Source organism: Eucyclogobius newberryi, unplaced genomic scaffold, assembly GCF_026437365.1.
Source record: "Eucyclogobius newberryi isolate DKJ021-1_F unplaced genomic scaffold, fEucNew1.0.hap1 SCAF_39, whole genome shotgun sequence".
NCBI classification, from domain to species: domain Eukaryota; kingdom Metazoa; phylum Chordata; class Actinopteri; order Gobiiformes; family Gobiidae; genus Eucyclogobius; species Eucyclogobius newberryi.
The window spans coordinates 780,401-835,691 of record NW_027316045.1 but is presented as its reverse complement, the minus strand read 5'-3'; the positions used below and the strand labels follow the sequence as shown (position 1 = coordinate 835,691).

Below are 55,291 nucleotides of genomic sequence, written 5' to 3'. Positions count from 1 at the left end.
AAACAAGATCTAAACCAGGACTAAACCAGGACTAAACCAGGTCTAAACCAGGACTAAACCAGGACTAAACCAGGACTAAACCAGGACTAAACCAGGACTAAACCAGGTCAAAACCAGGTCTAAACCAGGACTAAACCAGGTCTAAACCAGGACTAAACCAGGTCTAAACCAGGACTAAACCAGGTCTAAACCAGGTCTAAACCAGGTCTAAACCAGGACTAAACCAGGTCTAAACCAGGTCTAAACCAGGTCTAAACCAGGACTAAACCAGGTCTACACCAGGTCTAAACCAGGACTAAACCAGGTCCAAACCAGGTCTAAACCAGGACTAAACCAGGTCTAAACCAGGACTAAACCAGGTCTAAACCAGGTCTAAACCAGGACTAAACCAGGTCTAAACCAGGTCTAAACCAGGTCTAAACCAGGCCTAAACCAGGACTAAACCAGGTCCAAACCAGGACTAAACCAGGTCTAAACCAGGACTAAACCAGGTCCAAACCAGGACTAAACCAGGTCTAAACCAGGTCTAAACCAGGACTAAACCAGGTCTAAACCAGGTCTAAACCAGGTCCAAACCAGGACTAAACCAGGTCCAAACCAGGACTAAACCAGGTCTAAACCAGGTCTAAACCAGGACTAAACCAGGTCTAAACCAGGTCTAAACCAGGTCTAAACCAGGTCTAAACCAGGTCAAAACCAGGACTAAACCAGGACTAAACCAGGACTAAACCAGGACTAAACCAGGTCAAAACCAGGACTAAGCCAGGTCTAAACAAGATCTAAACCAGGACTAAACCAGGAATAAACAAGGTCTTAACAAGATCTAAACCAGGACTAAACCAGGACTAAACCAGGACTAAACCAGGTCTAAACCAGGTCTAAACCAGGACTAAACCAGGTCTAAACAAGATCTAAACCAGGACTAAACCAGGACTAAACCAGGTCTAAACCAGGACTAAACCAGGACTAAACCAGGACTAAACCAGGTCAAAACCAGGACTAAACCAGGACTAAACCAGGTCTAAACCAGGTCTAAACCAGGACTAAACCAGGTCTAAACCAGGTCTAAACCAGGTCCAAACCAGGACTAAACCAGGTCCAAACCAGGACTAAACCAGGTCTAAACCAGGTCTAAACCAGGACTAAACCAGGTCTAAACCAGGTCTAAACCAGGTCTAAACCAGGTCTAAACCAGGTCTAAACCAGGACTAAACCAGGTCTAAACCAGGACTAAACCAGGTCTAAACAGGTCTAAACCAGGTCTAAACCAGGTCTAAACCAGGTCTAAACCAGGTCAAAACCAGGACTAAACCAGGACTAAACCAGGACTAAACCAGGACTAAACCAGGTCAAAACCAGGACTAAGCCAGGTCTAAACAAGATCTAAACCAGGACTAAACCAGGAATAAACAAGGTCTTAACAAGATCTAAACCAGGACTAAACCAGGACTAAACCAGGACTAAACCAGGTCTAAACCAGGTCTAAACCAGGACTAAACAAGGTCTAAACAAGATCTAAACCAGGACTAAACCAGGTCTAAACCAGGATTAAATCAGAACTAAACCAGGACTAAACCAGGTCTAAACCAGGACTAAACCAGGACTAAACCAGGTCAAAACCAGGACTAAACCAGGTCAAAACCAGGACTAAACCAGGACTAAACCAGGACTAAACCAGGTCAAAACCAGGACTAAACCAGAACTAAACCAGGACTAAACCAGGTTTAAACCAGGTCTAAACCAGGTCTTAACAAGATCTAAACCAGGACTAAACCAGGTCTAAACCAGGACTAAACCAGGTCTAAACCAGGTCTAAACAAGGTCTTAACAAGATCTAAACCAGGACTAAACCAGGTCTAAACCAGGACTAAACCAGGTCTAAACCAGGTCTAAACCAGGTCTAAACCAGGTCTAAACCAGGACTAAACCAGGTCTAAACCAGGCCTAAACCAGGACTAAACCAGGACTAAACCAGGTCTAAACCAGGACTAAACCAGGTCTAAACCAGGCCTAAACCAGGTCTAAACCAGGTCTAAACCAGGTCTAAACCAGGACTAAACCAGGTCTAAACCAGGTCTAAACCAGGACTAAACCAGGACTAAACCAAGTCTAAACCAGGTCTAAACCAGGACTAAACCAGGTCTAAACCAGGTCTAAACCAGGACTAAACCAGGTCTAAACCAGGACTAAACCAGGTCTAAACCAGGTCTAAACCAGGACTAAACCAGGTCTAAACCAGGTCTAAACCAGGTCTAAACCAGGACTAAACCAGGTCTACACCAGGTCTAAACCAGGACTAAACCAGGTCCAAACCAGGTCTAAACCAGGACTAAACCAGGTCTAAACCAGGTCTAAACCAGGACTAAACCAGGTCTAAACCAGGTCTAAACCAGGACTAAACCAGGTCTAAACCAGGACTAAACCAGGTCTAAACCAGGTCTAAACCAGGACTAAACCAGGACTAAACCAGGACTAAACAAGGTCTAAACAAGATCTAAATAAGGACTAAACCAGGTCTAAACCAGGACTAAACCAGGTCTAAACCAGGCCTAAACCAGGACTAAACGAGGTCCAAACCAGGACTAAACCAGGACTAAACCAGGTCTAAACCAGGACTAAACCAGGTCTAAACCAGGACTAAACCAGGGCTAAACCAGGACTAAACCAGAACTAAACCAGGACTAAACCAGGTCTAAACCAGGGCTAAACCAGGACTAAACCAGAACTAAACCAGGACTAAACCAGGTCTAAACCAGGTCTAAACCAGGTCTAAACCAGGACTAAACCAGGTCCAAACCAGGTCTAAACCAGGACTAAACCAGGTCTAAACCAGGTCTAAACCAGGTCTAAACCAGGACTAAACCAGGTCTAAACCAGGCCTAAACCAGGACTAAACCAGGTCCAAACCAGGACTAAACCAGGTCTAAACCAGGACTAAACAAGGTCTAAACAAGATCTAAACAAGGACTAAACCAGGACTAAACCAGGTCAAAACCAGGACTAAACCAGGTCTAAACCAGGACTAAACCAGGGCTAAACCAGGACTAAACCAGAACTAAACCAGGACTAAACCAGGTCTAAACCAGGACTAAACCAGGTCTAAACCAGGTCTAAACCAGGTCTACACCAGGACTAAACCAGGTCTAAACCAGGTCTAAACCAGGACTAAACCAGGTCTAAACCAGGACTAAACCAGGTCTAAACCAGGTCTAAACCAGGTCTAAACCAGGACTAAACCAGGTCCAAACCAGGACCAAACCAGGTCTAAACCAGGTCTAAACCAGGACTTAACCAGGTCTAAACCAGGTCCAAACCAGGACTAAACCAGGACTAAACCAGGTCTAAACCAGGACTAAACCAGGTCTAAACCAGGTCTAAACCAGGACTAAACCAGGTCTAAACCAGGACTAAACCAGGTCTAAACCAGGTCTAAACCAGGTCTAAACCAGGTCCAAACCAGGTCTAAACCAGGACTAAACCAGGTCTAAACCAGGACTAAACCAGGTCTAAACCAGGTCTAAACCAGGTCTAAACCAGGACTAAACCAGGTCCAAACCAGGACTAAACCAGGTCTAAACCAGGTCTAAACCAGGACTAAACCAGGTCTAAACCAGGTCTAAACAAGGTCTAAACCAGGACTAAACCAGGTCTAAACCAGGACTAAACCAGGTCTAAACCAGTTCTAAACCAGGTCTAAACCAGGTCTAAACCAGTTCTAAACCATGACTAAACCAGGACTAAACCAGGTCTAAACCAGAACTAAACCAGGACTAAACCAGGTCAAAACCAGGACTAAACCAGGTCTAAACCAGGACTAAACCAGAACTAAACCAGGACTAAACCAGGTCTAAACCAGGACTAAACCAGAACTAAACCAGGTCTAAACCAGGACTAAACCAGGTCAAAACCAGGTCAAAACCAGGACTAAACCAGAACTAAACCAGGACTAAACCAGGTTTAAACAAGATCTAAACCAGGACTAAACCATGTCTAAACCAGGCCTAAACCAGGACTAAACCAGGTCCAAACCAGGACTAAACCAGGTCTAAACCAGGACTAAACCAGGTCCAAACCAGGACTAAACCAGGTCTAAACCAGGACTAAACCAGGTCTAAACCAGGTCTAAACCAGGTCTAAACCAGGTCTAAACAAGGACTAATCCAGGTCCAAACCAGGACTAAACCAGGACTAAACCAGGTCCAAACCAGGACTAAACCAGGTCTAAACCAGGACTAAACCAGGTCTAAACCAGGACTAAACCAGGTCTAAACCAGGTCTAAACCAGGACTAAACCAGGTCCAAACCAGGTCTAAACCAGGTCTAAACCAGGTCTAAACCAGGTCTAAACCAGGACTAAACCAGGTCCAAACCAGGACTAAACCAGGTCTAAACCAGGTCTAAACCAGGACTAAACCAGGTCTAAACCAGGTCTAAACAAGGTCTAAACCAGGACTAAACCAGGTCTAAACCAGGACTAAACCAGGTCTAAACCAGTTCTAAACCAGGTCTAAACCAGGTCTAAACCATGACTAAACCAGGACTAAACCAGGTCTAAACCAGGACTAAACCAGGACTAAACCAGGTCAAAACCAGGACTAAACCAGGACTAAACCAGGTCAAAACCAGGACTAAACCAGGTCTAAACCAGGACTAAACCAGAACTAAACCAGGACTAAACCAGGTCTAAACCAGGACTAAACCAGAACTAAACCAGGTCTAAACCAGGACTAAACCAGGTCAAAACCAGGTCAAAACCAGGACTAAACCAGGTCTAAACCAGGACTAAACCAGGTCTAAACCAGGTCTAAACCAGGTCTAAACCAGGACTAAACCAGGTCTAAACCAGGTCTAAACCAGGACAAAACCAGGTCTAAACCAGGTCTAAACCAGGTCTAAACCAGGACTAAACAAGATCTAAACCAGGTCTAAACCAGGACTAAACCAGGTCTAAACCAGGTCTAAACCAGGACTAAATCAGGTCTAAACCAGGTCTAAACCAGGTCTAAACAAGATCTAAACCAGGTCTAAACCAGGACTAAACCAGGTCTAAACCAGGTCTAAACCAGGACTAAACCAGGTCTAAACCAGGTCTAAACCAGGACTAAACCAGGTCTAAACCAGGTCTAAACCAGGTCTAAACCAGGACTAAACCAGGACTAAACCAGGTCTAAACCAGGTCTAAACCAGGAGTAAACCAGGTCTAAACCAGGTCTAAACCAGGACTAAACCAGGTCTAAACCAGGACTAAACCAGGTCTAAACCAGGTCTAAACCAGGACTAAACCAGGTCTAAACCAGGTCTAAACCAGGTCTAAACCAGGTCTAAACCAGGACTAAACCAGGTCTAAACCAGGTCTAAACCAGGTCTAAACCAGGTCAAAACCAGGACTAAACCAGGTCAATACCAGGACTAAACCAGGACTAAACAAGGTCTAAACAAGATCTAAACCAGGACTAAACCAGGTCTAAACCAGGACTAAATCAGAACTAAACCAGGACTAAACCAGGTCTAAACCAGGACTAAACCAGGACTAAACCAGGTCAAAACCAGGACTAAACCAGGTCAAAACCAGGACTAAACCAGAACTAAACCAGGACTAAACCAGGTTTAAACCAGGACTAAACCAGGTCTAAACAAGGTCTTAACAAGATCTAAACCAGGACTAAACCAGGTCTAAACCAGGACTAAACCAGGTCTAAACCAGGCCTAAACCAGGTCTAAACCAGGTCTAAACCAGGACTAAACCAGGTCTAAACCAGGTCTAAACCAGGTCAAAACCAGGACTAAACCAGGTCAATACCAGGACTAAACCAGGACTAAACAAGGTCTAAACCAGGACTAAACCAGGTCTAAACCAGGTCTAAACCAGGACTAAACCAGGTCTAAACCAGGTCTAAACCAGGTCTAAACCAGGACTAAACCAGGTCTACACCAGGTCTAAACCAGGACTAAACCAGGTCCAAACCAGGTCTAAACCAGGACTAAACCAGGTCTAAACCAGGTCTAAACCAGGACTAAACCAGGTCTAAACCAGGACTAAACCAGGTCTAAACCAGGTCTAAACCAGGACTAAACCAGGTCTAAACCAGGACTAAACCAGGTCTAAACCAGGACTAAACCAGGTCCAAACCAGGTCTAAACCAGGACTAAACAAGGTCTAAACAAGATCTAAACAAGGACTAAACCAGGTCCAAACCAGGTCTAAACCAGGTCTAAACAAGGACTAAACCAGGACTAAACAAGGTCTAAACCAGGACTAAACCAGGTCCAAACCAGGTCTAAACCAGGTCTAAACAAGGACTAAACCAGGACTAAACAAGGTCTAAACAAGATCTAAACAAGGACTAAACCAGGTCAAAACAAGGACTAAACCAGGTCTAAACCAGGACTAAACCAGGGCTAAACCAGGACTAAACCAGAACTAAACCAGGACTAAACCAGGTCTAAACCAGGACTAAACCAGGACTAAACCAGGACTAAACCAGGTCTAAACCAGGACTAAACCAGGACTAAACCAGGTCTAAACCAGGTCTAAACCAGGACTAAACCAGGACTAAACCAGGATTAAACCAGGTCTAAACCAGGACTAAACCAGGTCTAAACCAGGACTAAATCAGAACTAAACCAGGACTAAACCAGGGCTAAACCAGGTTTAAACCAGGTCTAAACCAGGACTAAACCAGGTCTAAACCAGGCCTAAACCAGGTCTAAACCAGGTCTAAACCAGGTCAATACCAGGACTAAACCAGGACTAAACAAGGTCTAAACCAGGCCTAAACCAGGTCTAAACCAGGTCTAAACCAGGACTAAACCAGGTCTAAACCAGGACTAAACCAGGTCTAAACCAGGTCTAAACCAGGACTAAACCAGGACTAAACCAGGTCTAAACCAGGTCTAAACCAGGTCTAAACCAGGTCTAAACCAGGACTAAACCAGGTCTACACCAGGTCTAAACCAGGACTAAACCAGGTCCAAACCAGGTCTAAACCAGGACTAAACCAGGTCTAAACAAGGTCTAAACCAGGACTAAACCAGGTCTAAACCAGGTCTAAACCAGGACTAAACCAGGTCTAAACCAGGACTAAACCAGGTCTAAACCAGGTCTAAACCAGGACTAAACCAGGTCTAAACCATGTATAAACCAGGTCTAAACCAGGACTAAACCAGGTCTAAACCAGGACTAAACAAGGTCTAAACAAGATCTAAACAAGGACTAAACCAGGACTAAACCAGGACTAAACCAGGTCTAAACCAGGTCTAAACCAGGTCTAAACCAGGACTAAACCAGGTCTAAACCAGGCCTAAACCAGGACTAAACCAGGTCCAAACCAGGACTAAACCAGGTCTAAACCAGGACTAAACCAGGTCCAAACCAGGTCTAAACCAGGTCTAAACAAGGACTAAACCAGGTCAATACCAGGACTAAACCAGGACTAAACAAGGTCTAAACAAGATCTAAACAAGGACTAAACCAGGTCAAAACCAGGACTAAACCAGGTCTAAACCAGGACTAAACCAGGGCTAAACCAGGACTAAACCAGAACTAAACCAGGACTAAACCAGGTCTAAACCAGGACTAAACCAGGACTAAACCAGGACTAAACCAGGTCTAAACCAGGACTAAACCAGGACTAAACCAGGTCTAAACCAGGTCTAAACCAGGACTAAACCAGGACTAAACCAGGATTAAACCAGGACTAAACCAGGTCTAAACCAGGACTAAATCAGAACTAAACCAGGACTAAACCAGGTCTAAACCAGGACTAAACCAGGACTAAACCAGGACTAAACCAGGACTAAACCAGTGCTAAACCAGGACTAAACCAGGACTAAACCAGAACTAAACCAGGACTAAACCAGTGCTAAACCAGGGCTAAACCAGGACTAAACCAGGACTAAACCAGGAATAAACAAGGTCTTAACAAGATCTAAACCAGGACTAAACCAGGCCTAAACCAGGACTAAACCAGGACTAAACCAGGTCAAAACCAGGACTAAACCAGGACTAAACAAGGTCTAAACAAGATCTAAACCAGGACTAAACCAGGTCTAAACCAGGACTAAATCAGAACTAAACCAGGACTAAACCAGGTCTAAACCAGGACTAAACCAGGACTAAACCAGGTCAAAACCAGGACTAAACCAGGTCAAAACCAGGACTAAACCAGGACTAAACCAGGACTAAACCAGGTCAAAACCAGGACTAAACCAGAACTAAACCAGGTCTAAACCAGGTCTAAAAAAGATCTAAATCAGGACTAAACCAGGAATAAACCAGTTCTAAACCAGGTCTAAACCAGGTCTAAACCAGGACTAAACCAGGTCTAAACCAGGTCTAAACCAGGTCTAAACCAGGACTAAACCAGGTCTAAACCAGGTCTAAACCAGGACTAAACCAGGACTAAACCAGGTCTAAACCAGGTCTAAACCAGGTCTAAACCAGGACTAAACCAGGTCTAAACCAGGTCTAAACCAGGTCTAAACCAGGACTAAACCAGGTCTAAACCAGGTCTAAACCAGGACTAAACCAGGACTAAACAAGGTCTAAACAAGGACTAAACCAGGACTAAACCAGGAATAAACCAGGACTAAACCAGGTTTAAACCAGGACTAAACCAGGACTAAACCAGGACTAAACCAGGTTTAAACCAGGACTAAACCAGGACTAAACCAGGACTAAACCAGGTCTAAACCAGGACTAAACCAGAACTAAACCAGGTCTAAACCAGGACTAAACCAGGTCCAAACCAGGACTAAACCAGGTCTAAACCAGGACTAAACCAGGTCTAAACCAGGTCTAAACCAGGACTAAACCAGGTCTAAACCAGGTCTAAACCAGGTCTAAATCAGGTCTAAACCAGGACTAAACCAGGACTAAACCAGGTCTAAACCAGGTCTAAACCAGGTCTAAACCAGGACTAAACCAGGTCCAAACCAGGTCTAAACCAGGTCTAAACCAGGACTAAACCAGGACTAAACCAGGTCTAAACTAGGTCTAAACCAGAACTAAACCAGGTCTTAACTAGGTCTAAACCAGGACTAAACCAGGACTAAACCAGGGCTAAACCAGGTCTAAACCAGGACTAAACCAGGTCAAAACCAGGACTAAACCAGGACTAAACCAGGTCTAAACCAGGACTAAACCAGGTCAAAACCAGGACTAAACCAGAACTAAACCAGGACTAAGCCAGGTCTAAACAAGATCTAAACCAGGACTAAACCAGGACTAAACCAGGACTAAACCAGGACTAAACCAGGGCTAAACCAGGTCTAAACCAGGACTAAACCAGGTCAAAACCAGGACTAAACCAGGACTAAACCAGGTCTAAACCAGGACTAAACCAGGTCAAAACCAGGACTAAACCAGAACTAAACCAGGACTAAGCCAGGTCTAAACAAGATCTAAACCAGGACTAAACCAGGACTAAACCAGGTCTAAACCAGGACTAAGCCAGGTCTAAACAAGATCTAAACCAGGACTAAACCAGGAATAAACAAGGTCTTAACAAGATCTAAACCAGGACTAAACCAGGACTAAACCAGGACTAAACCAGGTCTAAATCAGGTCTAAACCAGGACTAAACCAGGTCTAAACAAGATCTAAACCAGGACTAAACCAGGACTAAACCAGGTCTAAACCAGGACTAAACCAGGACTAAACCAGGACTAAACCAGGACTAAACCAGGACTAAACCAGGTCAAAACCAGGTCTAAACCAGGACTAAACCAGGTCTAAACCAGGACTAGACCAGGTCTAAACCAGGACTAAACCAGGTCCAAACCAGGTCTAAACCAGGTCTAAACCAGGACTAAACCAGGTCTAAACCAGGTCTAAACCAGGTCTAAACCAGGACTAAACCAGGTCTACACCAGGTCTAAACCAGGACTAAACCAGGTCCAAACCAGGTCTAAACCAGGACTAAACCAGGTCTAAACCAGGACTAAACCAGGTCTAAACCAGGTCTAAACCAGGACTAAACCAGGTCTAAACCAGGTCTAAACCAGGTCTAAACCAGGCCTAAACCAGGACTAAACCAGGTCCAAACCAGGACTAAACCAGGTCTAAACCAGGACTAAACCAGGTCCAAACCAGGACTAAACCAGGTCTAAACCAGGTCTAAACCAGGACTAAACCAGGTCTTAACCAGGTCTAAACCAGGACTAATCCAGGTCCAAACCAGGACTAAACCAGGACTAAACCAGGTCTAAACCAGGACTAAACCAGGTCCAAACCAGGACTAAACCAGGTCCAAACCAGGACTAAACCAGGTCTAAACCAGGTCTAAACCAGGACTAAACCAGGTCTAAACCAGGTCTAAACCAGGACTAAACCAGGTCTAAACCAGGTCTAAACCAGGTCCAAACCAGGACTAAACCAGGTCCAAACCAGGACTAAACCAGGTCTAAACCAGGTCTAAACCAGGACTAAACCAGGTCTAAACCAGGTCTAAACCAGGTCTAAACCAGGTCTAAACCAGGTCTAAACCAGGACTAAACCCGGTCTAAACCAGGTCTAAACCAGGACTAAACCAGGTCTAAACCAGGTCTAAACCAGGACTAAACCAGGTCTAAACCAGGTCCAAACCAGGACTAAACCAGGTCCAAACCAGGACTAAACCAGGTCTAAACCAGGTCTAAACCAGGACTAAACCAGGTCTAAACCAGGTCTAAACCAGGTCTAAACCAGGACTAAACCAGGTCTAAACCAGGTCTAAACCAGGTCTAAACCAGGTCAAAACCAGGACTAAACCAGGACTAAACCAGGACTAAACCAGGTCTAAACAAGATCTAAACCAGGACTAAACCAGGAATAAACAAGGTCTTAACAAGATCTAAACCAGGACTAAACCAGGACTAAACCAGGACTAAACCAGGTCTAAACCAGGTCTAAACCAGGACTAAACCAGGTCTAAACAAGATCTAAACCAGGACTAAACCAGGACTAAACCAGGTCTAAACCAGGACTAAACCAGGACTAAACCAGGACTAAACCAGGACTAAACCAGGACTAAACCAGGTCAAAACCAGGACTAAACCAGGACTAAACCAGGTCTAAACCACAAAACAGCAACAGCCCTTGTCTAAACCTTCACTGGATCAGAAAGTCTTACTTTGGTTGTGTTCTTTGATTCCTCGGTCTGGACTCGGTCTGGACTCGGTCTGGACTCGGTCTGGACTCGGTCTGGACTCGGTCTGGACTCGGTCTGGACTCGGTCTGGACTCGGTCTGGACTCGGTCTGGCTGTGGTCCATATTTATCACTGAGGTCTGTGACCATTCCAGGCTTGTATTTTTAGCTGAAACTGGATCTGCAACAGCCTCCAGAGGCAGGGGGCGGGGCAGCAGGGGGCGGGGCAGCAGGGGGTGGGGCTGCAGGGGGCGGGGCTGCAGGGGGCGGGGCTGCAGGGGGCGGGGCTGAAGAAGAGAGGTGGAGGTCTGAAGAAGAGAGGTGGAGGTCTGAAGAAGAGAGGTGGAGGTCTGAAGAAGAGAGGTGGAGGACTGGCGGTGTATGTGAACACGAGCTGGTCCAAACCCGAACACTGCAGTGAAGCAGCAGCTATGTAACAGGGATATTGAACTATTGGCTATTGGCATGAGGCCATACTATCTGCCCCGGGAGTTCTCACATGTGATTTTGATCGCAGAGTATGTGGCCCCGTCTGCCAATGCTGAAGATGCTTGTGAAGCACTGCTCTCCTGCACTTGTAGGCTGCAAACACAGCACCCACAGGCTCTCTTCCTCGTCTCTGGTGACTTTAACCACGGTTCTCCCTCTTCTGTTCTACCAACATACACCCAGTATGTTACCTGCCCCACCAGGAACAATAGAACATTGGACTTGTTTTTTGCCAACACCAAGGAGGCTTATTCTTCTTCCCTCCTCCCTCCCCTGGGCAGCTCGGACCACAACCTTGTACATCTGAGGCCTGTGTATGAACCCATCGTGCGCAGGCAGCCTGTGGTGTCCCGTGAGGTGAGGATGTGGTCTGCTGAGAGTGAGGAGGCTCTGAGGGACTGCTTCAGCACCACTGTCTGGACTGAGCTTTATGACCCACATGGGGAGGACATCAACACCATCACAGAGCATCAGGACTACATCAACTTCTGTTTTGAGAACATTGTTCCCTCCCGGACGGTGTTTTCCAAACAACAAGCCATAGATTAACCGTGAACTGAAGGCTCTGCTGGAGGAGAAGAAGAGAGCCTTCAGGTAAGGGAACAAGGAGGAGCTGAGGACCGTGCAGAAGGAGCTGAGGAGGGAGATCAGGCAGGTGTAATGGGAGAAAATGGGTCATGTCATGTCATTCTAATGTTGTTTTAGGCCATGACATGTCACAGAATGAACATGTGTTGTTCTCCTGTGCAGATGGGATAAGAATATGAGGTCCTGATTATACTGAATATCTACTGTCCGGAGCCTCTTAATCATCAATTAATGCGTCAGGACCGGATTCAGTGTGGAAATGGTCTTTGATTAAACCTCTGAAGAGATGGAACCGTCACGGACGTGATAGTCTGGTCTATCTCTTTTTGAGCTGATTTGGGTTGTGATTATGTTATGTTTGTTACCAGCTATAAAAGGTGTACTTTGTAACTTGTAAAGTTAGGTAGGGACAGAACGAACTTCCACCTTTTGAGAGAGACCGAGAGACTCTGTTTCTGCTTCAAGTTATTGCCTGGTTACTCTTTACTTGATCATTGTTTACAGGAAACTGCCGTAACAATTTTGGCGTCTTACGAACGACGGATCCTTCGGCGGCGGTCCATCTTTTCGGGGTCCGTGTGAAGCAGGGCTGGCCACCTGGAACACCACATTCCAGCCTCCACTCTCCACGGTTTGAGACGGGAGGCCTGCGTCACCGGCCCGGAGGAGGGGAGCGCCGACGTTCGGATTCGAAAACAACCACCGCGGTGAGTCTTTTTTTGTCTCTCTCAACTAGGTCGAATCATAGGGTATTAATCTGTTTTTGTAATTTTTTTTGTACTTTGTTTTACTCTCGGATCTGTTTTTGAATATTTCTTGTGATATTTTGCTAAAGTTACATTTACTGGTGTCTGTAGGAGGACAATGTTTGTTTTTTATAACACACTCGAGATAACCATAATCAGTTGGCAGAAGGCCACTGCAGAGAAGAGCCCACTTATTTCACTAGCTAAAGCAATTTAAAAATTGTCTTGTAGTCTAGTTTTGCCTGGGGTAAAAATAGTCTTAGCGAGTGGTGGACCCTAGACTAAAGAAGAGTGGAAGGTACGATTTAGCATAACACAGACGTGTGATTTTGACTTAACGTACGGTTACAAAATGGGAAAAATCAATCGAAGTGTGTAAAAATTCCTGAGACACCAGTAATGTTGATAATGTCAAACAAGTATGGGGCGGAGTGTTTAGAATGCCTGCCGATCTGGACTGAAAAATATGGGTTCCCAGTGGGAGGGTCTTTAAGCATGAGTCAAATTGCAAAACTTAAAACAAACTTAGAGGAAGCACAAGAGAAGCTGTTAAAATCTAAAAAAGTATCAAGTGAATCGGTTAAGTGGGTGCGGAAACACGAGAAGTGGGTAAAAGTGTGGGAGACGGAAGCTGAGTCACGTGAGCGAAAGAGACTATGTAAACAATTGACTGTGAAGGTTGAATGTGAGGAAGAAGGAGAGAGTCGAAAACCGCCGCAATATTCACATACTGCTGCCAACCCTTATCTCATAGCAGACACCAGCACACACACGGCTGGTGCGCGCCCACGCACACACGCACTCACACTCACACCGCCACAACTGGGAGAACGGATCACTTCGTCTATGCCTTCTCTTTATCCAGATTTGACCGGTCTTTCTGCAGCGCTGCTCGACACCGACCTGGACGCCTACCCCAGCGGTCGACCCCACCCAAACCCACCACCAGAACTCGAGGAGGACGGAGCCACAGGGGACATCGAGCCAACGCAAGTAAAATACAAAAAACCCAAACCTGCTCAAGTAGAAAAGGACTGGACTAAACTTCTAAGGACAGGACAAGATATTGGACCACACGTGTCCTTGCCAATGGTGGAGGTGGCAGGCCCGGAGGGACAGATGTTTGTTTATAGACCCTGGAGCCCAGAAGAGGTCCTGGCCAACTCCAAAGCCCTGCCTGACCCAGTGCCCAATGGGACTACATTTGCTAGAGAATTCGAAGAATTTTGCCAAGAGCTAAGACCTTCCGGGTTAGAATGTAGAAACATTTTACTATCTGCTCTGAGGACTAGCGATTTTGCAAAAATTAAAGGAGCCATTCCACCTAATGACATGCGGGCCGACAAACCAGTCTATGAACACAATGTGGGATACATTGCGGCTATAAAGGGGCTGAATACGGCCATCACTGAGGCCTTTCCAATCAAATATGACCCTGAAGCCCTCCTGGGGTGTAAACAAAAGCCAGACGAGACCACAGACGACTATTTTCATAGATTCTCCGTTCTGTATAAAGAAAAGAGTGGCATGGTAGACACACCGGGCTCAGCATATGAAGAAAGCCTTTGTCGGGCCCTCTGCCCTGGCATCCTTCCAGACATTTTTGCCAAAGTGGAAAAGTTGTATATTGGTGGACTTGACCAGCCCAAGCTCGATGACCTGCGCAGATATGCACGTCATGCGCAAAAGCTTATCTCAAAGACACAAAAAAAAAGGAAGAGAAACGGGCTACGGAACAACACGAGGCCACACTGACACTTTTTTCCGGTAGACCAGATGGGCATCACCAACGCGGCCGTGGGCGTGGGAGACGAGAACAACGTAGGGGGGCGTGTTTCACATGTGGACAGTTCGGACACTTTGCCAGAGACTGCACAGCTGCACCACAGCAGCCCGGACCTTATGTTAACGATCAACTTCCCACAGCAAATCACGCACCGACCCCCCACGTACCCAGACCACAACATTTTCTCCCCACTATGCAGCCTGGACCTTACTATGCTAACGGACAACTGCCCATGGCCAATCATGGACTCAGATCACAACAAGCTCTGCCCACTCAACCATGTTTAGCTCTTCCAGCTCCTGGACATTATGGGGGGTCGGATTGACTGGCGGGGGCGGAAGGGGGCAGGTCCGAGCACGCAGCAGAGACGACTGGCTCAACGACACACGCACCGGAACAACACCCACAACAACGCCTGCAAGAGGGTAACATGCACCTGGCACAACTCACACACGCAATCACCTATCTTGAGGCATGTGCAGTGGTACCGGAGGGTACCTATTCTAAAATTAGTCAAGCTAAAGCTAAATTTCCAGAGTACCAATTGAACATTAACGGGGAAAAAATTGATTTTTTGGTGGATTCAGGGGCTACAAATTCAGTGATTAAATGTTCTGCATTAATGAAAAAACCTCGGCTGGGGGGTCGTTACACATTTTCATTATCAGCTTCTGGGGAGACAACGAAGGAGCATTTCACATCTCCTTTAAAATGTTTTGATGTCGGTGGTCACTCGTTCAAACATTCATTTCTCTATTCCCCTTTGTGTCCAGTGAACTTGATAGGACGGGATCTGATGTGTCGATTAGGAATTTGCCTTATCTCCACATCAGACGGCCTGCAGGTCACAAATAACAGAGAATGGTTTAAATTTTCTGGCGGAGCGTACAGAGGCTCCTGAATATGACTATTTTTGGAAATTGTCCCCAAATTCCTCAATTAAGTTAATTTCATTAGCCTATGAGAAAGTGACACACAATGAGAATGTTGACTTCAAGGATGTGAGAGAATTGCAGTGCTCGTTTTGTTTGCCCACAGATGCAACAGAAATAGAATGTGATTTTGATGCTTGTTGGAATGAATGCTGTGAGGACTTTTTAAAGACGGAACATTTATTCTGGGGTAGAGACTTTTCTGTTGTCTCCGTGTCACTCCCCGATTCACTTAAAAACTTTAGCCTGTCAAAGTCAAATCTGTACGTAGCATTATCAAAACCAAAGAATGCTAATTGGGGGGAGGTACAGGATTTTGTCCATCAGTGTTTTATAGCAGAGGACTGGGATAGTGTTCCAAACTCTAATGTGACATTTTCACGGTCTTCGGGCGCATGGCGGGTGTGTTTACAGTCGTCTCTGCATTCCTTTCGCTGTGTTTCCACTGATAAGAGATACGCTGCTCCGGGAGCGGATTGTTTTTTATCTCAGGCTGGGGCAGAGGCGATACCGGAACTAAGAGAGGTGGGGGTTGACCTGTGGGCTAAGAGTCCAACCGATGTCGGCCTGATTCGAGGTTGTCAGCCCGTGGTGATCACCCCGAAATCTGACGCTCGCCCCTGTAGACCACAATATCCTCTGCGCCCAGAGGCGGTTGAAGGTATTACTCCGGTGTTTGAAGCCCTGAGGGAGGCGGGAGTAATAGTTCCTTGTAAATCGGGGGGGGGACGGAGCCCCATATTTCCGGTTAAAAAAACAAAGCGAACCTGGGGTACCAGAGAAATGGAGGTTTACAAACGATTTGAAAGCAGTGAACGAAGCTGTTCAACCTGTCGTTGCTGTGGTGCCAAACCCATACACTATCTTATCTCAGATTCCTCCAGAGGCAAAATATTTCACAGTTGTGGATCTAGCTAATGCTTTTTTCTCTGTTCCCGTTCACCAGGATTCGCAGTTTTGGTTTGCTTTTGAGTTTCAGAATCGACTCTGGACTCTGACACGGCTGTGTCAGGGGTTCGTGCATTCTCCAACATGGTACAATGCAGCGCTGCGAGATTCATTGGCTCCCTTGCGACTGGCACCAGGTAGCTGCCTGCTACAATATGTGGATGACATATTGTTGTGCTCGCAAACCGAGGACCAATGTAAACAAGATACGGTGACCTTACTCAAACATTTGCATGCAGAAGGCCACAAGGCCAGTCTCTCAAAATTGCAATATGTTAAAGAGGAAGTAATATTTCTGGGTCATGTGATATCTAAAAATGGCAAAAGCATTACGACGAAGCGCGTTTCAGCCATTCAGAATATTCCGAAACCAATAACTAAGAAACAATTGATGTCATTTCTAGGAATGTGTTCATATTGTCGACAGTTCATTCCAAATTATTCTGTAATGGAGTCTCCTTTAGGTGCACTAATCCATGGAAAAGGCCTTAGGACTAATGACAAACTGACATGGACAGAGGAAGCAGACAAAGCTTTCCGTGAGTTGAAAATGGCTTTACAGAAGCCTCCAACTCTGGGGTTACCTGACCCAACAAGACCTTTCACACAGACTGTTGACGAACGCAACGGCTGCATGACTTCTGTCCTCTTACAGGCGCACCTGGGCTCCCTGCGACCTGTGGCTCCCTGCGACCTGTGGCTCCCTGCGACCTGTGGCTCCCTGCGACCTGTGGCTCCCTGCAACCTGTGGCTCCCTGCGACCTGTGGCTCCCTGCGACCTGTGGCTCCCTGCGACCTGTGGCTTTTTTCTCTGCTAAGCTGGACCCCGTTGCAGCCGGCATGCCACGATGTCTACGCGCGGTGGCGGCTGCTGAAAAAGCGGTCTTGGCCTCGCGTGATCTGGTGGGCTATGCTGAGCTAACACTGCTTGTGCCACATGCTGTCTCTCTGATCCTGCTGGAACAGAAAACTTCGCATCTTTCTGCTTCCCGATGGCTCAGGTACAACACAGTTTTGCTTGAATGACCTAACGTCACAGTAAAACGATGCACACAGCTTAACCCTGCCACCCTCTTGCCCACCCCTGAAGAGGGCGAAGCTCACTGTTGCATTTCTACAATCGAACAGGTGTGCACCCCGAGACCGGATCTGAAAGAGGAGCCACTTGCTAACTCTGACTTGTTTTTTTTATGTAGATGGATCAGCATCTCGAGACACCAACACGGGACAGAACCGTGTTGGCTTTGCAGTATGCTCTGAGTGGGATGTGGCGGCCTCAGGCCCACTGCCCTCTCATTTCTCTGCACAGACTGCAGAATTGGTGGCTCTGACAGTCGCATGCACATTGGCGAAGGGTCAGTCCGTCACAATTTTCACAGACTCTCGCTATGCGTTTGGTGTATGCCACGACTGGGCGGGGTTGTGGCGACACAGGAACTTTTTGAAATCGGATGGTAAGCCTATTCTGAACTGCACGCAGGTCGGGGAACTCCTGACGGCGATCTTGCTCCCATCTGATATTGCTATATGCAAATGTCAAGCTCATACTAACAGAACTGACCCAATTTCACAGGGAAACAGCAGAGCGGACAAGGCAGCCAAGGCCGCATCTTATCTCTGCAGACAAGAGCAAAATGAATGTTTTGTGTCTAATAACACTTCTCTTCCAGAGTCCTTATCAGCCATGCAGGAATTCTCCACGTCAGAGGAAATCTCTGTGTGGAAGAAGGCGGGGGCTGAGAAGTGTGATGGCATTTGGGTTGGGCCTAACAAAAAATCCGTTTACCTAAACATTTTTTCAGGCAGATGGCGCTGTAGGGGTAATCTTGATTCTGTTTTCTTGTGTTCTCCCAAGTTTGTTCAAAGCGATCGGTAAAATGGTTTCTGCTCATGATGTGTCTGTTCAGGTTCCAGGGCCAGATAGAGACACAGGCGACATTAGTGATTCAGATGATGATTCAATCATCAAGGGAATGAGACCTTAAGCCAGTAACGGCATAAACAAGAGCGGAGGCAAATAAAACTTTAACAGTTTTATTAAGTTCTTTTAAACTGTTTTTGAAATCACTGATTCAAAGGGAAATTGTAATGACTTAAATTAAGACAAGAGATAGACTGAAATCTTTATTTTGATGAAATTAATCAAGCATTTCCCCCCCCCCAGAAGTCGGCATCAGCCTGTTCGTCCTGAGCCCCATTCACAGGGGAATTCCTCCAGGTTTCTACTTTTATCCCAAAGTGGTTTGGTAGTTTTTTCCTGGCCGGTGGAGGGGGTCTCGGGACGGGGGAGCTGGGGTTAACTTTATTAATAATTTGTATTAATAATTGTATCTATTTTTTATTATTATTATTATTATTATTTTATTATTCATTTCAAGGGTTCAATTTTATTAATTATTGTTTTTAATCATTAAATTGGTCGTTTTTATTAATATATATATATATATATATATATTTTTTTTTTCTTTTGGATAATTTATCTAATTATTTTTACTATTCATTTTTTGTTGTGTTATTAATTATTAATTAATATTTTCTCTGATTGGTAATTGATTGATGATATGATATTAAACAGGGGTTTAAGATAATCAAAAGAGTGGTATTGTAATGGGAGAAAATGGGTCATGTCATGTCATTCTAATGTTGTTTTAGGCCATGACATGTCACAGAATGAACATGTGTTGTTCTCCTGTGCAGATGGGATAAGAATATGAGGTCCTGATTATACTGAATATCTACTGTCCGGAGCCTCTTAATCATCAATTAATGCGTCAGGACCGGATTCAGTGGAAATGGTCTTTGATTAAACCTCTGAAGAGATGGAACCGTCACGGACGTGATAGTCTGGTCTATCTCTTTTTGAGCTGATTTGGGTTGTGATTATGTTATGTTTGTTACCACCTATAAAAGGTGTACTTTGTAACTTGTAAAGTTAGGTAGGGACAGAACGAACTTGTCTTAGGGAGAGAGAGGGTGTTTATCCACTGTGCACGTGAATAAACTTCCACCTTTTGAGAGAGACCGAGAGACTCTGTTTCTGCTTCAAGTTATTGCCTGGTTACTCTTTACTTGATCATTGTTTACAGGAAACTGCCGTAACACAGGCTGAGGCCGGCTACAAGAGGAGGATGGAGGAGCAGCTGCAGCAGAAGAACATTCAGGGAGTGTGGAGGAGCCTGAAAACCATCTCGGGCTTCAAAATCCCCCCTGTCCAGACAGAGGGGGATCTACAGTGGGTGAATGATTTAAATGCTCACTTCTTGAGATTTGATTGGTCGCCCGCTGTGGTGGCAAAAATCTCTCGATAAGACAAAGAAGCAAGTTGTCTCGTTTCAAAAGTAAACTGTTTAATCTTATGGCTGAATCAGAAAGAAACTCGTGTGGACTCAGCCATTCTCATGGAAGGCCAAGTCCACGCGTCTGTCTCTTGCCTGCTTCCCAAAATGTGTGTCTCCCAAGTCCTCCTGTCCCACCTCTGTCCCCTTCCTTTAAACACAGATGGTCACATGACCATTCCACATTTACATCTCACAGCACGTCTTAGAGGACATAGATGCAAATGGCACAGGCAAAAGGACAACCAGAGAATACAGGGTTTACATTTACATTTTGACTGCCGACACCTTAGAGAACAGGCTCGTCCTGGACACCCGTGGTTCCTTTTATTCGATTGGGAAGGCAGGAAGTTTACCGGCTCTGAAGAACAAAAGCAGCTGATTGCTCTGGTGTGAGGGCGTGGCCCTGTGTCCAGACATGTAGATGTCAGGCTGTGACTTTGGGCGTCACAAAAATGAATTGAATTGAATTAGAATTGAATCGAAATTGAAACCAGGCAGAGGGCCAGATTCTTCTTATTATTTTTCCATAACACCGCCCCTCCCCCTGCACAGCTGCATGCTCCCTCTTCCACAGCTGGACAATGTCCTGCATCTGTTCCTCTTCGCTTATCTGCCCCGGACCATCAGCTCCCCACTTCGCCTGGACTCACCCGTCCCCCCAGCACACGGTCCCCCTGCCAACCACTGACTGTCACAGCAGCACAGGTGAGGAGTGAGCTGAAGAGGATTAAAGTGAGGAAGGCAGCAGGACCTGACGGCATCAGCCCCAGGCTCCTTAAGTCCTGCAGATGAACTGTGTGGAGTTATGGAGCATGTCTTCAACATGAGCCTGAAGCTGAGGGTGGTACCACAGGTCTGAAGACCTCCTGTCTGGTGCCTGTGCCTAAGACACCGCGCCCCAAAGACCTCAACAGCTTCAGGCCAGTGTCTCTCACGTCCTGATGAAGACACTGGAGCTGGTCCTGGACCACCTCCGCTCCACCGTGAGCTCAGCCATGGACCCACTGCAGTTTGTATACGTCCTGACATCGGAGTGGAGGACGCCGTCATCTCCTGCTGCACTGCTCTCTCTCTCACCTGGAGAAGCCTGGCAGCTCTGTGAGGATCCTGTTCTTTCATCTCTCCAGCGCCTTCAACACCATCAGCTCCTGAGGGACAAGCTGGAGACGGCTGGTGTGGAGTACGACCTGCAGAGTGGATCCTGGACCACCTCACAGACCGACCCCAGTTTGTGAGAGCCCGGAACTGTGTGTCTGACACTCGGACCTGCAGTGTGGGGGCCCTGCAGTGTGGGGACCTGCAGTGTGGGGGCCCTGCAGTGTGGGGGCCCTGCAGTGTGGGGGCCCTGCAGTGTGGGGACCTGCAGTGTGGGGACCTGCAGTGTGGGGGACCTGCAGTGTGGGGGACCTGCAGTGTGGGGGACCTGCAGTGTGGGGGCCTGCAGTGTGGGGGCCTGCAGTGTGGGGACCTGCAGTGTGGGGGACCTGCAGTGTGGGGGACCTGCAGTGTGGGGGACCTGCAGTGTGGGGACCTGCAGTGTGGGGGACCTGCAGTGTGGGGGACCTGCAGTGTGGGGGGCCTGCAGTGTGGGGGGCCTGCAGTGTGGGGGCCTGCAGTGTGGGGGACCTGCAGTGTGGGGGCCTGCAGTGTGGGGACCTGCAGTGTGGGGGACCTGCAGTGTGGGGGCGCCCCAGGGCACTGTCCTCGCACCCTTTCTCTTCACCCTCTAAACTGCAGACCTCAGACATGGACAGCTGTGTCCTGCAGAAGTTCTCTGACCACTCTGCCATCATCGGACTCATCACAGACGATGATGTGGAGGACAGAGGACTGGAGCAGGACTTTGTGGAACCACCTCCTCATCAACGCAGGGAAGACCAAGGAGATGGTGGTGGACTTCCACAGAGGCCACGCCCCCCTCACCAGTGAACATCCAGGGACGGGACAGGCCACGCCCCCCTCACCAGTGAACATCCAGGGACGGGACAGGCCACGCCCCCCTCACCAGTGAACATCCAGGGACGGGACATTGAGAGAGTGACTCATACAAGGACCTGGTGTTCATCTGAACCACAAACTGGACTGGACTCATAACACAGACTGTACAGGAAGAGCCAGAGTCGGCTCCACCTCCTGAGGAGACTCAGGTCTTTTGGAGTGACAGGGCCACTCCTGACAGGGCCACTCCTGACAGGGCCGCTCCTGACAGGGCCGCTCCTGACAGGGCCGCTCCTGACAGGGCCACTCCTGACAGGGCCACTCCTGAAGACCTTCTATGACTCTGTGGTGCATCAGCTCCTGTAGGTGTGGTCTGCTGGAGCAGCAGCATCACAGAGGGAGAGGAGGAGGCTGGACAAAGTCATCAAGAAGTCCAGCTCCGTCCTGGACTGTCCTCTGGACTCGGTGCAGGAGGTGGGGGACAGAAGGGTCCTGGCTAGATTCACATCTATGCTGGACCATGAGTGTCCCCCCCTGCAGGACACTCTGTCCCCTGCAGGACACTCTGTCCGCTGCAGGACACTCTGTCCCCTGCAGGACACTCTGTCCTCTGCAGGACACTCTGTCCGCTGCAGGACACTCTGTCCCCTGCAGGACACTCTGTCCGCTGCAGGACACTCTGTCCCCTGCAGGACACTCTGTCCGCTGCAGGACACTCTGTACTCTGTCCTCTGCAGGACACTCTGTCCTCTGCAGGACACTCTGTCCCCTGCAGGACACTCTGTCCTCTGCAGGACACTCTGTCCGCTGCAGGACACTCTGTCCGCTGCAGGACACTCTGTCCCCTGCAGGACACTCTGTCCTCTGCAGGACACTCTGTCCGCTGCAGGACACTCTGTCCCCTGCAGGACACTCTGTCCGCTGCAGGACACTCTGTCCGCTGCAGGACACTCTGTCCGCTGCAGGACACTCTGTCCTCTCTTGAGAGCAGCTTCAGTGAGAGACTGATCCACCCTCTGTGTGAAAGAAAAGGTTCCGTAGGTCTTTCCTTCTGCTGATGTCAGACTTTAGAACAAACACTGTTTGTCCTGAACATGTGTCATTACTGTGACATTCATGTGCCGTCGTGACACATGACATGGTATTTATGTATTTATGTATTTATTTATTTATTTGTCTATGGGAGTTTTTATTTATTTATAGGAGATCTTCTACTGAAAGTGTTTTTCAGACTTCCTATAAATGATCTGTTCTTCTGTATCTACCTCTGGATCTACCTGCGTTGCAACAATGAAATTTCCCCATGTGGGACAATAAAGGATGATCTTATCTTATGAATGTCCTCCCACTTGTGAAAGAGGGCGGGGCATTCAGGGTTGGTATCGATTAAAGAATAGTTCAAGAATTCAAACATGACGTTGCATAAGTGTGAGTGAGTGATGTCATATTTTAAGAGTAAATTGTGGCACCAGCCGCATAATCGGCAATTTTAACAACTCTATAATCAGAGATCTAGATTAATTAATTAATTAGAAATGAATTTGCTCGTTGATCTAAAGGTTTGAGAACGTAACCGTGACATTGACCTTTTCTGGAAATGAAAGAACACTTTACAAACTTTACACTTTTACATTTTTCAAATGTGGTTTATGAAGATTTAATGACCAAAGAATGAAACAGATAAATATGAAGCAGGAATATGCAAATGAGTCGATCACAGATGGAAAACACTAGACCTGATGGTTCTAGATCAATCTGTGAGACGGGCCTGCGAGGGGCCCGAGGGCCTGCGAGGGGTCCGAGGGCCTGCGAGGGGTCCAAGGGCCTGCGAGGGGTCCAAGGGCCTGCGAGGGGTCCAAGGGCCTGCGAGGGGTCCAAGACTGCGAGGGGTCCAAGGGCCTGCGAGGGGTCCAAGGGCCTGCGAGGGGTCCAAGGGCCTGCGAGGGGTCCAAGACTGCGAGGGGTCCAAGGGCCTGCGAGGGGCCCAAGGGCCTGCGAGGGGTCCAAGGGCCTGCGAGGGGTCCAAGGGCCTGCGAGGGGTCCAAGACTACGAGGGGTCCAAGGGCCTGCGAGGGGTCCAAGGGCCTGCGTGTCGTTCCTGTCGCCTCCAGGCTTCACTCAGGGGTCACTCAGGGGTCACTCAGGGGTCACTCAGGGGTCACTCAGGGGTCACAGGGCTGCTCTGGAGCTCGGCTCTGACGTTGTCTGGCCAAAGAACGACTGGATCAGGTTCTGCGATCTGCGTTCTCCTTGGCTCTGAGGCGTTCTCCTTGGCTCTGAGGCGTTCTCCTTGGCTCTGAGGCGTTCTCCTTGGCTCTGAGGCGTTCTCCTTGGCTCTGAGGCGTTCCCAAATGAAAAGGCGTCGTGCTGCTCCACAGATGTGGCTGGTAAAAGGTCCTTGCTTGATTTGCGTGATGCAGCATCGATCACGTTTTTAAAGACGGGCTCAGGGTTCTTAGTTCCAGGAGGGAACATTAGCTTCTCTTGGAAAAGTCTCTGTCCCGTAGCTTAGCATCGCTCACGCTAACTAGGCCCGAGGCCCAGAGGCCCAAGGCCCCGAGGCCCGAGTCCCCGAGGCCCGAGTCCCCGAGGCCCCGAGGCCCCGAGTCCCCGAGGCCCCGAGGCCAGAGTCCCCGAGGCCCGAGTCCCCGAGGCCCAAGGCCCCGAGGCCCGAGGCCCGAGCCCAGTGTCATGGACCTTGGTGGGGCCCTGGATGGAGGGTCGAGCTTCGAAGGAAACTCGGATGGAACTGACTGACCCTGGGGGGGGTGAAACTATCCACAAAACAAGTTCTGAAAGAGTTAAATTGACATAAGACGATAAGTCGATTAAAGTCGATTAAAGTCGATTAAAGTCGATTAAAGTCGATTAAAGTCGATTAAAGTCGATTAAAGTCGTGGGATGATCGTCGGTTAAAACCACTAAAAGCACAAAGTCTTTGAGCGTTTGTCCTGGAGACATCGTTATTCTCTGTGATCCAGAGTCATTTGAGGAAAAGTTATTTTCAAAGTTCAGAGCGTCTCTGTCTCTGTCACGTCCTCTGTCCTCGAGGACGTGAAGCTCCACACGGAGCTGATGACACTTTAGCCCGCAGTCCTGTCACCATGGCAACAGTCCTGTCACCATGGCAACAGGGGAGGACATCTGCAGATCCTACAGTGACGACCAGATTCTATGATCTGTTGTTGCTTGATGACATCATGATTAAAATGATGATGTCATATAGTGCCACACTCATCATGAGTCTGTGAAAAATGGTGAATCAACAGAAGAAGCAGAAGAAGCAGAAGAAGCATCATCATGCCGCTGGCCGCAGAGGCGCACAAACCTCCACTGAGCGAGCAGATATCGGATCTACAGCAGAGAATTCACCTTTTAACGGCGGACAAAAGTGCATTTTATGACAGCTCACAAGCCTCCATCAGGAAGAAGCAGGAGATGGTGCAGCGCCTGACGGAGGAGAACAAGAGTCTGTACCAGAGGCTCGCCGCCGCCGGCGAGGAGAACATCACGCGCAACATCTCTGAGAAGGAGGCCAAGATGCTAGGACAAGCAGCTCTGGCCAACCTGAACAGGAAGCTGCAGAGGAAGAAGAAGGAGCTGAACAACAAGAAGAACCTGACTCTGTCCTTGCAGCAGCAGTTCAACCAGCTCAAGTCAGAGCACGAGAGACTCAAAGCCGAGTCCTCCAGAAGCACCAACTCACGAGCGCGCAGAAAGGACCAGGATGTGATGAAGCTGCAGGCTCTGGAGGACAAACTCAATCACACTCAGTCCAAGTGCAAAGAGGCAGAGAAGATCACCATGGACTACCTGGTGCTCAACAACCAGCTGAAGGACGACATCCTGAACTTCCCGGGCCAGTTGGACGGTCTGGAAGCAGAACTGGTGAAGCACAAGGAGGAGCTTCAGCACCTTCAGACCATGAAGCGCGTGGCCCAGCTCTCTGCGGAGCTGTCCGAGGCCGAGCTGCAGCAGAGGGAGAAGCTGCTCTGCAAAGACCTGAAGGAGAGGGAGCGCTACAAGAACAAAGTGGAGGAGCACAAAGTCCAGGCGGAGAAGGTGGAGAGGAGGGCGCAGAGGGCGGTGGTGCCGGCCGGCGCCCTGAGCAGAGAGCACAGCACCACCAGGACGGACGGAGACCAAGACAACGCCATCTACACCGTCGACGATGCCTTTCGACAAATCAAGGAGGCCACGGGACTCTCGGACATCCAGGAGATCGAAGAGGCCTTCGCCACGGAGGAGGAGAGCCGCGAGCGCCTGGAGGAGCGGCGAGAGCACAACAGAGACGCTCTGGTGCAGCTGAAGGAGCAGAAGGAGCAGCTGAAGCAACAGTTTGAGGACATGAAACGTTCTGAAGAAGAGAAAAGATCCAGGGACCAGCAAATCCTGAAGGACCAAGAGCAGCAGCTTCAGGCCGCTCAGAAGAGGCACGGCGAGGCCAAAGAGCGTCTGAATGTGCTCAACAAAACCATGAGCACGGTCCAGGCCAGAGTGGAGCACCTCGCCGTCAAACTGGAGCACATCGCCCTGGCCGCGCCCACCACAGTGTCCACAGGCTCCAGGCTGGTGGACCTGCTGATGGAGATCGATCTGAAGCTGCAGTCCATCAAGACGGAGCTCCCAGACCTCTCGGCCATCATGAAGATGATGGAGGATGACAAGATCTTCCTCAAATTTGAGGAGATGTTGCCGAGCTCGAACATTCGCGTCCTGCTGCCTGAGGATCAGAAGCAGGACATGTTGGATGAAGAAGACGAGAGTAACGAGGACAGCGACGAGGACGAGCCAGGAATCATGACCCGAGAGGAGATGAAGAGGCAGTCTCAGATGATCGCCGACTCCAAGTTCAAGAAGAAGCCTTGAGAAACTCTGAAGGCCTCTGTGGGCGCGGCTCTGATGCGGGCGCGACTCTGAGGCGGGCGCGGCTCTGAGGCGGCCGCGGCTCTGAGGCGGGCGCGGCTCTGAGGCGGGCGCGGCTCTGAGGCGGGCGCGGCTCTGAGGCTGAAACTGGTAAATCTTTAAACATAAACTCAGTCACAAAGACAGAATGTTCCTTTCAGCACCACGGCCAGCGCCACAGTTGTCGAGGTCGGAGCGAAGTCTCTGGGGCTTTGGTTTGAGCAGTTTTTATTTTATACATTTTACATGATGATGCTAAACATATAACATTTATTAAAAAGTTCTACATTATGTAAATAAACGTCATAAATCAATTTGTTTGATAGAAATAATAAAGCACAAAACAGTATTTTAGATACAAAACAAGCATTTATTTAGCGCAAAAAAGTCCACTCGTGTCACTGATGATGTCACTCTGATGATGTCACTCTGATGATGACGTCACACTGATGATGACGTCACACTGATGATGTCACTCCTTGTTGAGCCAGCTGAAGCTGAAGACGTGTCGGGCGTCGTCAGAGTCGCTCGGCTCCGAGGCCTGAAACAAACAGCATGAGTGTCACTCAAACCGTGTCATGTGCCGTGTGCGTCTTACCAAAGGGGCGGGGCCTGAGGCGGCGGAGGCAGAGGGGGTATGGCTACGTGTCGGGGTAGGTGTGGCCTCTGCAGCTCTCTGTGATGGTAAAGGGGGAAAGGAGACAGGAGGCACAGCAGGAAGCAATGGAGGAGGCAAGGAAGGAGACAAGGAAGGAGGCATCGAAGGAGACAAGGAAGGGGAAAAGGAAGGAAGAATTGAAGGAGACAAGGAAGGAGGAATCAAAGGAGGCACTGAAGGAGACAAGGAAGGAGGAATCAAAGGAGGCACTGAAGGAGATATTGAGGGCGGAGCTGAGGTGGCAGACTGAGCAGGAGGAGACACTGAGGGAGGGGCGGGGGGAGGGGGCGAGGGGCCGGCCGCTGCCACAGGAAGTGGTTCAGCTCGACTTCCTGTTGTGGCCCTGAGCTCCGCCTCTTCCTCCTCCTCCTCGCTGTCTTCATCGTCTGAAACCGAGCAAGAGGCGGAGCTTCAGTGTAAAGCTCTCACACTTATGTTAAACAGGTGGGCGGGGCTAGAGGCTCTTACATCGGCTGAAGCTGATGCTGGTTAACGCCCTCTTCTGAGGGTCAAAGTTCACACTGTAATGGTCCATGTTTTCATATCCGCGCTGCACTTTGTCCAGATGAGACGTGTTTGTCCCCTCGGTGATCCTGACCACACCATCAACACCATCAACACCAGAAACACCATCAAAACCAAAAACACCATCAACACCATCAACACCAGAAACACCATCAAAACCAAAAACACCATCAACAGCATCAACACCAGAGACACCATCAACACCAGAAACACCAGAAACACCATCAACACCAGAAACACCATCAAAACCAAAAACACCATCAACACCATCAACACCAGAAACACCATCAAAACCAAAAACACCATCAACAGCATCAACACCAGAGACACCATCAACACCAGAAACACCATCAAAACCAAAAACACCATCAACAGCATCAACACCAGAGACACCATCAACACCAGAAACACCAGAAACACCATCAACACCAGAAACACCATCAAAACCAAAAACACCATCAACACCATCAACACCAGAAACACCATCAAAACCAAAAACACCATCAACAGCATCAACACCAGAGACACCATCAACACCAGAAACACCATCAAAACCAAAAACACCATCAACACCATCAACACCAGAGACACCATCAAAACCAAAAACACCATCAACACCATCAACACCAGAAACACCATCAAAACCAAAAACACCATCAACAGCATCAACACCAGAAACACCAGAGACACCATCAACACAAGAAACACCAGAAACACCATCAACACCAGAAACACCATTAAAACCAAAAACACCATCAACACCATCAAAACCAAAAGAACATCAACACCAGAGACACCATCAACACCAGAAACACCAGAAACACCATCAACACCAGAAACACCATCAAAACCAAAAACACCATCAACACCATCAACACCAGAGACACCATCAACACCAGAAACACCAGAAACACCATCAACACCAGAAACACCATCAAAACCAAAAACACCATCAACAGCATCAACACCAGAGACACCATCAACACCAGAAACACCAGAAACACCATCAACACCAGAAACACCATCAAAACCAAAAACACCATCAACACCATCAAAACCAAAAGAACATCAACACCAGAGACACCATCAACACCAGAAACACCAGAAACACCATCAACACCAGAAACACCATCAAAACCAAAAACACCATCAACACCGGAGACACCATCAACACCAGAAACACGATCAACACTAGAAACACCATCAACACCAGAAACACCATCAACACCAGAAACACCATCAAAACCAGAAACACCATCAACACCGGAGACACCATCAACACCAGAAACACCAGAAACATCATCAACACCAAAAACACCATCAACACCAGAAACACCATCAACACCAGAAACACCATCAACACCAGAAACACCATTAACACCATCAACACCAAAAACACCATCAACACCGGAGACACCATCAACACCAGAAACACCATCAACACCAGAAACACCATCAACACCAGAAACACCATCAACACCGGAGACACCAAAAACACCATCAACACCATCAACACCAAAAACACTGTCAACACCAGAAACACCATCAACACCGGAGACACCATCAACACCAGAAACACCATCAACACCATCAACATCAGAAACACCATCAACACCAGAAACACCATCAACACCAGACCCACCAAAAACACCATCAACACCAGAAACACCATTAACACCAGAAACACCATTGACACCAGAAACACCATCAACACCAAAAACACCATCAACACCAAAAACACCATCAACACCGGAGACACCATCAACACCATCAACACCATGAACACCAGAAACACCATCAACACCAGAAACACAATCAACACCAAAAACACCATCAACACCGGAGACACCATCAACACCAGAAACACCATCAACACCAGAACCAGAAACACCATCGACACCAGAACCAGAAACACCATCGACACCAGAAACACCATCAACACCAGACCCACCAAAAACACCATCAACACCAGAAACACCATTAACACCAGAAACACCATTGACACCAGAAACACCATCAACACCAAAAACACCATCAACACCAAAAACACCATCAACACCGGAGACACCATCAACACCATCAACACCATGAACACCAGAAACACCATCAACACCAGAAACACCATCAACACCAAAAACACCATCAACACCGGAGACACCATCAACACCAGAAACACCATCAACACCAGAACCAGAAACACCATCGACACCAGAACCAGAAACACCATCGACACCAGAAACACCATCAACACCATCGACACCAGAAACACCATCAACACCAGAAACACCATCAACACCAGAGGACACAGGACTCACTTCTGCAGCAGTGGTTTGGCCTCCTACAAAAAACACAAAACATCAGAATCAAAGGAAAAGAAAACATGTCTCAACAGAGTATAGTACTATTGTACTATAGTACTATTGTACTATAGTACTATTGTACTATAGTACTATACTATACTATATAGTACTATACTACTATAGTACTATTGTACTATAGTAGTATTGTACTATAGTACTATACTATACTATATAGTACTATACTACTATAGTACTATTGTACTATAGTACTATTGTACTATAGTACTATACTATACTATATAGTACTATACTACTATAGTACTATTGTACTATAGTAGTATTGTACTATAGTACTATACTATACTACTATATAGTACTATACTACTATAGTACTATTGTACTATAGTAGTATACTATACTATATAGTACTATACTACTATAGTACTATTGTACTATAGTACTATTGTACTATTGTACCATTGTACTATTGTACTATAGTACTATAGTACTATAGTACTATAGTACTATAGTAGTATTGTACTATAGTACTATAGTACAATACTACTATAGTACTATAGTAGTATTGTACTATAGTACTATAGTACAATAGTACTATAGTATTATAGTACTATAGTATTATAGTACTATAGTACAATAGTACTATAGTATTATAGTACTATAGTATTATAGTACTATAGTACGAGTACTATAGTAATATTACTGTAGTATTACCACAGTAGTAGTATCTTTAAAGTACTTGGATGATACTGTGCTAGTGGAGTACCTGCAGGAAGAGGGCGTGGTCCTCCTGCTCCAGCGCCTGCAGCGCCTCCTGCAGGGTGCTGGCGCTCTGCTCCAGGTGCTGCTTGTACTTGGCCCTCAGGCCCCTGAGGTACTCCTGCTTCTCCTCCTGCTCTGAGGAGATCTTCTGAGTCAAACTGAGCTTCTTCTGCTCCAGCAGCGAAAAGAGACGATCCAACAGCTCACACACATGAGACTTCTGCCAACGACTGTTCTCCTGAGGAGGAGCAGAGGAGGAGTGAGGAGCAGAGGAGGAGTGAGGAGGAGGAGCAGAGGAGGAGTGAGGAGGAGCAGAGGAGGAGTGAGGAGGAGGAGCAGAGGAGGAGTGAGGAGCAGAGGAGGAGTGAGGAGGAGGAGCAGAGGAGGAGTGAGGAGGAGCAGAGGAGGAGTGAGGAGGAGGAGCAGAGGAGGAGTGAGGAGGAGCAGAGGAGGAGTGAGGAGGAGGAGCAGAGGAGGAGTGAGGAGGAGGAGCAGAGGAGGAGCAGAGGAGGAGGAGGAGTGAGGAGGAGGAGGAGTGAGGAGGAGTGAGGAGGAGGAGCAGAGGAGGAGTGAGGAGTGAGGAGGAGGAGGAGTGAGGAGGAGGAGGAGTGAGGAGGAGTGAGGAGGAGGAGACTCACGTTCACGGTGCGGCTGGTCTCCTCGAAGTGGCTGATGATGGCCTGAGTTCGCTCATTGTTCCCGACCAACAGTGAAATACAGTCTGTGAGCTCCGCCTACAGGAGGACAGAGGTATTACAGCTCCGCCTACAGGAGGACAGAGGTATTACAGCTCCGCCTACAGGAGGACAGAGGTATTACAGCTCCTCCTACAGGAGGACAGAGGTATTACAGCTCCGCCTACAGGAGGACAGAGGTATTACAGCTCCTCCTACAGGAGGACAGAGGTATTACAGCTCCGCCTACAGGAGGACAGAGGTATTACAGCTCCGCCTACAGGAGGACAGAGGTATTACAGCTCCGCCTACAGGAGGACAGAGGTATTACAGCTCCTCCTACAGGAGGACAGAGGTATTACAGCTCCGCCTACAGGAGGACAGAGGTATTACAGCTCCGCCTACAGGAGGACAGAGGTATTACAGCTCCTCCTACAGGAGGACAGAGGTATTACAGCTCCGCCTACAGGAGGACAGAGGTATTACAGCTCCGCCTACAGGAGGACAGAGGTATTACAGCTCCTCCTACAGGAGGACAGAGGTATTACAGCTCCGCCTACAGGAGGACAGAGGTATTACAGCTCCGCCTACAGGAGGACAGAGGTATTACAGCTCCTCCTACAGGAGGACAGAGGTATTACAGCTCCGCCTACAGGAGGACAGAGGTATTACAGCTCCGCCTACAGGAGGACAGAGGTATTACAGCTCCTCCTACAGGAGGACAGAGGTATTACAGCTCCGCCTACAGGAGGACAGAGGTATTACAGCTCCGCCTACAGGAGGACAGAGGTATTACAGCTCCTCCTACAGGAGGACAGAGGTATTACAGCTCCGCCTACAGGAGGACAGAGGTATTACAGCTCCGCCTACAGGAGGACAGAGGTATTACAGCTCCTCCTACAGGAGGACAGAGGTATTACAGCTCCGCCTACAGGAGGACAGAGGTATTACAGCTCCGCCTACAGGAGGACAGAGGTATTACAGCTCCTCCTACAGGAGGACAGAGGTATTACAGCTCCGCCTACAGGAGGACAGAGGTATTACAGCTCCGCCTACAGGAGGACAGAGGTATTACAGCTCCTCCTACAGGAGGACAGCGGTATTACAGCTCCTCCTACAGGAGGACAGCGGTATTACAGCTCCTCTTACAGGAGGACAGAGGTATTACAGCTCCGCCTACAGGAGGACAGCGGTATTACAGCTCCTCCTACAGGAGGACAGAGGTATTACAGCTCCTCCTACAGGAGGACAGAGGTATTACAGCTCCGCCTACAGGAGGACAGAGGTATTACAGCTCCTCCTACAGGAGGACAGAGGTATTACAGCTCCGCCTACAGGAGGACAGAGGTATTACAGCTCCGCCTACAGGAGGACAGAGGTATTACAGCTCCTCCTACAGGAGGACAGAGGTATTACAGCTCCGCCTACAGGAGGACAGAGGTATTACAGCTCCGCCTACAGGAGGACAGAGGTATTACAGCTCCTCCTACAGGAGGACAGAGGTATTACAGCTCCGCCTACAGGAGGACAGAGGTATTACAGCTCCTCCTACAGGAGGACAGAGGTATTACAGCTCCGCCTACAGGAGGACAGAGGTATTACAGCTCCGCCTACAGGAGGACAGAGGTATTACAGCTCCTCCTACAGGAGGACAGAGGTATTACAGCACCGCCTACAGGAGGACAGAGGTATTACAGCTCCGCCTACAGGAGGACAGAGGTATTACAGCTCCTCCTACAGGAGGACAGAGGTATTACAGCTCCTCCTACAGGAGGACAGAGGTATTACAGCTCCGCCTACAGGAGGACAGAGGTATTACAGCTCCGCCTACAGGAGGACAGAGGTATTACAGCTCCTCCTACAGGAGGACAGAGGTATTACAGCTCCGCCTACAGGAGGACAGAGGTATTACAGCTCCTCCTACAGGAGGACAGAGGTATTGCAGCTCCGCCTACAGGAGGACAGAGGTATTACAGCTCCTCCTACAGGAGGACAGAGGTATTGCAGCTCCGCCTACAGGAGGACAGAGGTATTACAGCTGACTCTGGACAAAGTGAGTGCCATAAACAGGAAACAGCTGTTGCTAACGGGCGTTGCTAGCTTTGTGTTGCTAACGCGCCTTGCTAGCTTTGTGTTGCTAACGCACCTTGCTAGCTTTGTGTTGCTAAGGCTCCACATAGTCGTTAGCATCCGTGGAAACACAGCGCTTTAGCACGAGATCAAGTCAAAGTTTGAGACAAATTATTCTTTTTGTGTTCTCTCTTGTCCAATCATCTGGCTGTGCTGTGGAACTCCTCCCCCTGAGCTAAAGTCCACCTGGAGCCCAAGAGCCAGACGCTACAACCTCTCAGGGGCCACTTTGGTAGCTAGAACCTCTCAGGGGCTGTTATGTTGAACCGGCTGTGGATGGGAGGGCATCTGACCTTGTGCGTGCTGAAGACGGTGTGCAGAGGGGCCACCTCACAGTCCTTATGGGCCCCGAACACTTTGCACATGGAGCAGGTGGGGGCCCCGCAGGAGATGCAGTAGATGTTGATCTTCTCGTCTGGATGCTCCTCACACATGGGCACCTCGGGCTGCGGCGGCTCCGACGGTTTACTGACCACATGAGACCAGACGTTACTGACCACATGAGACCAGACGTTACTGACCACATGAGACCAGACGTTACTGACCACATGAGACCAGACGTTACTGACCACATGAGACCAGACGTTACTGACCACATGAGACCAGACGTTACTGACCACATGAGACCAGACGTTACTGACCACATGAGACCAGACGTTACTGACCACATGAGACCAGACGTTACTGACCACATGAGACCAGACGTTACTGACCACATGAGACCAGACGTTACTGACCACATGAGTTCGGACCGAGTTAAAAAGTGATTTTGTTTTGTATTCAGACCTGGTTTAGTCCTGGTTTAGTCCTGGTTTAGTCCTGGTTTAGACCTGGTTTAGACCTGGTTTAGTCCTGGTTTAGTCCTGGTTTAGTCCTGGTTTAGACCTGGTTTATTCCTGGTTTAGACCTGGTTTAGACCTGGTTTAGTCCTGGTTTAGTCCTGGTTTAGTCCTGGTTTAGTCCTGGTTTAGACCTGGTTTAGACCTGGTTTAGTCCTGGTTTAGACCTGGTTTAGTCCTGGTTTAGTCCTGGTTTAGACCTGGTTTAGACCTGGTTTAGTCCTGGTTTAGTCCTGGTTTAGACCTGGTTTAGACCTGGTTTAGTCCTGGTTTAGTCCTGGTTTAGTCCTGGTTTAGTCCTGGTTTAGTCCTGGTTTAGACCTGGTTTAGTCCTGGTTTAGACCTGGTTTAGTCCTGGTTTAGTCCTGGTTTAGTCCTGGTTTAGTCCTGGTTTAGTCCTGGTTTAGACCTGGTTTAGTCCTGGTTTAGTCCTGGTTTAGTCCTGGTTTAGACCTGGTTTAGACCTGGTTTAGACCTGGTTTAGTCCTGGTTTAGTCCTGGTTTAGACCTGGTTTAGTCCTGGTTTAGTCCTGGTTTAGTCCTGGTTTAGTCCTGGTTTAGACCTGGTTTAGTCCCGGTTTAGTCCCGGTTTAGTCCCGGTTTAGTCCCGGTTTAGACCCGGTTTAGTCCCGGTTTAGTCCCGGTTTAGTCCCGGTTTAGACCCGGTTTAGTCCTGGTTTAGTCCTGGTTTAGACCTGGTTTAGTCCTGGTTTAGTCCTGGTTTAGACCTGGTTTAGACCTGGTTTAGTCCTGGTTTAGTCCTGGTTTAGACCTGGTTTAGTCCTGGTTTAGTCCTGGTTTAGACCTGGTTTAGACCTGGTTTAGTCCTGGTTTAGTCCTGGTTTAGACCTGGTTTAGACCTGGTTTAGTCCTGGTTTAGACCTGGTTTAGTCCTGGTTTAGTCCTGGTTTAGTCCTGGTTTAGACCTGGTTTAGACCTGGTTTAGACCTGGTTTAGTCCTGGTTTAGTCCTGGTTTAGTCCTGGTTTAGTCCTGGTTTAGACCTGGTTTAGACCTGGTTTAGACCTGGTTTAGTCCTGGTTTAGACCTGGTTTAGTCCTGGTTTAGACCTGGTTTAGTCCTGGTTTAGTCCTGGTTTAGTCCTGGTTTAGTCCTGGTTTAGACCTGGTTTAGTCCTGGTTTAGTCCTGGTTTAGTCCTGGTTTAGTCCTGGTTTAGACCTGGTTTAGTCCTGGTTTAGACCTGGTTTAGACCTGGTTTAGTCCTGGTTTAGTCCTGGTTTAGTCCTGGTTTAGTCCTGGTTTAGACCTGGTTTAGTCCTGGTTTAGTCCTGGTTTAGACCTGGTTTAGTCCTGGTTTAGTCCTGGTTTAGACCTGGTTTAGACCTGGTTTAGTCCTGGTTTAGACCTGGTTTAGTCCTGGTTTAGACCTGGTTTATTCCTGGTTTAGACCTGGTTTAGACCTGGTTTAGTCCTGGTTTAGTCCTGGTTTAGTCCTGGTTTAGTCCTGGTTTAGTCCTGGTTTAGACCTGGTTTAGACCTGGTTTAGTCCTGGTTTAGACCTGGTTTAGTCCTGGTTTAGTCCTGGTTTAGACCTGGTTTAGACCTGGTTTAGTCCTGGTTTAGTCCTGGTTTAGACCTGGTTTAGACCTGGTTTAGTCCTGGTTTAGTCCTGGTTTAGTCCTGGTTTAGTCCTGGTTTAGACCTGGTTTAGTCCTGGTTTAGACCTGGTTTAGTCCTGGTTTAGTCCTGGTTTAGTCCTGGTTTAGTCCTGGTTTAGACCTGGTTTAGTCCTGGTTTAGTCCTGGTTTAGTCCTGGTTTAGACCTGGTTTAGACCTGGTTTAGTCCTGGTTTAGTCCTGGTTTAGTCCTGGTTTAGTCCTGGTTTAGACCTGGTTTAGTCCTGGTTTAGTCCTGGTTTAGACCTGGTTTAGTCCTGGTTTAGTCCTGGTTTAGACCTGGTTTAGACCTGGTTTAGTCCTGGTTTAGACCTGGTTTAGTCCTGGTTTAGACCTGGTTTATTCCTGGTTTAGACCTGGTTTAGTCCTGGTTTAGTCCTGGTTTAGTCCTGGTTTAGTCCTGGTTTAGTCCTGGTTTAGACCTGGTTTAGACCTGGTTTAGTCCTGGTTTAGACCTGGTTTAGTCCTGGTTTAGTCCTGGTTTAGACCTGGTTTAGACCTGGTTTAGTCCTGGTTTAGTCCTGGTTTAGACCTGGTTTAGACCTGGTTTAGTCCTGGTTTAGTCCTGGTTTAGTCCTGGTTTAGTCCTGGTTTAGACCTGGTTTAGTCCTGGTTTAGACCTGGTTTAGTCCTGGTTTAGTCCTGGTTTAGTCCTGGTTTAGTCCTGGTTTAGACCTGGTTTAGTCCTGGTTTAGTCCTGGTTTAGTCCTGGTTTAGACCTGGTTTAGACCTGGTTTAGTCCTGGTTTAGTCCTGGTTTAGTCCTGGTTTAGACCTGGTTTAGTCCTGGTTTAGTCCTGGTTTAGTCCTGGTTTAGTCCTGGTTTAGACCTGGTTTAGTCCCGGTTTAGTCCCGGTTTAGTCCTGGTTTAGTCCTGGTTTAGACCTGGTTTAGTCCTGGTTTAGTCCTGGTTTAGTCCTGGTTTAGACCTGGTCTTAAAGTGTCAGGACACATTTTTGGAACTAGGTCGGATTTATTTCTGACGCAGATCCAGTTTCAGAGTCAGAACTGGTCCTGGTCCTGGTCCTGGTCCTGGTCCTGGTCCTGGTCCTGGTCCTGGTCCTGGTCCTGGTCCTGGTCCTGGTCCTGGTCCTGGTCCTGGTCAGATGTTGGTAATGACATCAATAATGTTGATGCTCAGACAAAGATTCTCATGTGTAAGTTTGATTCTTGTCCTGAAATTGTAAAATGCGACACTGTGATACTGTGATAATGTGATACTGTGATAATGTGATAATGTGATAATGTGATAATGTGATAATGCGATACTGCGATACTGCGATACTGCGATACTGCGATACTGCGATACTGCGATACTGCGATACTGCGATAATGCGATAATGTGATAATGTGATACTGTGATACTGTGATAATGTGATACTGTGATAATGTGATAATGTGATACTGTGATAATGTGATAATGTGATAATGTGATAATGCGATACTGCGATACTGCGATACTGCGATACTGCGATAATGCGATAATGTGATAATGTGATACTGTGATACTGTGATACTGTGATAATGTGATAATGTGATACTGTGATAATGTGATACTGTGATACTGTGATAATGTGATAATGTGATAATGTGATACTGTGATACTGCGATACTGCGATACTGCGATACTGTGATACTGTGATACTGTGATAATGTGATAATGTGATAATGTGATACTGTGATAATGCGATACTGCGATACTGCGATACTGCGACACTGCGACACTGCGACACTGCGATACTGCGATACTGCGATACTGCGATACTGCGATACTGCGATAATGTGATACTGCGATACTGCGATAATGCGATACTGCGATAATGCGATACTGCGATAATGTGATAATGTGATAATGTGATACTGTGATAATGCGATACTGCGATACTGCGATACTGCGATACTGTGATACTGTGATAATGTGATACTGTGATAATGTGATAATGTGATACTGTGATACTGTGATACTGTGATAATGCGATACTGTGATACTGTGATAATGTGATACTGTGATACTGTGATACTGTGATACTGTGATAATGTGATACTGTGATAATGTGATACTGTGATACTGTAATACTGTGATAATGTAATAATGTGATAATGTGATACTGTGATAATGTGATAATGCGATACTGCGATACTGCGATACTGCGATAATGTGATAATGTGATACTGTGATACTGTGATAATGTGATAATGTGATACTGTGATACTGTGATACTGTGATAATGTGATAATGTGATAATGTGATAATGTGATACTGTGATACTGTGATAATGTGATACTGTGATACTGTGATACTGTGATAATGTGATACTGTGATACTGTGTTGGACCAGAGCCACAGACTGAACACTTTAAACTAAGATCTCTCTAAATATCCTGTCACTCAAACATATCCTGTCACTCAAACATATCCTGTCACTCAAACATATCCTGTCACTCAAACATATCCTGTCACTCAAACATGTCCTGTCACTCAAACATATCCTGTCACTCAAACATGTCCTGTCACTCAAACATATCCTGTCACTCAAACATGTCCTGTCACTCAAACATGTCCTGTCACTCAAACATATCCTGTCACTCAAACATGTCCTGTCACTCAAACATATCCTGTCACTCAAACATGTCCTGTCACTCAAACATGTCCTGTCACTCAAACATATCCTGTCACTCAAACATATCCTGTCACTCAAACATATCCTGTCACTCAAACATGTCCTGTCACTCAAACATGTCCTGTCACTCAAACATGTCCTGTCACTCAAACATATCCTGTCACTCAAACATATCTGATACTGTGATAATGTGATAATGTGATAATGTGATAATGCGATACTGCGATACTGTGATACTGTGATACTGTGATAATGTGATACTGTGATACTGTGATACTGTGATAATGTGATAATGTGATAATGTGATAATGTGATACTGTGATACTGTGATAATGTGATACTGTGATACTGTGATACTGTGATAATGTGATACTGTGATACTGTGATACTGTGATACTGTGATAATGTGATACTGTGATACTGTGATACTGTGATACTGTGATAATGTGATAATGTGATAATGTGATACTGTGATAATGTGATAATGTGATACTGTGATACTGTGATAATGTGATAATGTGATACTGTGATACTGTGATAATGTGATAATGTGATACTGTGATACTGTGATAATGTGATACTGTGATACTGTGATACTGTGATAATGTGATACTGTGATAATGTGATAATGTGATACTGTGATACTGTGATAATGTGATAATGTGATACTGTGATACTGTGATACTGTGATAATGTGATACTGTGATAATGTGATAATGCGATACTGCGATAATGCGATAATGCGATAATGCGATACTGTGATACTGTGACACTGCGACACTGCGATACTGTGATAATGTGATACTGTGATAATGTGATAATGCGATACTGCGATACTGCGATAATGCGATACTGCGATACTGCGATACTGTGATAATGTGATACTGTGATAATGCGATACTGCGATACTGCGATACTGCGATACTGTGATAATGTGATAATGTGATACTGTGATACTGTGATAATGTGATAATGTGATAATGTGATAATGCGATAATGCGATACTGTGATACTGTGATAATGTGATACTGTGATACTGTGATACTGTGATAATGTGATACTGTGATAATGTGATACTGTGATACTGTAATACTGTGATAATGTAATAATGTGATAATGTGATACTGTGATAATGTGATAATGCGATACTGCGATACTGCGATACTGCGATAATGTGATAATGTGATACTGTGATACTGTGATAATGTGATAATGTGATACTGTGATACTGTGATACTGTGATAATGTGATAATGTGATAATGTGATACTGTGATACTGTGATAATGTGATACTGTGATACTGTGATACTGTGATAATGTGATACTGTGATACTGTGTTGGACCAGAGCCACAGACTGAACACTTTAAACTAAGATCTCTCTAAATATCCTGTCACTCAAACATATCCTGTCACTCAAACATGTCCTGTCACTCAAACATATCCTGTCACTCAAACATGTCCTGTCACTCAAACATATCCTGTCACTCAAACATGTCCTGTCACTCAAACATATCCTGTCACTCAAACATGTCCTGTCACTCAAACATGTCCTGTCACTCAAACATATCCTGTCACTCAAACATATCCTGTCACTCAAACATATCCTGTCACTCAAACATGTCCTGTCACTCAAACATATCCTGTCACTCAAACATGTCCTGTCACTCAAACATGTCCTGTCACTCAAACATATCCTGTCACTCAAACATATCCTGTCACTCAAACATATCCTGTCACTCAAACATGTCCTGTCACTCAAACATGTCCTGTCACTCAAACATATCCTGTCACTCAAACATATCCTGTCACTCAAACATATCCTGTCACTCAAACATGTCCTGTCACTTAAACATGTCCTGTCACTCAAACATGTCCTGTCACTCAAACATATCCTGTCACTCAAACATGTCCTGTCACTCAAACATATCCTGTCACTCAAACATGTCCTGTCACTCAAACATGTCCTGTCACTCAAACATGTCCTGTCACTCAAACATATCCTGTCACTCAAACGTGTGGAAACATCTGTATTTTTGTCTTTGGTCCATTGGTCTAAATGAAGTTGACCTGTACCTGGCTCCGCCCTGTTTGTACTTGGTACCTGGCTCCGCCCTGTTTGTACTTGGTACCTGGCTCCGCCCTGTTTGTACTTGGTACCTGGCTCCGCCCTGTTTGTACATGTCGATGATGTTCTCCACCAGCAGGTTGCGCTGGAGGCCGTAAACTCCATGACGATCCAGGACGACCTCGTGACGACAGGAAGGACAACGAAACCTTCCTCCAGACGAGACGCCAGAGGACGAGCGCGTGGACAGGTACGGGTTGGACGCCTGAGGACAGAGACACGATCAGAGGACAGAGACACAATCAGAGGACAGAGACACAAACAAACACAAACATGTGACCTCAGTAAACACAAACATGTGACCTCAGTAAACACAAACATGTGACCTACAGTAAACACAAACATGTGACCTCAGTAAACACAAACATGTGACCTACAGTAAACACAAACATGTGACCTCAGTAAACACAAACATGTGACCTCAGTAAACACAAATATGTGACCTACAGTAAACACAAACATGTGACCTCAGTAAACACAAACATGTGACCTACAGTAAACACAAACATGTGACCTACAGTAAACACAAACATGTGACCTCAGTAAACACAAACATGTGACCTCAGTAAACACAAACATGTGACCTACAGTAAACACTAACATGTGACCTCAGTAAACACAAACATGTGACCTCAGTAAACACAAACATGTGACCTCAGTAAACACAAACATGTGATCTCAGTAAACACAAACATGTACCTCAGTAAACACAAACATGTGACCTCAGTAAACACAAACATGTGACCTACAGTAAACACAAACATGTGACCTACAGTAAACACAAACATGTCACCTCAGTAAACACAAACATGTGACCTACAGTAAACACAAACATGTGACCTCAGTAAACATAAACATGTGACCTGCAGTAAACACAAACATGTGACCTCAGTAAACACAAACATGTGACCTCAGTAAACACAAACATGTGACCTCAGTAAACACAAACATGTGACCTACAGTAAACACAAACATGTGACCTGCAGTAAACACAAACATGTGACCTCAGTAAACACAAACATGTGACCTCAGTAAACACAAACATGTGACCTACAGTAAACACAAACATGTGACCTCAGTAAACACAAACATGTGACCTACAGTAAACACAAACATGTGACCTCAGTAAACACAAACATGTGACCTCAGTAAACACAAATATGTGACCTACAGTAAACACAAACATGTGACCTCAGTAAACACAAACATGTGACCTACAGTAAACACAAACATGTGACCTACAGTAAACACAAACATGTGACCTCAGTAAACACAAACATGTGACCTCAGTAAACACAAACATGTGACCTACAGTAAACACTAACATGTGACCTCAGTAAACACAAACATGTGACCTCAGTAAACACAAACATGTGACCTCAGTAAACACAAACATGTGATCTCAGTAAACACAAACATGTGACCTCAGTAAACACAAACATGTGACCTCAGTAAACACAAACATGTGACCTACAGTAAACACAAACATGTGACCTACAGTAAACACAAACATGTCACCTCAGTAAACACAAACATGTGACCTACAGTAAACACAAACATGTGACCTCAGTAAACATAAACATGTGACCTGCAGTAAACACAAACATGTGACCTCAGTAAACACAAACATGTGACCTCAGTAAACACAAACATGTCACCTCAGTAAACACAAACATGTGACCTGCAGTAAACACAAACATGTGACCTCAGTAAACACAAACATGTGACCTCAGTAAACACAAACATGTGACCTACAGTAAACACAAACATGTGACCTCAGTAAACACAAACATGTGACCTACAGTAAACACAAACATGTGACCTGCAGTAAACACAAACATGTGACCTCAGTAAACACAAACATGTGACCTCAGTAAACACAAACATGTGACCAACAGTAAACACAAACATGTGACCTCAGTAAACACAAACATGTGACCTCAGTAAACACAAACATGTGACCTCAGTAAACACAAACATGTGATCTCAGTAAACACAAACATGTACCTCAGTAAACACAAACATGTGACCTCAGTAAACACAAACATGTGACCTACAGTAAACACAAACATGTGACCTACAGTAAACACAAACATGTCACCTCAGTAAACACAAACATGTGACCTACAGTAAACACAAACATGTGACCTCAGTAAACATAAACATGTGACCTACAGTAAACACAAACATGTGACCTCAGTAAACACAAACATGTGACCTCAGTAAACACAAACATGTGACCTCAGTAAACACAAACACGTGACGTCAGTAAACACAAACATGTGACCTCAGTAAACACAAACATGTGACCTCAGTAAACACAAACATGTGACCTGCAGTAAACACAAACATGTGACCTCAGTAAACACAAACATGTGACCTACAGTAAACACAAACATGTGACCTCAGTAAACACAAACATGTGACCTACAGTAAACACAAACATGTGACCTCAGTAAACACAAACATGTGACCTCAGTAAACACAAACATGTGACCTCAGTAAACACAAACATGTGACCTACAGTAAACACAAACATGTGACCTCAGTAAACACAAACATGTGACCTACAGTAAACACAAACATGTGACCTCAGTAAACACAAACATGTGACCTCAGTAAACACAAACATGTGACCTACAGTAAACACAAACATGTGACCTCAGCAAACACAAACATGTGACCTACAGTAAACACAAACATGTGACCTGAGTAAACACAAACATGTGACCTACAGTAAACACAAACATGTGACCTACAGTAAACACAAACATGTGACCTGAGTAAACACAAACATGTGACCTACAGTAAACACAAACATGTGACCTCAGTAAACACAAACATGTGACCTCAGTAAACACAAACATGTGACCTACAGTAAACACAAACATGTGACCTCAGTAAACACAAACATGTGACCTCAGTAAACACAAACATGTGACCTCAGTAAACACAAACATGTGACCTGCAGTAAACACAAACATGTGACCTCAGTAAACACAAACATGTGACCTACAGTAAACACAAACATGTGACCTCAGTAAACACAAACATGTGACCTACAGTAAACACAAACATGTGACCTCAGTAAACACAAACATGTGACCTCAGTAAACACAAACATGTGACCTCAGTAAACACAAACATGTGACCTACAGTAAACACAAACATGTGACCTCAGTAAACACAAACATGTGACCTCAGTAAACACAAACATGTGACCTCAGTAAACACAAACATGTGACCTACAGTAAACACAAACATGTGACCTCAGTAAACACAAACATGTGACCTACAGACACAAACATGTGACCTACAGTAAACACAAACATGTGACCTCAGTAAACACAAACATGTGACCTCAGTAAACACAAACATGTGACCTACAGTAAACACAAACATGTGACCTCAGTAAACACAAACATGTGACCTCAGTAAACACAAACATGTGACCTGCAGTAAACACAAACATGTGACCTCAGTAAACACAAACATGTGACCTACAGTAAACACAAACATGTGACCTCAGTAAACACAAACATGTGACCTACAGTAAACACAAACATGTGACCTCAGTAAACACAAACATGTGACCTCAGTAAACACAAACATGTGACCTCAGTAAACACAAACATGTGACCTACAGTAAACACAAACATGTGACCTCAGTAAACACAAACATGTGACCTCAGTAAACACAAACATGTGACCTCAGTAAACACAAACATGTGACCTGCAGTAAACACAAACATGTGACCTCAGTAAACACAAACATGTGACCTACAGTAAACACAAACATGTGACCTCAGTAAACACAAACATGTGACCTCAGTAAACACAAACATGTGACCTACAGTAAACACAAACATGTGACCTCAGTAAACACAAACATGTGACCTCAGTAAACACAAACATGTGACCTCAGTAAACACAAACATGTGACCTACAGTAAACACAAACATATGACCTCAGTAAACACAAACATGTGACCTCAGTAAACACAAACATGTGACCTCATTAAACACAAACATGTGACCTGCAGTAAACACAAACATGTGACCTACAGTAAACACAAACATGTGACCTCAGTAAACACAAACATGTGACCTACAGTAAACACAAACATGTGACCTCAGTAAACACAAACATGTGACCTACAGTAAACACAAACATGTGACCTCAGTAAACACAAACATGTGACCTCAGTAAACACAAACATGTGACCTCAGTAAACACAAACATGTGACCTCAGTAAACACAAACATGTGACCTACAGTAAACACAAACATGTGACCTCAGTAAACACAAACATGTGACCTACAGTAAACACAAACATGTCACCTCAGTAAACACAAACATGTGACCTCAGTAAACACAAACATGTTACCTCAGTAAACACAAACATGTGACCTACAGTAAACACAAACATGTGACCTCAGTAAACACAAACATGTGACCTACAGTAAACACAAACATGTGACCTACAGTAAACACAAACATGTGACCTCAGTAAACACAAACATGTGACCTCAGTAAACACAAATATGTGACCTACAGTAAACACAAACATGTGACCTCAGTAAACACAAACATGTGACCTACAGTAAACACAAACATGTGACCTACAGTAAACACAAACATGTGACCTCAGTAAACACAAACATGTGACCTCAGTAAACACAAACATGTGACCTACAGTAAACACTAACATGTGACCTCAGTAAACACAAACATGTGACCTCAGTAAACACAAACATGTGACCTCAGTAAACACAAACATGTGATCTCAGTAAACACAAACATGTACCTCAGTAAACACAAACATGTGACCTCAGTAAACACAAACATGTGACCTACAGTAAACACAAACATGTGACCTACAGTAAACACAAACATGTCACCTCAGTAAACACAAACATGTGACCTACAGTAAACACAAACATGTGACCTCAGTAAACATAAACATGTGACCTGCAGTAAACACAAACATGTGACCTCAGTAAACACAAACATGTGACCTCAGTAAACACAAACATGTCACCTCAGTAAACACAAACATGTGACCTGCAGTAAACACAAACATGTGACCTCAGTAAACACAAACATGTGACCTCAGTAAACACAAACATGTGACCTACAGTAAACACAAACATGTGACCTCAGTAAACACAAACATGTGACCTACAGTAAACACAAACATGTGACCTGCAGTAAACACAAACATGTGACCTCAGTAAACACAAACATGTGACCTCAGTAAACACAAACATGTGACCTACAGTAAACACAAACATGTGACCTCAGTAAACACAAACATGTGACCTACAGTAAACACAAACATGTGACCTCAGTAAACACAAACATGTGACCTCAGTAAACACAAATATGTGACCTACAGTAAACACAAACATGTGACCTCAGTAAACACAAACATGTGACCTACAGTAAACACAAACATGTGACCTACAGTAAACACAAACATGTGACCTCAGTAAACACAAACATGTGACCTCAGTAAACACAAACATGTGACCTACAGTAAACACTAACATGTGACCTCAGTAAACACAAACATGTGACCTCAGTAAACACAAACATGTGACCTCAGTAAACACAAACATGTGATCTCAGTAAACACAAACATGTGACCTCAGTAAACACAAACATGTGACCTCAGTAAACACAAACATGTGACCTACAGTAAACACAAACATGTGACCTACAGTAAACACAAACATGTCACCTCAGTAAACACAAACATGTGACCTACAGTAAACACAAACATGTGACCTCAGTAAACATAAACATGTGACCTGCAGTAAACACAAACATGTGACCTCAGTAAACACAAACATGTGACCTCAGTAAACATAAACATGTCACCTCAGTAAACACAAACATGTGACCTGCAGTAAACACAAACATGTGACCTCAGTAAACACAAACATGTGACCTCAGTAAACACAAACATGTGACCTACAGTAAACACAAACATGTGACCTCAGTAAACACAAACATGTGACCTACAGTAAACACAAACATGTGACCTGCAGTAAACACAAACATGTGACCTCAGTAAACACAAACATGTGACCTCAGTAAACACAAACATGTGACCAACAGTAAACACAAACATGTGACCTCAGTAAACACAAACATGTGACCTCAGTAAACACAAACATGTGACCTCAGTAAACACAAACATGTGATCTCAGTAAACACAAACATGTACCTCAGTAAACACAAACATGTGACCTCAGTAAACACAAACATGTGACCTACAGTAAACACAAACATGTGACCTACAGTAAACACAAACATGTCACCTCAGTAAACACAAACATGTGACCTACAGTAAACACAAACATGTGACCTCAGTAAACATAAACATGTGACCTACAGTAAACACAAACATGTGACCTCAGTAAACACAAACATGTGACCTCAGTAAACACAAACATGTGACCTCAGTAAACACAAACACGTGACGTCAGTAAACACAAACATGTGACCTCAGTAAACACAAACATGTGACCTCAGTAAACACAAACATGTGACCTGCAGTAAACACAAACATGTGACCTCAGTAAACACAAACATGTGACCTACAGTAAACACAAACATGTGACCTCAGTAAACACAAACATGTGACCTACAGTAAACACAAACATGTGACCTCAGTAAACACAAACATGTGACCTCAGTAAACACAAACATGTGACCTCAGTAAACACAAACATGTGACCTACAGTAAACACAAACATGTGACCTCAGTAAACACAAACATGTGACCTACAGTAAACACAAACATGTGACCTCAGTAAACACAAACATGTGACCTCAGTAAACACAAACATGTGACCTACAGTAAACACAAACATGTGACCTCAGCAAACACAAACATGTGACCTACAGTAAACACAAACATGTGACCTGAGTAAACACAAACATGTGACCTACAGTAAACACAAACATGTGACCTACAGTAAACACAAACATGTGACCTGAGTAAACACAAACATGTGACCTACAGTAAACACAAACATGTGACCTCAGTAAACACAAACATGTGACCTCAGTAAACACAAACATGTGACCTACAGTAAACACAAACATGTGACCTCAGTAAACACAAACATGTGACCTCAGTAAACACAAACATGTGACCTCAGTAAACACAAACATGTGACCTGCAGTAAACACAAACATGTGACCTCAGTAAACACAAACATGTGACCTACAGTAAACACAAACATGTGACCTCAGTAAACACAAACATGTGACCTACAGTAAACACAAACATGTGACCTCAGTAAACACAAACATGTGACCTCAGTAAACACAAACATGTGACCTCAGTAAACACAAACATGTGACCTCAGTAAACACAAACATGTGACCTCAGTAAACACAAACATGTGACCTCAGTAAACACAAACATGTGACCTACAGTAAACACAAACATGTGACCTCAGTAAACACAAACATGTGACCTACAGACACAAACATGTGACCTACAGTAAACACAAACATGTGACCTCAGTAAACACAAACATGTGACCTCAGTAAACACAAACATGTGACCTATAGTAAACACAAACATGTGACCTCAGTAAACACAAACATGTGACCTCAGTAAACACAAACATGTGACCTGCAGTAAACACAAACATGTGACCTCAGTAAACACAAACATGTGACCTACAGTAAACACAAACATGTGACCTCAGTAAACACAAACATGTGACCTACAGTAAACACAAACATGTGACCTCAGTAAACACAAACATGTGACCTCAGTAAACACAAACATGTGACCTCAGTAAACACAAACATGTGACCTACAGTAAACACAAACATGTGACCTCAGTAAACACAAACATGTGACCTCAGTAAACACAAACATGTGACCTCAGTAAACACAAACATGTGACCTGCAGTAAACACAAACATGTGACCTCAGTAAACACAAACATGTGACCTACAGTAAACACAAACATGTGACCTCAGTAAACACAAACATGTGACCTACAGTAAACACAAACATGTGACCTCAGTAAACACAAACATGTGACCTCAGTAAACACAAACATGTGACCTCAGTAAACACAAACATGTGACCTACAGTAAACACAAACATATGACCTCAGTAAACACAAACATGTGACCTCAGTAAACACAAACATGTGACCTCATTAAACACAAACATGTGACCTGCAGTAAACACAAACATGTGACCTACAGTAAACACAAACATGTGACCTCAGTAAACACAAACATGTGACCTACAGTAAACACAAACATGTGACCTCAGTAAACACAAACATGTGACCTACAGTAAACACAAACATGTGACCTCAGTAAACACAAACATGTGACCTCAGTAAACACAAACATGTGACCTCAGTAAACACAAACATGTGACCTACAGTAAACACAAACATATGACCTCAGTAAACACAAACATGTGACCTCAGTAAACACAAACATGTGACCTCATTAAACACAAACATGTGACCTGCAGTAAACACAAACATGTGACCTACAGTAAAAACAAACATGTGACCTCAGTAAACACAAACATGTGACCTACAGTAAACACAAACATGTGACCTCAGTAAACACAAACATGTGACCTACAGTAAACACAAACATGTGACCTCAGTAAACACAAACATGTGACCTCAGTAAACACAAACATGTGACCTACAGTAAACACAAACATGTGACCTACAGTAAACACAAACATGTCACCTCAGTAAACACAAACATGTGACCTCAGTAAACACAAACATGTGACCTCAGTAAACACAAACATGTGACCTACAGTAAACACAAACATGTGACCTCAGTAAACACAAACATGTGACCTACAGTAAACACAAACATGTGACCTACAGTAAACACAAACATGTGACCTCAGTAAACACAAACATGTGACCTACAGTAAACACAAACATGTGACCTCAGTAAACACAAACATGTGACCTCAGTAAACACAAACATGTGACCTGCAGTAAACACAAACATGTGACCTCAGTAAACACAAACATGTGACCTACAGTAAACACAAACATGTGACCTCAGTAAACACAAACATGTGACCTACAGTAAACACAAACATGTGACCTCAGTAAACACAAACATGTGACCTCAGTAAACACAAACATGTGACCTCAGTAAACACAAACATGTGACCTACAGTAAACACAAACATGTGACCTCAGTAAACACAAACATGTGACCTCAGTAAACACAAACATGTGACCTACAGTAAACACAAACATGTGACCTACAGTAAACACAAACATGTGACCTCAGTAAACACAAACATGTGACCTCAGTAAACACAAACATGTGACCTATAGTAAACACAAACATGTGACCTCAGTAAACACAAACATGTGACCTACAGTAAACACAAACATGTGACCTACAGTAAACACAAACATGTGACCTCAGTAAACACAAACATGTGACCTCAGTAAACACAAACATGTGACCTACAGTAAACACAAACATGTGACCTACAGTAAACACAAACATGTCACCTCAGTAAACACAAAAACATGTGACCTCAGTAAACACAAACATGTGACCTCAGTAAACACAAACATGTGACCTCAGTAAACACAAACATGTGACCTACAGTAAACACAAATATGTGACCTCAGTAAACACAAACATGTGACCTACAGTAAACACAAACATGTGACCTCAGTAAACACAAACATGTGACCTCAGTAAACACAAACATGTGACCTACAGTAAACACAAACATGTGACCTCAGTAAACACAAACATGTGACCTCAGTAAACACAACATGTGACCTACAGTAAACACAAACATGTGACCTACAGTAAACACAAACATGTGACCTACAGTAAACACAAACATGTGACCTACAGTAAACACAAACATGTGACCTCAGTAAACACAAACATGTGACCTACAGTAAACACAAACATGTGACCTCAGTAAACACAAACATGTGACCTACAGTAAACACAAACATGTGACCTCAGTAAACACAAACATGTGACCTACAGTAAACACAAACATGTGACCTCAGTAAACACAAACATGTGACCTCAGTAAACACAAACATGTGATCTCAGTAAACACAAACATGTGACCTCAGTAAACACAAACATGTGACCTCAGTAAACACAAACATGTGACCTACAGTAAACACAAACATGTGACCTACAGTAAACACAAACATGTGACCTACAGTAAACACAAACATGTGACCTACAGTAAACACAAACATGTGACCTCAGTAAACACAAACATGTGACCTACAGTAAACACAAACATGTGACCTCAGTAAACACAAACATGTGACCTCAGTAAACACAAACATGTGACCTCAGTAAACACAAACATGTGACCTCAGTAAACACAAACATGTGACCTCAGTAAACACAAACATGTGACCTCAGTAAACACAAACATGTGACCTCAGTAGTTTTGTTCTGGATTAAAGCTGCTCAGGCAGAACTTTGGACTTTTGGCACAATTGCAATTTTTGTCAGAAAAGACGCAGTTGGATATTTTTCACAGATTGTTCAGCTCTCGATCTGACCTGCAACATCTCACGACGGGAGGGCATCTGGCTCTCACCTGGAACACGTCGTTGGCACACTTCCGGCACAAGTTGTGTTGACACGGCAGAATCACCACCGGCTTCTGGAACATCTCCAGACAAATGGGACAAACCAACTGCTTCTCCAGAGAGTCCATCTCAAGCACTGGACCGGATCTGGACCGGATCTGGACCACGTCTGGACCGGATCTGGACCGGATCTGGACCACGTCTGGACCAGGGACTAAACCAGGTCGAGACTAGGACAAAAAACAGATCTAAAACAAAGACTAAACCAGGACCCAATGGAACAAGGCTGTCCACAAAAAGTAGAAGATCGAAGGAAACAATGAGGATTTAGGGAGGAGCTAGGAGACAGGCAAGGAGCTAGGAGACAGAGAAGGAACTAGGAGACAGAGAAGCAGCTAGGATACAGAGAAGGAGAAAGGAGATAGAGACAGATAGGAGACAGGAAAAAGTCAGCTGTGATTGTCCAGAGTCCAGGACCAGGTCTGGACCAGGTCTGGACAGAGACTAGGCTGTTTTTAGAGCTGCCCCTCCCACATTTGGTCTCCAGGGAAACTTGCCAATATAAGGTTAGAGGTCACGAGGCCTGACACAGCACAAGGACAGCTGCAGGGGCTGATGGGAAATGTAGGAGAGTCAGGTTTCACAGCCACGTCATGTGACCTGCTCCACCAATCACAGCCCAGGGAGGGCATCTGACACAGTCACAGGACCAGGTCTGGATCAAACTCTTCATTGTGTCCATGGTTCTGAAAACATTTCGGGCGTGTGTGTAAATACCATTTTCAATCTGGTGACCTTAACTTCACTGTGAGAGGAGAACCTGGGACCAGGAGGAGCGGTTCTGGTTCTGGTTCTGGTTCTGGTTCTGGTTCTGGTTCTGGTCCTGGGCCTGGTCCTGGTCCTGGTCCTGGTCCTGGTCCTGGTCCTGGTTCTGGTCCTGGTCCTGGTCCTGGTCCTGGTCCTGGTTCTGGTCCTGGTCCTGGTCCTGGTCCTGGTGGTGCAACACTGGACCAGCTCTAGACTCTCCACCAGGGGGCGCCAGGGCTCATGGGAGTTTGCGCAGTCACATGTGCTTTGTGGAGAAGGCTTTGGACCGTGTCCCTCGGGGTGTCCTTTGGGGGGTGTCCTTTGGGGGGTGTCCTTTGTGGGGTGTCCTTTGTGGGGTGTCCTTTGTGGGGTGTCCTTTGTGGGGTGTCCTTTGGGGGGTGTCCTTTGGGGGGTGTCCTTTGTGGGGTGTCCTTTGGGGGGTGTCCTTTGGGGGGTGTCCTTTGGGGGGTGTCCTTTGGGGGGTGCTCCTGGACTCCGGGGTCCGGGGCCCTTTGCTCAGTACTGTCCTCTACTATGTTGTCCAAAGCGCTCTGTCCTTTAGAAAGACACATTTAAATGACAGAATCTCTGACATATTTAAATGTGGCACTTCATAAAGAACTTAAAGAACCTTCATGTCCGCGGGGGCCCGCGGGGCCCTTCATGTCCGCGGGGGCCCGCGGGGCCCTTCATGTCCGCGCGCACTTTCCAACACACACTCATACATTCCCCGCTCCCCGCGTTTCCCTCTGTTTCATTCATTCGCATCAGACGCTACACACGCTTCTTTCCCCGCACTCCTCCTTCACTCCTCCTTCACTCCTCCTTCACTCCTCCTTCACTCCTCCACTCCTCCCTCACTCCTCCCTCACTCCTCCTTCACTCCTCCCTCACTCCTCCTTCACTCCTCCTTCACTCCTCCCTCACTCCTCCTTCACTCCTCCCTCACTCCTCCCTCACTCCTCCTTCACTCCTCCACTCCTCCCTCACTCCTCCCTCACTCCTCCCTCACTCCTCCTTCACTCCTCCCTCACTCCTCCCTCACTCCTCCTTCACTCCTCCACTCCTCCCTCACTCCTCCCTCACTCCTCCCTCACTCCTCCCTCACTCCTCCCTCACTCCTCCTTCACTCCTCCTTCACTCCTCCCTCACTCCTCCTTCACTCCTCCTTCACTCCTCCTTCACTCCTCCTTCACTCCTCCTTCACTCCTCCCTCACTCCTCCTTCACTCCTCCTTCACTCCTCCTTCACTCCTCCCTCACTCCTCCCTCACTCCTCCCTCACTCCTCCCTCACTCCTCCTTCACTCCTCCCTCACTCCTCCCTCACTCCTCCCTCACTCCTCCTCCACTCCTCCCTCACTACTCCTTCACTCCTCCTTCACTCCTCCCTCACTCCTCCTTCACTCCTCCTTCACTCCTCCCTCACTCCTCCCTCACTCCTCCTCCACTCCTCCCTCACTCCTCCTTCACTCCTCCTTCACTCCTCCCTCACTCCTCCTTCACTCCTCCTTCACTCCTCCCTCACTCCTCCTTCACTCCTCCTTCACTCCTCCTTCACTCCTCCTTCACTCCTCCTTCACTCCTCCCTCACTCCTCCTTCACTCCTCCTTCACTCCTCCTTCACTCCTCCTTCACTCCTCCTTCACTCCTCCTTCACTCCTCCCTCACTCCTCCTTCACTCCTCCCTCACTCCTCCTTCACTCCTCCTTCACTCCTCCTTCACTCCTCCTTCACTCCTCCTTCACTCCTCCCTCACTCCTCCCTCACTCCTCCTTCACTCCTCCCTCACTCCTCCCTCACTCCTCCTCCACTCCTCCTTCACTCCTCCTCCACTCCTCCTTCACTCCTCCTCCACTCCTCCCTCACTCCTCCCTCACTCCTCCCTCACTCCTCCTTCACTCCTCCTCCACTCCTCCCTCACTCCTCCTCCACTCCTCCTTCACTCCTCCTCCACTCCTCCCTCACTCCTCCCTCACTCCTCCCTCACTCCTCCTTCACTCCTCCCTCACTCCTCCTTCACTCCTCCTTCACTCCTCCTCCACTCCTCCCTCACTCCTCCCTCACTCCTCCACTCCTCCCTCACTCCTCCTTCACTCCTCCTTCACTCCTCCTTCACTCCTCCACTCCTCCCTCACTCCTCCCTCACTCCTCCTCCACTCCTCCTTCACTCCTCCTTCACTCCTCCACTCCTCCCTCACTCCTCCCTCACTCCTCCTCCACTCCTCCCTCACTCCTCCTTCACTCCTCCCTCACTCCTCCTCCACTCCTCCTTCACTCCTCCTCCACTCCTCCTTCACTCCTCCTCCACTCCTCCCTCACTCCTCCCTCACTCCTCCCTCACTCCTCCTTCACTCCTCCTCCACTCCTCCCTCACTCCTCCTCCACTCCTCCTTCACTCCTCCTCCACTCCTCCCTCACTCCTCCCTCACTCCTCCCTCACTCCTCCTTCACTCCTCCCTCACTCCTCCCTCACTCCTCCTTCACTCCTCCTCCACTCCTCCCTCACTCCTCCCTCACTCCTCCTCCACTCCTCCCTCACTCCTCCTTCACTCCTCCTTCACTCCTCCTTCACTCCTCCTTCACTCCTCCCTCACTCCTCCCTCACTCCTCCTCCACTCCTCCCTCACTCCTCCTTCACTCCTCCCTCACTCCTCCTTCACTCCTCCTTCACTCCTCCTTCACTCCTCCCTCACTCCTCCCTCACTCCTCCCTCACTCCTCCCTCACTCCTCCCTCACTCCTCCTTCACTCCTCCTTCACTCCTCCCTCACTCCTCCTTC

The 55,291-nt window shown here is 46.3% G+C and overlaps 1 protein-coding gene across 3 annotated transcripts; it reads right to left on the bottom strand.

Annotated features, from left to right (window-relative positions):
- Nucleotides 1-27,146: 27,146 nt before the first annotated feature.
- Nucleotides 27,147-52,189, bottom strand: LOC140376952 (E3 ubiquitin-protein ligase TRIM63-like). Of its 3 annotated transcripts, none has more exons than XM_072462192.1 (10): nt 51,713-52,189; nt 41,118-41,290; nt 34,158-34,332; nt 31,699-31,794; nt 31,065-31,298; nt 30,296-30,318; nt 27,924-28,048; nt 27,396-27,841; nt 27,245-27,338; nt 27,147-27,210 (listed from the first exon to the last, which is right to left on the bottom strand). In XM_072462192.1, exons 1-9 carry the CDS (start codon nt 51,830-51,832, stop codon nt 27,270-27,272), a joined length of 1,461 nt encoding a protein of 486 aa, XP_072318293.1. In that variant the 5' UTR covers nt 51,833-52,189; the 3' UTR covers nt 27,147-27,210; nt 27,245-27,269. The 3 variants fall into 3 exon arrangements, with proteins under 3 accessions (XP_072318293.1, XP_072318295.1, XP_072318292.1); XM_072462194.1 differs by having other exon boundaries at nt 27,147-27,338; nt 27,396-27,553; nt 27,614-27,841; XM_072462191.1 differs by having other exon boundaries at nt 27,147-27,338.
- Between the last annotated feature and the right edge of the window lie 3,102 nt (nt 52,190-55,291).

Excerpts from the sequence above, each read along its gene's own strand:
- LOC140376952 (XM_072462191.1), bottom strand. The coding sequence starts at position 51,832 with ATGGACTCTCTGGAGAAGCAGTTGGTTTGTCCCATTTGTCTGGAGATG. Across the intron at positions 41,291-51,712 it reads GTGCCAACGACGTGTTCCAG|GCGTCCAACCCGTACCTGTC; the intron begins GTGAGAGCCAGA and ends CTCTGTCCTCAG. Across the intron at positions 27,339-27,395 it reads CCTCAGGCCCCGCCCCTTTG|GCCTCGGAGCCGAGCGACTC; the intron begins GTAAGACGCACA and ends TGTTTGTTTCAG.